At 47.5% G+C, this 71,754-nt stretch overlaps 1 protein-coding gene across 1 annotated transcript; it reads left to right on the forward strand.

Moving 5' to 3' along the window:
• The first annotated feature begins 27,163 nt into the window (after positions 1 to 27,163).
• Positions 27,164 to 38,888, forward strand: LOC147087810 (putative G protein-coupled receptor 139). The gene is made up of 2 exons (XM_085977838.1): positions 27,164 to 27,269; positions 37,012 to 38,888. Exons 1-2 carry the CDS (start codon positions 27,203 to 27,205, stop codon positions 37,920 to 37,922), a joined length of 978 nt encoding a protein of 325 aa, XP_085833964.1. The 5' UTR covers positions 27,164 to 27,202; the 3' UTR covers positions 37,923 to 38,888.
• Positions 38,889 to 71,754: the final 32,866 nt, after the last annotated feature.

Genomic DNA, 71,754 nt, shown 5'->3' on the forward strand with positions numbered 1-71,754 from the left:
AGTTAGTGCGAGAAGGTGGATTTGGCGTTTGTGCTGGAAGGTGGATTTGGCGTTAGTGTGGGCATGCGGATTTGGGGATAGTGCGTGAAGGTGGATTTGTGGATAGTGCGTGAAGGTGGATTTGGGGATAGTGCGTGAAGGTTGATTTGTGGATAGTGCGTGAAGGTGGATTTGTGGATAGTGCGTGAAGGTGGATTTGTGGATAGTGCGTGAAGGTTGATTTGTGGATAGTGCGTGATGGTGGATTTGTGGATAGTGCGTGAAGGTGGATTTGTGGATAGTGCGTGAAGGTGGATTTGTGGATAGTGCGTGAAGGTGGATTTGTGGATAGTGCGTGAAGGTGGATTTGTGGATAGTGCGTGAAGGTGGATTTGGGGATAGTGCGTGAAGGTTGATTTGTGGATAGTGCGTGATGGTGGATTTGTGGATAGTGCGTGAAGGTGGATTTGGGGATAGTGCGTGAAGGTGGATTTGTGGATAGTGCGTGAAGGTGGATTTGGGGATTGTGCATGAAGGTTGATTTGTGGATAGTGCGGTATGGTGGATTATGGGATAGTGCGAGAAGATGGATTTGGGGTTAGTGCAGGAATGTGGATTTTTGTTTAGTGTGGGAAAGTGGATTTGATTTAGTTCAGGAAGATGGATTTGGGGTTATGGCAGGATGGTGGATTTGGGGTTAGTTTGTGATAGTGGATTTGGGGATAGTGCAGGAAGGTGGATTTGGGGAGACTGCAGGAAGATGGATTTGGGGATAGTGCAGATGTTGGATTGGCGTTAGTGCATGAAGGTGGATTTGGGGTTATTGCGGGAAGGTGGATTTGGGGTTAGTGCGGGAAGGTGGATTTGGGGTTAGTGCGAGAAGTTTGATTTGGGTTTAGTGCGGGAAGGTTGATTTGGGGTTAGTGCGGGAAGGTTGATTTGGGGTTAGTGTGGGAAGGTTGATTTGGGGTTAGTGCTGGAAGGTGGATTTGGGGTTAGTGCGGTGTTGTATCCGTGTGTTAATGGAGACACAGAATGCAGGAGTTGGTTTACAGGTGTTTATTGAACAAAGTCTGGAGGTGAACTAAAAGATACAAGACACTATACAGGCTTATATAACCCGAGTGGCCACTACCGGCATTACAGTACACAGGGGCTCTTAAAGTTACATACACCACAATTCCTCCCCTTTTAGACGACCAGTACATAACATTTTAATTCATCATTAATTAACATGTTTACAAGAACAATAATCTACACATTTGCTGCAGTTAATCAATTATAATTAAGTCTCTCTGAAGGCTTCCTGACTCGGTCTGGATAACGCCTCGGTGGTACAGTAGTTTTCGGTGGTGTAGTAGGTTCTTTTGGCAAGGTCGATTCGTCTTGAATGCCAGTGTCGGGTTCTTCTGGTTCCAGTATCACCGGATCAGATGTAGATACTATGGGTATCTCTGCTTCATCATTAGGCATATAGAGTTGTGGTGTAGGTTGTCCCTTTTCGGATGACTATGATCTGGTCAGCATGGCGCCTTATTATGCTTTCTCCAATGTCCACTGTATACATCAGCGGTCCTAGTCATGTGCAAATAGTTCCAGGCTGCCATTTCTCGGTACGGTAGTCCCGGGCCAGAACTTGTTGACCTATCTGGAAGGTTCTAGTTGGCCTTTCATTCATGCCTTGAAATTGCCGGTTCTCTATGTCCCTTCTGATGTTTGGCTTAATCAAATCCAGCCGGCATCTTAGTCTTCTATTGATAAACATTATGGCAGGAGTTTGGTTTGTAACCACATGTGTTGCATTCCTGTATACAAACAAGAAGTTATGTTCCTTATGTTGTAGATTTATGTCTTCATTACCCATGGCATTTATGGCCTTCTTGAAGGTCTGGACAAACCTTTCAGCTAATCCATTGGTGGCAGGATGGTATGGGGCGGACGTGTAGTGCTTAACCCCATTGTTTTTTAAGAACTTCCTGAATTCTTCGGACACAAATTCGGTCCATTATCAGAACAGATCTGTTCAGGCAGCCCATTCCTGGCAAATATGGTCCTTAATACTGTGATGGTTTTTTCCGTGGTGGTGGAGGACATCTTTATTACCTCTGGCCACTTGGACTGTGCATCAACCGCGAGTAAGTACAATGAGTCCATAAATGGACCAGCAAAGTCGATGTGTACCCTTTGCCATGGAGATGAGGGCCACTCCCATGGATGTAGAGGGGCTTGTGATGGGGCGTTTTTATCTTCTGGCATCCTAGACAGCTCTTGTTCATTTCTTTGATGTCTCCATTGATACCTGGCCACCACACAAACGCTCTGGCTAGGTTCTTCATTTTCACTCTGCCCAGATGCCCCTCGTGAAGCTCCTTTTGCACTTTATGCTGGAGTTTGGGTGGAATCACCACTCTGGATCCACACATCAATGTTCCTCGGCACACTGAGAGCTGTTCTCTTCTTTGCGAGAATGCTGGCAACAGTGGTTCACCATGTGCTGGCCATCCCTTCACCGTTATATCGTAGACTCGTGAGAGTGTCGGGTCATTTCTCGTTTCCTTTTCAATGGTAGAATTTGTTACTGGTAGACATTCCACTATGGTTGAGTGGAACATCTCCACTTGGTCCACTGTCAGTGCCTCTTCTACCGTTGGCAACGGTAGGCGCGATAAACCGTCAGCATTCTCAAGCTGTTTTGTTCCTTTGTATTCTATATCATATTGGTGTGCCACTTGGAAAAGGGAACGCCTCTGTAGCCTTTGCGCTGTCATAATGCGAACGCCCTTTTTAGGGTTGAAGATGGAGACGAGGGTTTGATGGTCAGTCAACAAGGTAAATTTTTGTCCGTGTAGGTAATGGTTGAATTTCTTCACTCCCCATACCAGGCTGAGTGCTTCCCTGTCGATCTGGGCATAGTTACGCTCAGCTGAGTTTAATGAGCGTGACGCAAAAGCTATCGGCCACTCCGAGCCATCAGGGAATCTATGCGATAATACCGCTCCTACGCCATAAGGGGATGCATTGCATGCCAGTCTGATTGGCAGTGATGGGTTGTAATGAGCCAACACTTCCTTGGACGTGATCAAGCCTTTGCATTTATGGAAGGCACGTTTACAGTCTTCGCTCCATTTCCAAATTACTCCCGTTTGTAGCAGTGCGTTAAGAGGGTGCAGAACAGTTGACAAGTTCGGTAAAAATTTATGATAGTAATTTAACAATCCCAGGAACGACCTTAATTGTTAGATTTTTTCAGGTGCTGGGGCTTTTATGACAATTTCAATTTTTTCAGGTGACTTATGCAACCCTTCTTCGTTAATTGTATGGCCACAATATGATATTTGTTTTTGGAAAAATTCGCACTTGGGGCGATTTGCTCGTCGGCCCCGTTCTCTCAGCCTAGTGAGCACCTGCTCCAAATTGGCAAGGTGCTCGTTGTCGTTTTCTCCTGTTACAAGTATGTCGTCTAGGTAGCATTGAGTCCCCGGAATCCCCTGCAGGACTTGCTCCATAGCTCTTTGCCAGATAGCTGGAGCTGATGCTACTCCGAAAACCAGTCGATTGTACTGGTACAGGCCTTTGTGTGTGTGTGTGACCTGTACCAAGGGGACGGTCTACACCTGAGCTGTGAGGGAGCCGATGTCCTCGGGGTAATATTTTCTAGGGCGGTTCGGGAGGATTTAAACTAATTTGGCAGGGGGATGGGAACCTAGATAGTGGAAAAGAGGGAAGTCATATGAAGTCAGAAATAGATGGTAGAAAGGTGAGAAGCAATAAGCAAAGGAGAGAAACACAAAGGGCCAAACTAATTCACAATGAGAGTGTGAAAAAAGCAAGCCTGAAGGCTTTGTATCTTAATGCTAGAAGCATTAGGAACAAGGTGGATGAATTAGTTGTGGAAATAGAGGTAAACAAGTATGATTTGATTGGGATTACAGAAACGTGGCTGCAGGGTGGGCAAGGCTGGGAACTTAACATCCAGGGATATACAATATTTAGGAAGGATCGGCAAAAAGGTAGGGGAGGTGGGGTAGCATTGCTGGTAAAGGAGGGGATTAATGCAATGGAAAGGAAGGATATTAACTCGGATGAAACGGAATCTGTATGGGTAGAAATGAGAAATAGCAAGGGGAGGAAAACGTTAGTGGGTGTGATATATAGGCCTCCAAATAGTAATATGGAGGTGAGGGAAGGCATAAAAAGGGAAATTAGAGAAGCGTGCGATAAGAGCACAGCTGTCATCATGGGTGACTTTAATTTACATATTGATTGGACTACCCAAATTAGTAAAAATTCTGAGGAGGAGGAATTCCTGGAATGTTTTCGGGACGGTTATCTGGACCAATATGTCGAGGAGCCGACTCGAGATCAGGCCATTTTAGACTGGGTATTGTGCAATGAGAAGGGACTTATCAACAATCTTCTTGTACGAGGCCCCTTGGGTCAGAGCGATCATAATATGATCGAGCTCTCAGTCGAGATGGAGAGTGAGGAAATTGAATCAGAGACTAAGGTCCAGAACTTAAATAAAGGGAATTACGAGGGTATGAGACAGGAATTGGGTAAGATTGATTGGGTGGTGTTTCTGGGGGGATTGACAGTGGATAGACAATGGCAAGCATTCAAAGATAGAATGGAAGAATTCCAGAACATGTTTATACCGGTTTGGCATAAAAATAAACCTAAAAAGGTGACTCAACCGTGGATAACGAGGGAAATTAGGGACAGCATAAAATCAAAAAAAAGGGCATATCAACTGGCAAAAAAAAGCACCAGACCGGAAGATTGGGGGCAGTACAGGATACAGCAAAAGAGGACAAAGGGATTAATCAGGAAGGGGAAAATAGAATACGAAAGTAAACTTGCAGCAAACATAAAGACAGACTGCAAAAGCTTTTATCGGTATATCAGGAGGAAAAGACTGGTAAAATCCCAAGTCGGTCCCTTGCAGTCCGATTCGGGAGAATATATAATGGAGAATAAGGAAATGGCAGACCAATTAAACTCATACTTTGGTTCTGTATTCACAAAGGAGGACACAAATAACCTCCCAGGAATATCGGCAAACATAGGGACTAATGAGAGGGAGGAGCTGACAGAAATTAGTATCTCTAGGGATATGGTGTTGGGTAAGTTGAGGGGACTGAAGGCCGACAAATCCCCGGGGCCTGATAAACTACATCCTAGGGTACTTAAGGAGGTGGCCCTGGAGATAGCAGATGCTCTAAGGATCATCTTCCGGAACTCCATTGACTCGGGAACAGTACCCGTGGATTGGAGGGTAGCTAATGTTACCCCAATATTTAAAAAGGGGGGTAGAGAGAAAGCAGGGAATTATAGACCAGTAAGCCTTACATCGGTTGTGGGCAAAATGCTAGAGTCCATTATTAAGGATAAAATAGCGGAGCACTTGACAAATGGGGAAAGGATCGGACAGAGTCAACATGGATTTACAAAGGGTAAATCGTGTTTGACTAATCTGCTGGAATTTTTTGAGGAAGTAACTGGTAAAATAGATGGGGGAGAGCCAGTGGATGTGGTGTACCTTGACTTCCAGAAAGCCTTCGATAAGGTTCCACACAAAAGATTATCATGCAAAATTAAGGCTCATGGGATTGGGGGCAAAGTATTAACGTGGATAGAGAACTGGCTGGCGGATAGAAAACAGAGAGTTGGAATAAACGGCTCGTTTTCGGAGTGACAGGCAGTGACCAGCGGGGTGCCGCAAGGATCTGTCCTGGGACCCCAGCTGTTCACAATATATATAAATGATCTGGATCAGGGAATTGGATGCAATATTTCCAAATTCGCTGACGACACTAAACTAGGAGGAGGGGTGGGCTCTGATGAGGATGTCAGGAGGCTACAGTGCGATTTGGACAGGTTGGGGGAATGGGCGGATACGTGGCAGATGCACTATAATGTGGATAAATGCGAGGTTATCCACTTTGGGGGTAAAAACAGGAGGGTAGATTATTATCTAAATGGCAATAGATTGGGAGATGGGGAAGTGCAGAGGGACCTGGGTGTTCTTGTGCACCAGTCACTGAAGGAGAGCATGCAGGTGCAACAGGCGATTAAGAAGGCAAATGGTATGTTGGCCTTCATATCAAGGGGGTTCGAGTATAGGAATAGGGATACCTTACTACAGCTGTACAAGGTGCTGGTGAGACCGCATCTGGAGTATTGTGTACAGTTTTGGTCGCCCCATCTGCGGAAGGATGTTCTTGCCATGGAAAGAGTGCAGCGGCGATTCACCAGGCTGATACCTGGAATGGCGGGAATGACCTACGAGGAGAGATTGAATAGTTTGGGCTTGTACTCACTGGAGTTTAGAAGATTGAGAGGGGATCTCATCGAAACATATAAAATTATGGCAGGCCTGGACAGGCTGAATTCAGAGAGAATGTTTCCAATGGCAGGGGAGCACAGAACCAGGGGCCACAGTCTAAAAATAGCGGGCAAATCATTTAAAACAGAGATGAGGAAGAATTTCTTCACTCAAAGAGTGGTGAGCCTGTGGAATTCCCTGCCACAGAGGGCTGTGAAGGCTAATTCAATAAATATTTTCAAGAGAGAATTGGATATATTTCTGAAGGCTAAGGGGATTCAGGGTTACGGAGAAAAGGCGGGGACGGGGTACTGAACTGGTAAGATCAGCTAAGATCTCAGATGAAGATCAGCCATGATCTCATTGAATGGCGGAGCAGGCTCGAAGGGCCGAATGGCCTACTCCTGTTCCTATCTCTATGTTTCTATGTTTCTATGTTTATCGTTAGATAATTTTTAGAGGCCTCCTCAACCTCCATCTGTAGATATGCCTGTGCCAAGTCAATGTTGGTGAAACGTTTCCCTCCGGATAGTGAGACGAAAATATCTTCTATCCTCGGAAGAGGATATAGTACCGTGTGGAGGACCGGGTTTACAGCCACCTTGAAGTCCCCACAGATGCGAATTTTTCTCTGTTCTTCAGATTTATCATTATTCAACGTTTTCTTCATGACCGGGATGATGGGTGTTGCCCATTCGCTCCAATCTATCTTGGATAACATGCCTGCTTTTTCCAAATTCTCCAGCTCTGCTTCGACTGCTGGACGAATTGCGTATGGCACCGGCCTTGCCTTAGAAAACTTGGAAATTGCCGCATCTTCCACTTTTATTGAGGCGGTGACGCCTTTTAAGGTACCTCGTTCCTGTTGAAACACTTCTTTGGCGTTGGCCAAGATGTCTTTCAATCGTTTAGGTTTGACGTCATCATCATTTTTTTTCTTACTGGTCACCGTCAGTGCCTGAACGGAGTGCCAGTCTAAACGTATCTTTCTGATCCATTCACGTCCCAACAGCGATGGACAGCCATCTTGCAGAACGTATAAATAAAACTTCTGTATTTCCTTGCCGCTGTATACAACAGGCACCCTTATTTTCCCTCTGGGGTATACTTTCTGACCCATATATTTCTTCAAGATAATGGATGTGTCTTGCAAATGTATATGTGGAAATAGCCGCTCGTAATCCCGTCGACGTATGACGGTCAGAGCTGATCCTGTATCTTGCTCCATTTTAACTGGGGACCCCGCTATCGTGAGGGTAACCCAAATGGTCTGGTAATCTTCATTGGCAGGTACATTATGTAATTTGAGACAGCTTAGTCTCTTGTTTCCAGAGTCGCTATCGCTCTTCTGGTCTTCGGAGCTACTGTCCGTCATTATTTGTACCTTTCTGTACTTTTCCTTATTGATTTTTTTTTCTGTCAGTGGATTTTTTGTTTCCACATCGGCATACACGTTCAATGTGTCCCATCTTTCCGCAATGCCTGCATTCTTTGTCCTTGAACCAGCAGTCCCTCTGGTCATGGGTGGATCTGCCGCAGTGATAACATCTCTCGAAGCACCGTGTCATTTCATGGGTGCCGAAATCTTGTGGCTTTTGCTGTATCTCTGCAGCTCCTCTCGCTGCTGCTTCGTATGATACAGCCACACTGAAAGCCTTGTCCAGTGTCAAACCTTTCTGAGAAAGTAGCCTTTTTGTGTTCCTTCACTTAGGATACAGAAGACGAATTTGTCTCGTAGAGAATCTGCCAGTCCTGCCCCGAATTGGCAGTGGTTTGACAGCTTCCTTAATTCGGTGAGGTAATCAGCGTTACTTTCATCCTTGTGCTGATTCCTCCTGAAGAATTTGAATCGTTCCGCTATCAGCAGCGGTGTTGGGTTTAAGTGCTCCTGTAGGGTATCAACAATCTCCTTAAAATTCTTGTCCATCGGTTTGGCTGGAGTGATTAAGTTTCGTAACAGCCCGTATGTCCTTGCGCCCATCTGATTTAGAAGAACCGATGCCTTTTTATCATCCTCTACTTCATTCGCTGTGCAATATACCTCCACTCTTTCCACATATGTGGTCCAATCCTATATATCACTATCGAAAGCAGTAATATTGCCAGTCTTATGCATCCTGAAAATCAAAAATGGCACCTCCCGCGCTTTCCTTTCTTCCCTGCCAAGAAAAAATGGCGCCTGCCGCGCTTTGCCGCCGCTGCCGCTGTTGAAAACGCTGTTCTCCGCGGTGTTTACTTACACAGATATTTTTAATAGTTGGAGACTCGTTCCCGCCGGACTCTCTGGGACTTTTCCCTCCCTCTGCTTGGTCCGAAAGCCGATCTGCTTTGCAGCGCCGGCCGTCTCCCGAGTGCTCCACCATCCATCTCTGTTTGCCTCCGCCTTCCAACTTAATGCTGGGCCCCGCTGCAGAGCCATCCGATCGAGCCCCAGCCTGCCGCCCAGGAAGGATTATTGCAGTACCTGCCACCATCCCAGCTAGCTGGTGAAACCAAGTTTTTTTGTTTTTTTTCTTCGACCTTCGTCTGAGGAAGCGATCTTTTTGAGGTGCTGCCGAATTGCAGGAAACTCCGTTTCCAATTCGTCAACACTGTTGTATCCATGTGTTAATGGTGACATGGAATGCAGGAGTTGGTTTACAGGTGTTTATTGAACAAAGTCTGGAGGTGAAGTAAAAGATACAAGACACTATACAGGCTTATATAGCCCAAGTGGCCACTACCGGCATTACAGTAAACAGGGGCTCTTAAAGGTACATACACCACATGCGGGAAGATTGATTTGGGGTTCGTGCTGGAAGGTGGATTTGGGGTTATTGCAGGAAGGTGGATTTGGTGTAAGTGCTGGAAGGTGGAATTGGGAATAGTGTGGAAAGTTGGATTTGGGGTTCATGCGGGAAGGTGGATTTGGAGTTAGTGCGGGAAGATGGATTTAGGGTTAGTGTGGGAACATGGATTTGGGGTTAGTGAGGGAAGGTGTATTTGTGGATAGTGCGATATGGTGGATTTTGGGAAAGTGCGAGAAGGTGGATTTGGGATTAGTGCGGGAATGTGGATTTGGGTTTAGTGCGGGAAAGTTGATTTGGGTTTTGTGCGTGTAGATGGATTTGGGGTTATGGCATGATGGTGGATTTGAGGTTAGTGTGTGATAGTGGATTTGGGGATAGTGCAGGCAGGTGTATTTGGGGAGAATGCGGGAAGATGGACCTGGAGATAGTGCAGATGGTGGATTGGCGTTAGTGCATGAAGGTGGATTTGTGGTTATTGCAGGAAGGTGGATTTGGGGTTAGTGCGGGAAGGTGGAATTGGATTTAGTGCGTGAAGGTGGATTTTGGGTTAGTGTGGGAAGGTGGATTTGGGGTTAGAGCAGGAAGGTGGATTTGGGGTTAGTGCGGGAAAGTGGATTTGGGGTTAGTGCGTGAAGGTGGATTTTGGGTTAGTGCGGGAAGGTGGATTTGGGGTTAGAGCAGGAAGGTGGATTTGGGGTTCGTGTGGGATGGTGGACTTGGAGTTAGTGCGGGAAAGTGGATTTGGTGTTACTGTGGGAAGGAGAATTTGTGGTTAACGTGGGAAGGTGGACTTGGGGTTAGTGCGGGAAAGTGGATTTGTGGATAGTGCGGGAAGCTTGATTGGTGTTAGAGCAGGGAGGTGGATTTGGGGTTAGTGCGGGAAGGTGGATTTGGTGTTAGTGCGGGAAAGTGGATTTGTGGATAGTGTGGGAAGGTTGATTTGGGGTTACTGCAGGAATGTGGATTTGGGTTTAGTGCGGGAAGGTGGATTTGGTGTTAGAGCAGGGAGGTGGATTTGGGGTTACTGCAGGAATGTGGATTTGGTGTTAGTGCGGGAAAGTGGATTTGTGGATCGTGTGGGAAGGTTGATTTGGGGTTACTGCAGGAATGTGGATTTGGGTTTAGTGCGGGAAAGTGGATTTGGATTTAGTGCGGGAAGGTGGATTTGGGGTTATGGCAGGATGGTGGATTTGGGGTTAGTGTGTGATAGTGGATTTCGGGATAGGGCAGGAAGGTGGATTTGGGGAGAATGCGGGAAGATGGATTTGAGGATAGTGCAGATGGTGGATTGGCATTAGTGCATGAAGGTGGATTTGGGGTTAGTGCAGGAAGGTGGAATTGGAGTTGGTGCGGGAAGGTGGATTTGGAGTTTGTGCGGGAAAGTGGATTTGGGGTTACTGTGGTAAGGTGGATTTGTGGTTAATGCGGGAAGGTGGATTTGGGGATAGTGTGGGAAGGTGGATTGGTGGATAGTGCGGGAAGGTTGATTTGGTGTTACTGCAGGAATGTGGATTTGGTGTTATTGCGGGAAGGTGGATTTGGGGTTAGAGCAGGAAGGTGGATTTGGAGTTATTGCTGTAAGGTGGATTTGGGTTTAGCGCAGGAAGGTGGATTTGTGTTTAGTGCTGGGATGTGGATTTGGGTTTAATGCTGGATGGTGGATTTGGGGTTAGTGCTGGAAGGTGGATTCGTGGTTACTGCTGGAAGATGGATATGGGGTTATAGCAGGAAAGTGGATATTTGGTTAGGGCGGGAAGGTTGATTTGGAGTTAGTGCGGGAAAATGGATTTTTGGTTCGTGCGGGAAGGTGAATTTTGGGTTAGTGCCAAAAGTTGGACATGGAGATTGTGCGGGAAGTTCGATTGGGGTTAGTCCATTAAGGTGGATTTGTGGTTAGTGCGTTAAGCTGAATTTGAGGTTAGCACGGGAAAGTGGATTCGGGGTTCGGGCAGGAACGTGGATTTGGGGTTATTGTGGGAAGTTGGATTTGGGGTTAATGCGGGAAGGTGGATTTGGGATTAGTGCGGGAAGGTGGATTTGCGGTTGGTGCGGGAAGGTGGATTTGGTGTTAGTGCGGGAATGTGGATTTGTGAATAGTGCGGGAAGGTGGATTTGGGGTTAATGCAGGAAGGTGGATTCGGAGTAAGTGCGGGAAGGTGGATTTGGGGGTTAGTGCGGGAAGGTGGATTTGGGGATCGTGCAGGAATGTGGATTTGGGGTTTGTTTGGGAAGGTGGTTTTGGGGTTACTGCGGGAAGGTGCATTTGGGGACACTGCGGGAAGATGCATTTTGGGTTAGTGCGGGAAGGTGGATTTGGGGTTATTGCGGGAATGTGGATGTGGGGTTAGTGCGAGAAGTTTGATTTGGGTTTAGTGCGGGAAGGTTGATTTGGGGTTAGTGCTGGAAGGTGGATTTGGGGTAAGTGCGGGAAGATTGATTTGCGGTTCGTGCTGGAAGGTGGATTTGGGGTTATTGCTGTAATGTGGATTTGGATTTAGTGCTAGAAAGTGGATTTGGTTTCAATGCAGGAAGTTGGATTTGGGTTTAATGCGGGAATGTGGATTTGGGAATAGTGTGGGAAGGTGGATTTGCGGTTAATGCGGAAAGGTGGATTTGGGGTTAGTGCGGGAAGATGGATTTAGGGTTAGTGCGCAAAGATGGATTTGGGGTTAGTGCGGGAATGTGGATTTGGGTTTAGTGCGGGAAAGTGGATTTGGATCTAGTGCGGGAAGATGGATTTGTGGTTATGGCAGGATGGTGGATTTGTGGTTAGAGTGTGAAAGTGGATTTGGGGATAGGGCGGGATGGTGGATTTGGGGAGAATACGGGATGATGGATTTGGGGATAGTGCAGATGCTGGATTGGCGTTCGTGCATGAAGGTGGATTTGGGGTTAGTGCAGGAAGGTGGATTTGGGGTTGGTGCGGGAAGGTGGATTTGGAGTTTGTGTGGGAAGGTGGATTTGGGGTTAATGCGTGATGGTGGATTTGGGTTTAGTGCGGGATGGTGGACTTGGAGTTAGTGCGGGAAAGTGGATTTGGGGTTATTGTGTGAAGGTGGATTTGTGGTTAATGCAGGAAGGTGGACCTGGGGTTAGTGCGGGAAGGTGGATTGGTGGATAGTGCGGGAAGGTTGATTGGGGTTACTGCAGGAATGTGGATTTGGCGTTAATGTGGGAAGGTGGATTTGTGCTTAGAGCAGGAACTTGGATTTGTGGTTGGTGCGGTAAGGTGGACATGGGGTTAATGCGGGAAGAAGGATCTGGGGTTAGAGCAGCATGGTGGATTTGTGGTTAATGGGGGAAGGTGGATTTGGGGATAGTGCGGGAAGTTGCATTTGGGGTTACAGCAGCAAGGTTGATCTGGTGTTAGTGTGGGAAGGTGGATTTGGGGTTACTGCGGGAAGGTGGATTTGGCGATAATGCAGGAATGTGGATTTGGAGTTAGTGCGAGAATGTGGATTTTGGGTTATTGCTGGAAGGTGGATTTGGGGTTAACGCAGGAAGGTGGATTTGGGTTTACTGCCTGGAGGTGGATTTGGGGTTAGTGCTTGAAGGTGGATTTGGTGTTAGTGCTGGAAGGGGGGTTTGGGGTCAGTGATGGGAATGTGGATTTGGGGTTATTGCAGGAAAGTGGATTTTGGGTTGGGGCAGGAAGATTGATTTGGGGTTAATGCGGGAAGGCAGATTTGCGGTTAGTGCAGGAAGGTGGATTTGGTATTAGTGCCAGGAGGTAGATTTGGGCATAGTGTGGTATGGTTGATCTTGGGATAGTGGGAGAAGGTGGATTTGGGTTTAGTACGGGAAAGTGGATTTGGGTTTCGTGCGGGAAGATGGATTTGGGGTTATGGCAGGAAGGTGGATTTGGGGTTAGTGCATGAAGGTGGATTTGGGGTTAGTGCAGGAAGGTGGATTTGGGGTTAGTGCAGAAAGGTGGATTTGGGATTAATGCGGGAATGTGGATTTGGTTTTAGTGCGGGAAAGTTGATTTGGGTTTATTGCGGGTAGATGGATTTGGATTATGGCATGATGGTGGATTTGGGGTTAGTGTGTGATAGTGGATTTGGGGATAGTGCAGGCAGGTGTATTTGGGGAGAATGCGGGAAGATGGACCTGGAGATAGTGCAGATGGTGGATTGGCGTTAGTGCATGAAGATGGATTTGTGGTTATTGCAGGAAGGTGGATTTGGGGTTAGTGCGGGAAGGTGGAATTGGATTTAGTGCGTGAAGGTGGATTTTGGGTTAGTGCGGGAAGGTGGATTTGGGGTTAGAGCAGGAAGGTGGATTTGGGGTTAGAGCTGGAAGGTGGATTTGGGGTTAGTGCGGGATGGTGGACTTGGAGTTAGTGCGGGAAAGTGGATTTGGTGTTACTGTGGGAAGGAGAATTTGTGGTTAACGTGGGAAGGTGGACTTGGGGTTAGTGCAGGAATGTGGATTTGTGGGTAGTGCGGGAAGGTTGATTTGGGGTTACTGCAGGAATGTGGATTTGGTATTAGTGCGGGAAGGTGGATTTGTGTTTAGAGCAGGAAGGTGGATTTGGGGTTAGTGCGGGAAGGTGGATTTGTGGATTGTGCGGGAAGGTGGATTTGGGGTTAGAGCAGGAAGGTGGATTTGGGGTTAGTGCGGGAAGGTGGATTTGGTGTTAGTGCGGGAAGGTGGATTTGGGGATAGCGTGGGAATGTGCATTTGGGATTATTGCTGGAAGGTGGATTTGGGGTTAATTTGGGAGGGTGGATTTGGGGTTAGTGCGAGAAGGTGGATTTGGAGTTATTGCTATAAGGTGGATTTGGTGTTAGTGCAGGAAGGGGGATTTGTGTTTAGTGCTGTGATGTGGATTTGGGTTTAGTGCTGGAAGGTGGATTTGGGGTTAGTGCTGGAAGGTGGATTCATGGTTACTGCTGGAAGATGGATATGGGGTTATTGCAGGAATGTAGATATTTGGTTAGGGCGGGAATGTTGATTTGGGGTTAGTGCGGGAAAACGGATTTTTGGTTCGTGCGGGAAGGTGAATTTGGGGTTAGTGCGAGAAGTTGGATAAAGAGATTGTGCGGGAAGTACGATTGGTGTTAGTCCATTAAGGTGGATTTGGGGTTAGTGCGTGAAGCTGGATTTGAGGTTTGCACGGGAAAGTGGATTTGGTGTTTGGGCAGGAACGTGGATTTGGAGTTATTGCGGGAAGTTGGATTTGGGGTTAATGCGGGAAGGTTGATTTGGGATAAGTGCGGGAAGGTGGATTTGGAGTTAGTGCGGGAAGGTGGATTTGGGGTTACTTTGGGAAGGTGGATTTGTGGTTAATGTGGGAAGGTTAATTTGCGGTTAGTGCGGGAAGGTGGATTTGGGGTTAGTGCGGGAATGTGGATTTGGGTTTAGTGCGGGAAAGTGGATTTGGATCTAGTGCGGGAAGATGGATTTGTGGTTATGGCAGGATAGTGGATTTGCGGTTTGAGTGTGAAAGTGGATTTGGGGATAGGGCGGGATGGTGGATTTGGGGAGAATGCGGGATGATGGATTTGGGGACAGTGCAGATGGTGGATTGGCGTTAGTGCATGAAGGTGGATTTGGGGTTGGTGCGGGAAGGTGGATTTGGAGTTTGTGTGGGAAGGTGGATTTGGGATTAATGCGGGAAGGTGGATTTGGGTTTAGTGTGGGATGGTGGACTTGGAGTTAGTGCGGGAAAGTGGATTTGGGGTTATTGTGTGAAGGTGGATTTGTGGTTAATGCGGGAAGGTGGACCTGGGGTTAGTGCGGGAAGGTGGATTGGTGGATAGTGCGGGAAGGTTGATTTGGGGTTACTGCAGGAATGCGGATTTGGTGTTAGTGTGGGAAGGTGGATTTTTGCTTAGAGCAGGAAGGTGGATTTGGGGTTGGTGCGGTAAGGTGAACTTGGGGTTAATGGGGGAAGGTGGATTTGGGGATAGTGCGGGAAGGTGCATTTGGGGTTACAGCAGCAAGGTTGATTTGGTGTTAGTGTGGGAAGGTGGATTTGGGGTTACTGCAGGAAGGTGGATTTGGCGATATGCAGGAATGTGGATTTGGAGTTAGTGCGAGAAGGTGGATTTTGGGTTATTGCTGGAAGGTGGATTTGGGGTTAGCGCAGGAAGGTGGATTTGGGTTTACTGCTGCGAGGTGGATTTGGGGTTAGTGCTGGAAGGTGGATTTGGTGTTAGTGCTGGAAGGTGGGTTTGGGGTCAGTGCGGGAATGTGGATTTGGGGTTATTGCAGGAAAGTGGATTTTGGGTTGGGGCAGGAAGATTGATTTGGGGTTAGTGCGGGAAGGCAGATTTGTGGTTAGTGCGGGAAGGTGGATTTGGTGTTCGTGCCAGGAGGTAGATTTGGGGATAGTGTTGTATGGTTGATTTTGGGATAGTGCGAGAAGGTGGACTTGGGTTTAGTACGGGAAAGTGGATTTGGGTTTATTGCGGGAAGAAGGATTTGGGGTTATGGCAGGAAGGTGGATTTGGGGTTAGTGCATTAAGGTGGATTTGGGGTTAGCGCAGGAAAGTGGATTTGGGGTTAGTGCAGGAAGGTGGATTTGGGGTTAGTGCAGGAAGCTTGATTTGGGTCAGTGTGGGAATGTGGATTTGGGGTTAGTGCGGGAAGATGGATTTGTGGTTAGTGCGGGATGGTGGATTTGGGGTTGGTGCGGGAATGTAGATTTGGGTTTAGTGCTGCAAGGTGGATTTGGGGTTAATGCGGGAAGGTGATTTGGGGTTAGTGCGGGAATGTGGATTTCAGGTTATTGTGGGAAGCTGCATTTGGGGTTAATGCGGGAAGGTGGATTTGTGCTTTGTGCGGGAAGGTGGATTTGGGGATAGTGCGGGAAGGTGGGTTTGGGTTAGTGCAGAAATGTGAATTTGGGGTTAGTACGGGAAGGTGGATTTGGGGTTAGTGCGGGAAGGTGAATTTGGGGTTAGTGCAGGAATGTGGATTGGGGTTAGTGCAGGAATGTGGATTTGGGGTTAGTGTGGTAAGCTTCATTTGGGGTTAGTGCAGGAAGGTGGATTTTGGGTTAGTGCCTGAAGGTGGATTTGGGGTTATTGTGGGAAGGTGGGTTTGGGGATTGTGTTGGAAGGTAGATTTGGGGTTTGTGTGTGAAAGTGGATTGGGGGTTAGTGGAGGAAGGTGGATTTGGGGATAGTGCGGGAAGCTGGATCTGGGGATACGGCGGGATGTTGGATTTTGGGTTAGTGTGGGAATGTGGATTTGGGGTTTGTGCAGGAAGTTGGATCTGGGGATAGTGCGGTCAGATGGATTTGTGTTTAGTGCGGGAAGGTGGATTTGGGGATAGTGCGGTAAGGTGGATTTGGTGGATTGCGCGGGAAGGTGGATTTAGTGTTATTGTGGGAATGTGAATTTGGGGATAGTGCGGGAATGTGGATTTGGTATTAATGCGAGAAGGTAGATTTGGGGATAGTGCGGGATGGTGGATTTGGGGTGTGCTCAGTAAGGTGGATTTGGGGATAGTGCGGGAAGGTGGATCAGGGGTTAATGCGGGAATTTGGATTTGGGGATAGTGCGGGAAAGTGGATTTGGGATTAGTTTGGGAAGGTGGATTTGGAGTTAGTGCGGGAAGGTGGATTTGGGTTTACTGTGCGAAGGTGGATTTGTGGTTAATGCGGGAAGGTGGATTTGTGGTTAGTGCGGGAAGGTGGATTTGGTGTTAGTGCAGGAAGGTGGATTTGGCGTTAGTGCGGGAAGGTGGACTTGGGGTTTAGTGCGGGAAAGTGCATTTGGGGATAGTGCAGGAAGGTGGATTTGGGGTTAGTGCGGGAAGGTGGTCTTGGGGTTTGTGCGGGAAGGTGGATTTGAGGTTATTGTGGGAAGGTGGATTTGGTGTTAGTGCGAGATGTTTGATTTGGGTTTAGTGTGGGAAGGTTGATTTGGGCTAGTGCTGGAAGGTGGATTTGGGGTTAATGCGGGAAGGTGGTTTGGGGTTTAGTCCTGGAAGGTAGATTCGGTGTTAGTGCGGGAAGATGGATTTGGGTTTCGTGCTGGAAGTTGGATTTGGGGTTAGTGCAGGTATGTGGATTTGGGAATAGTGCGGGAAGGTGGATTTGGGGTTAATGCGGGAAGGAAGATTTGGGGTTAGTGCGGGAAGTTTGATTTAGGGTTAGTGCGGGAAGATCGATTTGGGGTTAGTGCGGGAACATGGATTTGTGGATAGTGTGGTATGGTGGTTTATTGGGATAGTGCGAGAAGGTAGAGTTGGGGATAGTGCAGGAATGTGGATTTGCGTAAAGTGCAGGAAAGTGGATTTGGGTTTAAGATGGGAAGATGGATTTGGGGTTATGGCAGGAAGGTGGATTGGGGTTTGTGTGTGACAGTGGATTTGGGGATAGTGCGGGAAGGTGGATTTGGGGAGAATGCAGGAAGTTGAATTAGGGGATGGTGCAGATGGTGGATTGACTTTAGTGCATGAAGGTGGTTTTGGGGTTAGTGCAGGAAGTTGGATTTGGGATTACTCTGGGAAGGTGGATTTGTGGTTAATGCGGGAAGGTGGATTTGTGGTTAGTGCGGGAAGGTGGATTTTGGTTTAGTGTGGGAAGGTGGATTTGTGGATAGTGCGGTAAGGTGGATTTGGGGTTAATGCTGGAAGGTGGATTCGGAGTTAGTGCAGGAAGTTGGATTTGGGGTTTAGTGCGGGAAGTTAGATCTGGGGATAGTGCAGGAAGTTGGATTTGGGGTTAGTGCGGGATGGTGGATTTGGGGTTAGTGCAGGAAGGAGGATCTGGGGTTAGAGCAGGAAGGCGGATTTGGGGATCGTGCAGGCAGGTGGATTTGAGGTTAGAGCAGGAATGTTGATTTGGAGTTAGTGTGGGAAGGTGGATTTGGGGTTACTGTGGGGAGGTGGATTTGAGTTTGTGCGGGAATGTGGATTTGGGAATGATGCGGGAAGGTAGATTTGTGCTTAGTGTGGGAAGGTGGATTTGGAGAGAGTGCGGGAAGGTGGATTTGGGTTAGTGCGGTAATGTGGATTTGGGAATGGAGCGTGAAGATATATTTGGGGTTAATTCGGGAAGGTGCATTTGGGGTTAGTACGGGAAGATAGATTTAGGGTTTGTGCGGGAAGATGGATTTGTGGTTAGTGCGGGAAGGTGGATTTGTAGATAGTGCGGTATGGTGGATATTGGGATAATGCAAGAAGGTGGATTTGGGGTTAGTGCGGGAATGTGGATTTGGGTTTAATGTGAGAAAGTGGATTTGGGTTCAGTGCGGGAAGATCGATTTCGGGTTATGGCAGGAATGTGGATTTGGGGTTAGTGTGTGAATGTGGATTTGGGGATAGTGCGGGAAGGTGGATTTGGGGATAATGCGGGAAGATGGATTTGGGGATAGTGCAGATGGTGGATTGGCTTTAGTGCAAGAAGGTGGATTTGGGGTTAGTCCAGGAAGGTGGATTTTTGGGTAAGTGCGGGAAGGTCGATTTTTTGGAGTTAGTGCAGGAATGTGGATTTGGGGTTTATGCGGGAAGGTGGATTTGTGGTTAGGGCGTGAAGGTGGACTTGAAGTTAGTGCGGGAAGGTGGATTTGGGGTTAGAGCACAAAGGTTGATTGGGGATAGTGCGGGAAGGTGGATTTGTGGTTAGTGCGGGAAGGTGGATTTGGGGTTAGATCTGGAAGGTGGATTTGGGGTTCGTGCGGGAAGGTGGATTTGGTGTTAGTGCGAGAAGGTGGATTTAGAGTTATTGCTGGAATGTGGATTTGTTGTTAGCGCAGGAAGTTGGATTTGTCGTTAGTGCTGGAAGGTGGATTTGTGGTTAGTGCTGGAATGGATTTGGGGTTATTGCAGGAAAGTGGATTTTGGGTTCATGGGGGAAGTTTGATTTGGGATTAGTGTGGGACGGCGGATTTGTGGTTAGTGCGGGAAGGTGGATTTGTGGTTAGTGCCAGAATTTGGATTTGGGGATTTTGCGGGAAGTTCGATTGGGGTTAGTGCATTAAGGTGGATTTGGGGTTATTGCAGGAAGGTGGATTAGGGATGAATGCGTGAAGCTAAATTTTGGGTTAGCGTGGGAAGGTGGATTCGGGGTTAGGGCAGGAAGGTGGATTTGTGATTTGTGTGGGAAGCTGGATTTGGGTTTAGTGCGGGAAGGTGGATTTGAGGTTACGGCGGGAAGGTGGATTTTGGGTTACTGTGGGAAGGTGGATTTGGGATTATTGCGGCAATGTGGATTTGTGGTTGTGCGCAAAGTTTTATTTGGGGTTAGTGCGGTAAGGTTGATTTGGGGTTAGTGAGGGAAGGTGAATTTGGGATTAGTGCTGGAAGGTGGATTTGGGTTTAGTGCGGGAAGGTGGATTTGTGGTTAGTGCGGGAAGGTGGATTTGCGGTTCGTGCTGGAAGGTGGATTTGAGGTTATTGCGGGAAGGTGGATTTCGTTTTAGTGCAGGAAGTTGGATTTGGGTTTAGTGCAGGAATGTGGATTTGGGGATAGTGCGGGAAGGTGGATTTGGGGTTAGTGCCGGAAGGTGGATTTGGGGTTAGTGAGGGATAGTTAATTTGGGGATAGTGTGGGAAGGTTGATTTGGGGAGAGTGTGGGAAGGTTGATTTGGGGATAGTGCGGAAGGTTTATTGGCGTAAGCGCATAAAGGTGGATTTGGGGTTAGTGCAGGAAGGTGGATTTGGGGTTCGTGTGGGAAGGTGGATTTGGGGATAGTGCGGGAAGGTGGATTTGGGGTTTGTGTGGGAAGGTGGATTTGGAGATAATGCGGGAAGGTGGATTTGGGGTTAATGCGGGAAGGTGGATTTGGGGTTTGTGCGGGAAGGTGGATTTGGAGTTAGTGCGGGAAGGTGGATTTGTGGTTACTGTGGGTAGTTGGATTTGTGGTTAATGCGTGAAGGTGGATTTGCAGTTAGTGCGGGAAGGTGGATTTGGGGTTAGTGCGCGAAGTTTGATTTGTGGATAGTGTGGCAATGTGGATTTGGGGTTAATGCAGGAAGGTGGATTTGGGGTTTAGTGCGGGAAGGTGGATTTGGGGATAGTGCAGGTTGGTGGATTTGGGGTTAGTGCGGGAAGGTGGATTTTGGATTATAGCAGGAAGGTGGATTTGGGGTTAGTGCGGGAAGGTGGATTTGGGGTAGAGCGGGAATGTGCATTTGGGGTTAGAGCAGGAAGGTTGATTTGGAGTTAGTGCGGGAAGGTGGATTTGGGGTTGCTGCAGGAAGGTGGATTTGGGGATAATGCGGGAAGGTGGATTGGGGGTTAATGTGAGAAGTTTGATTTGGGTTTAGTGCGGGAAAGCTGATTTGGGGTTCGTGCTAGAAGGTGGATTTGGGGTTATTGCGGGAAGGTGGATTTGTTGTTCGTGCTGGAATTTGGAATTGGTTTTAGTGCAGGAAGTTGGATTTGGGGTTAGTGCGGGAATGTGGATTTTGGAATAATGCGGGAAGGTGGATTTGGGATAGTGAGGAAATGTGGATTTGGGTTTAGTGCGGGAAAATGAGTTGTGGGTTATTGCGGGAATGTGGATTTGGGGTTATTGCGGTCGGTCAGTTACTGTGTGCTCAGTAAGGATGTGTGCAGTAGGTGAGTTACTGTTTGCTCAGTCAGGATGTGTGCTGTAGGTCAGTTACTGTGTGTTCACTCAGAATGTGAGCAGTAGGTCAGATACGATGCGCCCAGTCAGGATGTGTGCAATAGGTCAGTTACTGTGTGCTTAGTCAAGACGTGTGCATTAGGTCAGTTCATGTGTGCTCAGTCAGAATGTGAGCTCTACTTCAGTTACTGTGTGCTCCTTCAAGTTTTGTTCATGTGGTCATTTCCTGGGGCTTCGGTCATGCTTTGGTAATTTGTGCAGTTTCTGGTGTTCTCATTCAGGATTTGTGCAGTATGCCAGTTTCCGTGTGCTCTGTCAGAATGTGAGCAGTAGGCCAATTACTGTGCACTCATTCAGGATGTGTGCATTAGGTCAGTTATTATGTGCTCTGTTAGAATGTGTGCAGTCGGTCAGTTAATGTGTGCTCCATCAAGATGTGAGCAGTAGGTCAGATATTGTGTGCTCAGTCAGGCTGTGAGCAGTAGGTCAGCTGCTGTGTGCTCAGTCAGGATGCATGCATTCGTTCAATTACTGTGCGCTCAGTTAGCGTGTGAACAGTTGGTCATTTACTTTGCACTCAGTTAGGATGTGCGCAGAAGGTCACTTACTGTGTGCTCAGTTAGGATGTGTGCAGTAGTTCATTTACTGTGTGCTCAGTCAGGATGTGCGCAGTAGGTCATTTGCTGTGCGCTCAGTCAGGATGTGTGCAGCAGGTCAGTTACTGTATGCTCAGTCAGGATGTGAGCAGTAGGTCATTTACTGTGCGCTGATTCAGGATGTGAGCAGTAGGTCAGTTGCTGTGTGCTCAGTAAAGATGTGTGCAGTAGGTCATTTACTGTGCGCTCAGTCAGGATGTGAGCAGTGGGTCAGTTACTGTGCGCTCAGTTAGGATGTGAGCAGTAGGTCTTTTACTGTGCGCTCAGTCAGGATGTGAGCAGTGGGTCAGTTACTGCGCACTCAGTCAGGATGTGAGCAGTAGGTCTTTTACTGTGCGCTCAGTCAGGATGTGAGCAGTAGATCATTTACTGTGCGCTCAGTCAGGATGTGAGCAGTGGGTCAGTTACTGTGCGATCAGTCATTATGTGAGCAGTAGGTCAGTTACTGTGTGCTGATCAGGATGTGAGCAGTAGGTCAGTTACTGTGTGCTCATCAGGATGTGAGCAGTAGGTCAGTTACTGTGTGCTTATCAGGATGTGAGCAGTAGGTCAGGTACTGTGCACTCAGTTAGGATGTGTGCAGTAGATCATTTACTGTGTGCTCAGTCAGGATGTATGCAATAGGTCAGTTACTGTGTGCTCAGTCAGGATGTGAGCAATAGGTCCGTTTCTGTGTGTTCAGCCAGGATGTGAGCAGTAGTTCAGGTACAGTGCGCTCAGTTAGGATGTGTGCAGTAGATCATTTACTGTGTGCTCAGTCAGGATGTATGCAATGGGTCAGTTACTGTGTGCTCAGTCAGGATGTGAGCAATAGGTCAGTTTCTGTGTGTTCAGCCAGGATGTGAGCAATAGTTCAGGTACTGTGTGCTCATCAGGATGTAAGCAGTAGGTCAGGTACTGTGCGCTCAATTAGGATGTGTGCAGTAGGTAATTTACTGTGTGCTCAGTCAGGTTGTGAGCATTAGGTCCTTTCCTGTGCGCTCAGTCAGGATGTGAGCAGTAGCTCAGTTACTGTCTGCTCAGTCAGATTGTGTGCAATAGGTCAGTTACTGTTTGGTTATCAGGATGTGAGCAGTAGGTCAGGTGCTGTGCGTTCAGTCAGGATGTGAGCAGTAGGTCAGTTACTGTGCGCTCAGTCAGGATGTGAGCAGTAGGTCAGTTACTGTTTGGCCATCAGGATGTGAGCAGTAGGTCAGGTACTGTGCGTTCAGTCAGGATGTGAGCAGTAGGTCAGTTACTGTGCGATCAGTCAGGATGTGAGCAGTACAGTTTCCACAGGGCCATGACCATTCCGAACCTAGATTCATGTCCAATTTCCTGCCCGCTCCCCGTAACCCTTAATTCCCTTTACTTCTTGGAAACTATCTATTTCTGTTGTAAATTTATTTAATGATGTAGCTTCCACAGCTTTCTGGGGCATCAAATTCCACAAATCTACCACCATCTGAGTGAAGAAGTTTCTCCTCATCTCAGTTTTGAAAGAGCAGCCTCTTACTCCAAGATTATGCCCCCGAGTTCTAGTTTCACCCATCATTGGGAACATCCTCACCGCATCCACCCGATCAAGCCCCTTCACAATCTTACATGTTTCAATAAGATCGCCTCTCATTCTTCTGAACTCCAATGAGTAGAGTCCCAATCTACTCAACCTCTCCTCATATGACCACCCCCTCATCCCCGGGATTAACCGAGTGAACCTTCTTTGTACTGACTCGAGAGGAAGTATGTCTTATCTTAAGTATGGACACCAAAACTGTATGCAGTATTCCAGGTGCGGTCTCACCAATGCCTTGTATAACTGCAGCAATACCTCCCTGTGTTTATATTCTATCCCCCTAGCAATAAAAGCCAACATTCAATTGGCCTTCTTGATCACTTGCTGCACCTGCATACTAACTTTTTGAGTTTCGTGCACCAGGACTCCCAGATCCCTTTGTACTACAGTACTTTCCAGTTTCTTGCCATTAAGATAATAACTTGCTCTATGATTTTTCCTGCCAAAGTGCATAACCTCACACTTTCCAGTATTGTATTCCATCTGCCAAATCTCTGCCCACTTACTTAGCCTGTCTATGTAACTTTGCAGGTTTTTTATGTCCTCCTCACTCAGTACTTTCCCTCCCATCTTTGTATCATCTGCAAACTTTGATACGTTAAACTCGGTCCCCTCCTCCAAATCGTTAATATAGATTGTAAAGAGTTGAGGACACAGCACTGACCCCTGCGGAACACCACTAGTTACTGATTGCCAGTCTGAGAATGAACCATTTATCCCAACTCTCTGCTTTCAGTCCTCCACCCACGCCAGAATATTACCCCCAATCCCGTGATTTTTTTATCTTGAGCAATAATCTTTTGTTTAGCACCTTGTCAAATTCCTTTTGGAAGTCTAAATAAACTACGTCCACTGGTTCTCCTTTATCCATCCTGTATGTTACTTCCTCAAAGAACTCAAGCAAATTTGTCAAACATGACTTCCCCTTCTTGAAACCATGCTGATTTTGTCCTATTAAATTATGTTTATCCAAATGTCCCGTTACTGTCTCCTTAATAATGGACTCTAACATTTTACCAACCACAGATATTAGGCTAACAGGTCTATAGTTTCCAGCTTTCTGCCTACTACCCTTTTTAAATAAGGGAGTTAGATTAGCAGTTTTCCGATCTGCCGGGACCTTTGCTGAGTCCAGGGAGTTTTGGAAAATTATTACCAATGCATCCACAATCCCTACCGCCACTTCCATCAAGACCCTAGGATGTAAGCCATCAGGTCCAGGGGATTTCTCCGGCTTGAGTCCCATTATTTTAGCAAGTACCACTTCCTTAGTGATTTTAATCGTATGTAGCTCCTCTCCCCCTCGAGCCCCCTGTTTGTCCAGTGTTGGGATATTTTTTGTATCCTCTACCGTAAAGACTGATACAAAATATTTGTACAACGTTTTTGCCATCTCCATGTTTCCCACCATTAATTTCCCGGTCTCATCCTCTAAGGGACCAACATTTACTTTAGCCACACTGTTTCTTTTAATATAACTATAGAAACTTTTGTTATCTGTTTTTATATTTTTTGCTAATTTACTTTCATAATCTATTTTCCCTTTCTTAATCAATCTTTTAGTTATTTTTACTGCCTTTTAAAGACTTCACAATCTTCTATCCTCCAACTAGATTTGGCTACCTTATATGCCCTTGTTTTTAGTTGGATACTATCCTTAATTACTTTACTTAGCCACAGATGGCGATCTTTTCTTTTACACCCTGTTTTCCTCAGTGGAATATATATTTTTTGCAAGTTGTAAAATAACTCCTTAAATGTACACCACTGATCATGTACCTTCTTACCCTCTAATCTATTTTCCCAGTCCACTCTAATCAATTCCGCTCTCATACCTTCATAGTCTCCTTTATTCAAGCTCAGCACGCTTGTTTGAGATCCAACCTTCTCACCCTCTACTTGAATATGGAATTCAACCATGTTATGGTCACTCATTCCAAGGGGTCCTTTACTAGGACATTTTTAATTAATCATGTCTCTTTACACAGGACCAAATCTTGGTCAGTTGAACAGTTTCTGGGATATCGGTCAGATTGTTTTCTTGTGGAGAGTTTCTACGATTTCAGTCAGACTGTGGTTATTTTGTTTAGTTTATTGGTGAACGATCAGGTAGTTGTCATTTGGTCAGTTACAGGGTGATTGGTTAGAATCTGCTCGTGCGGCCAGTTTCTGTTCAATTTTGTTGATGTGAAGTGGCCAGTTTTATTTAATTGATCGAGTTATTTAAGCTATACCTGAATGAGTTGTGGATGGCGCTGGGAAGACAATCCTTTATTGCCACTCCTCAATTGCCCTTGAGAAGGTGGTGGTGAGCTAACATCCTGGACTGCTGCAATCGGTGTTGTGAATGTACTCCCACACTGCCGTTAGGCAGGGAGTAGCAGGATTTTGGCACAGCGGCAATGAGTCAATGGCGATATTTCCAAGTCAGGATGGAGGTGGTTCTCCCATGCGTCTGCTGCCATTGTCTGCCAAGGTGGTAGAGGTTTTGGCTTGGGAGATGCAGTGGAAGAAGCCTTGACGAGTTGCTGCAGTGAAGCTTGTAGATAGTATGCATTTTTTATATTCATTCACTTCATTCAAATTCCCCAGCTGCCGTGGTGGAGATCTGAACTCATGTCTCCGGATCATTAGTCAGGCCTCGGGATTACCAATCCAGTATCATAACCAATAGCTACATTACCCCACAGCCAAATTGCAGCCACGTTGAATGATTAAGGTGGTGAATTGCATGCTTATCAATCAGGATCCTTTTAACTGGATGGTGTTGATCTGTATTGGTTTGAGGTGCTGTATTAATTTCATGTGCTACATTGGGTTGCGGTGCTGCATTAGTTTGAGCTTCTCCATTAGTTTGAGGTTCTCTATTAGTTTGAGGTTCTCTATTAGTTTGAGGTTCTCTATTAGTTTGAGGTTCTCTATTAGTTTGAGGTTCTCTATTAGTTTGAGGTTCTCTATTAGTTTGAGGTTCTCTATTAGTTTGAGCGGCTGTATTCGTTTGAGGGGCTGTATTCGTTTGAGGGGCTGTATTCGTTTGAGGGGCTGTATTCGTTTGAGGGGCTGTATTCGTTTGAGGGACTTTATTAGTTTGAGGGGCTGTATTAGTTTGAGGGACTTTATTAGTTTGAGGGGCTGTATTAGTTTGAGGTGCTGTATTAGTTTGAGGGGCTGTATTAGTTTGAGGGGCTGTATTAGTTTGAGGTGCTGTATTGGTTTGAGGGGCTGTATTGGTTTGAGGGGCTGTATTATTTTGAGGGGTTTTATTAGTTTGAGGGGCTGTATTAGTTTGAGGGGCTGTATTCGTTTGAGGGGCTGTATTCGTTTGAGGGGCTGTATTCGTTTGAGGGGCTGTATTAGTTTGAGGGACTTTATTAGTTTGAGGGGCTGTATTAGTTTGAGGGACTTTATTAGTTTGAGGGCCTGTATTAGTTTGAGGTGCTGTATTAGTTTGAGGGGCTGTATTAGTTTGAGGGGCTGTATTAGTTTGAGGTGCTGTATTGGTTTGAGGGGCTGTATTGGTTTGAGGGGCTGTACTATTTTGAGGGGTTTTATTAGTTTGAGGGGCTGTATTAGTTTGAGGTGCTGTATTGGTTTGAGGGGCTGTATTGGTTTGAGGGGCTGTATTATTTTGAGGGGCTTTATTAGTTTGAGGGGCTGTATTAGTTTGAGGGTCTGTATTAGTTTGAGGGTCTGTATTAGTTTGAGGGTCTATGTTAGTTTGAGATCCTGTATTAGTTTCAGAGGCTGTCTTAGTTTGTGGTGCTTTATTATATTAGCGTACTGTATTAGTTTGAGAGGCTGTAATAGCTTGAGGGGCTGTATTAGTTTGATGCGCTTTATTAGATATTTTATTTTTATTTGGTTTAATAGATTCATTAGCTTTAGCGTATATATTGGTTTGAGAGGTACTGGTCGTTTAGGACATGGGAATATTAAGAGCGCAGCCCCAGCCCAGAGTGCTGCACTGAGAGGGCACTCTAGCATTTGCAGTTTGATTACTAAATGAGCACAACAGCATGAAGGACATCACAGAAACAATATGAGATATGAGATGCACTGAAGGTGTTTGAAACAACAAACCTAGTGCTGGGAGAACACAGCTTGCAATTTCCATTGGTTAATTAATATGATCAGAATTCTCAAGTCTTTGGGGTTTTCAATTTAAAACTCAGCGCTAAATATATTCCATTATAACAGGGAATTAACTTGGCTGTCGTAACTTGTTTGTTCAATCTTTTAACAATGTTGCAACCTCAATCTCCCCGTGGGGATCGCGCAGGGTATAAATGAAAGGCTGTGGGATTCGGCTCAGAGTATAATTCAGAGAGATTGCCTGCAGCACGGACACATCGCTTCACACAGAAAATGTATCACACATTTGAGAGTGTCCAGAAAATATATTACATGATCCTTGCCGTCATTGGAGTTCCTGGTAAGTGATAATAACCATTGAAGTTGTGTAAATCTGTATGTGAGCTGTTCTCTGCTTTAGCTCTCTGGCTGATAATGTTACATGCTCGTCTAGTGGACATAGTTTTACAGACGTGCGATCAGTGTTTGGTAATTTCGTTAAGTCTAGTGTCTTGACACAACCTGTTTAATGCCATTTCCTGAACTGAAAATATACCTGTTTGTAGCTCACAGGCTCTCTGAATGATCAAGTTATTGCCGTTAGTGGAATATGATGTACAGTTAAATCAGTCCTCATTCCGGGAAATGTCTCTGAGAAAAGGTATTAGTGCAATGGTCTGTCACTGTAAAATTGTACTAAGTGTGGATCACTAACCAGAGTGGAACACCTGACCCCAGTGACTATGTATTACTTGGAGTATCTCTCACTGTAGAATTTTACTGAGTGTGGGTCACTAACCAGAGTGGAACACCTGACCCCAGTGACTATGGATTACTTGGAGTATCTCTCACTGTAGAATTTTACTGAGTGTGGGTCACTAACTGGAGTGGAACACCTGACCCCAGTGACTATGGATTACTTGGAGTATCTCTCACTGTAGAATTTTACTGAGTGTGGATCACTAACCAGAGTGGAACACCTGACCCCAGTGACTATGTATTACTTGGAGTACCTCTCACTGTAGACTTTTACTGAGTGTGGGTCACTAACCGGAGTGGAACACCTGACCCCAGTGAATATGTATTACTTGGAGTATCTCTCACTGTCGAATTTTACTGAGTGTAGATCACTAACTGGCGTGGAAGAATTTAGTTCGACTTTGTAATCACTATTTTAGGTGACTGATTTCTCCCCTCCATTTGTTTTATGAAGTGCAGCTCGGAACAGAGTGTCGAGCTGCGAGTTTGGTGAGAGAGGGAGTTCGGGGAGGGAGCTGTTACTTTCTTTTTCTATCTTTGTCAGCTTCCAGGAGAGCAGGAGTTACAAAGCTTTACAAGAGGGTACGGAGAACCAGCGGACGTTCGGCTCAGTGGCACCACCCCGCTCCCCGCATTTGGAGGAAAATAAAAGGTGACATCACAGGAAAAAGGTTAAGGGATTGGTTGGTGAGTATTTTGCTCACTGCCCTTATCATTTAAAGCCAAGAACATTTATTAGTAATTGTAAGGTTTCAATAGTACTAATTTGTATCAGTATCAGTAACAAATCTTATTAAAAGTAGTATCGTTTATTAATTAATAAAAATAAAGTAATTAACCCTCTATAATTAATGCAGGGCAGGTGATGTGTGGCGACTGCAGTACGTGGGAGCTACTGGATGCGTGATCCAGGATGAGCACATCTGCGGTAAGTGTCTGCGGCTCGAGGAGCTTCGGCTCAGAGTTGATGAGCTGGAGGCTGAGCTGCGGAAACTGCGATGCATCAGGGAGGGGGAAAGTTACCTGGCCACTTTATTCCAGGAGGCAGTCACACCCCTTAGGATAGTGTCTTCTGATTTGGTCAGTGGTCCAGGGCATGAGTATGTGACTGCGAGTGAGGCAGGTATGGGGATCCAGGACGTGGAGGAGCCTCAGCCTTTGCAATTGTCCAACAGGTTTGAGCTTCTTGTGAAAAGTATGGATGAAAGTGGTGGCTGCAGGATGGATGAGCAAACTGACCATGGCACCGAGATACAGGAAGCCGTTCAAGCGGGGGTAGTTAATAGGAATGTAGCAGTAATTTGGGACAGCATATTCAGGGAATAAAAACAGTTCGCTGCGGCCAAGAGTGAGATTACAGACAGCTGTGTTGCCTGCCCGGTGACAGGGTTCGGGACATCTGCTCTGGGCTGGACAGGAACTTGCAGGGTGAGGGGGAGGAGCCAGTGGTCGTGGTCAATGTAGGTGCCAACGATATAGGTAGTACTAGGAAAGAGGTTCTGCTGAGAGAGTATGAGCAGCTAGGGGTTAAGCTAAAAAGCAGAACATCAAGGGTAACAATATCTGCATTATTACCCGAGCCACGAGCAAATTGCCATAGCGTAAATAAAATAAGAGTGATGAATGCGTGGCTGAAAGCCTGGTGTGGGAGAAATTGGTTTCAATTCCTAGGGCACTGGCACCAGTAGTGGGGAAAGTAGGATATCTATATTTGGGTCGGTCATCACCTGCACTGTGCTTGGACCAGTGTTCTGGCGAGTCGTATAATTAGGGTAGTAGCGAGGGCTTTAAACTAAATATTGGGGGCATGGGATCAAATTAGGGAAGATGTTGTAATTTAAAGATTAGAGACAAGGCAATAGAAAAAGATATTAACGTGGAAAATGTTAAACAGACAGTGACAGAAATTATAGAGAGTACACAGCTAAGAGTAAATCAACAGATAAGGCTAGAGGTTACAAAAGTAATATAAAGACAAAACTAAGGGCACTGCATCTGAACGGAATTAGCATGCGAAACAAAGCAGATGAACTGAAAGCGCAAATAGAAATAAATAAATCTGATTTGATAGCCATTACAGAAACATGGCTGCAGGGTTATGTAGATTGGGACCTGAATATTGAAGTGTACATGATATTTAGGAAGGCCAGGAAGGTGGTAAAAGTTGGAAGGGTGGATCTGTTAATTAATGATGGTATTAGCACTATAGAGAGTGATGACTTAAGTTCAGGAAACCAGGATGTAGAAGCGGTTTGGGTAGAGATGAGAACTGATAAATGCAAGAAGTCACTTGTGGGAGTGGTGTACCGGCCAGCTAACAGTAACCACATGGTAGGATGGAGTATAAAGGAAGAAATAATGGGAGCTTCTCAGAAGGGTTCAGCAATAATCAGGGGATTTTAAACTGCATATAGACTGGAAAAATCAGATGGGCAAAGTTGGCATCGATGAAGAGTTCTTGGAATGTTTTCTGGATAGTTTCTTACAAAATCACGTTCTGGAGCCAACCAGAGAGCAGGCTAAATTAGACCTGGTGTTCTGCAAGGAGATAGTATTAATCAATGACCTCATAGCGAAGGCGCCCCTAGGTAGCAGCGATCATAATATGATTGAATTTTACAATCAGTTTGACAGAGAGAAGAGTGGGTCCAAGACTTGTAATTTAAGCTTACATAAGGACATTTAAGAGTGCATGAAAGCAGAGCTAGTTAAAGTGAACTGGCAAATTAGGTTAAGGGATAGATCAATAGAGTTGTAGTGGCAGACAATTAAGGGGATGTTTCAAAATACACACAATATATGCAATCGAACGAGAAAGGAAAATATCAAGGGGAGGAACCACCATCCGTGGTTAACTAAAAATTTTAAGACAATATTAAACTTAAAGAAAAAGCTGAAACTTGCGCAAAGATGTGTGGCAGGATTGGACAGAATGTAAAAAACTGCAAAGAATGACTAAAAGATTAATAAGGAGAGAAAAATTAGTGTACGAGTGAAAGCCAGCTAGAAATATAAAAACAGATAGTAGAAGTTTTTATAGATATTTATAAAAGAAAAGATTTAACAAAGTTAGCATTGGTCCTATAAAAAGTGAGGCTGGGGAATTAATAATGGATAATAAGGAGATGGCTGTTGAATTGAACAGGTATTTTGCATCGGTCTCCACTATAGCGGATACAACTAAAATCCCAGAAATAGCTGAAATCAGGAAATGGAAGGGAGGGAGGAAATCAAGATAATTATAATCACCAGGGAAGTGGTACTGAGCAAATTGTTGGAGATGCGGTCTATCAAGTCCGCGGGCCTGATTGACTTCATCCTAGGGACTTAAAAGAAGTGGCTAGTGAGATAGTTGATGCGTTGCGTTTAATTTTTTTAATTTCCCTAGATTCGGGGAAGGTTCCATTAGATTGGGAAATAGCGAATGTAACTTTATTCAAAATGGAAGGGAGACTGAAAGCAGGAAACTACAGGCCAGCTAGCTTACCATCTGTCATAGGAAAGATGTTAGAAACGATTATTAAAGGTGTTGCAGCAGGGCACTTCGAAAAGTTCAAAGTAATCAGGCATAGTCAACATGCTTTTGTGCAAGGGAAATCATGTTTAACAAATTTATTGGAGTTGTTTGAGGAAGTAACATGTGCTGTGGATAAAGGGGAAACTGTGGATGTACTGTCCTTAGATTTCCAGAAGGCATTTGTTAAGGTGCCACATCAAAGGTTATTGCAGAAAAGAAAAGCTCATATTGTAGGGGGTAACATATTGGCATGGATACAAGATTGGCTAGCTAACTGGAAACAGCGAGTAGGCATAAATGGGTCATTTTCTGATTGGCAAGATGTAACCAGTGGTGTGCCACAGGGATCAGTGCTGGGCTTCAACATTGTACATTTGTATAAATGACTTGGATGAAGGGACCGATCGTATTGTTGCTAAATTTGCGAATGCCACAAAGTTAGGTATGACGATACATTGTGAAGAGGACATTAGAAGGCCATAAAGGGATATAGATAGGATAAGTGAGAGGGCAAAGATCTGGCAAATGGAGCATAATGTGGGAAAATGTGAAGTTGTTCATTTTGGCAGGAAGAATAAAAAAGAAGCATAATATCTAGATGGTGAGAGATTTCAGAGCTCTGAGATGCAGAGGGATTTGGATGTCCTAGTCCATGAAGCGCAAAAGGTGCAGCAAGTAATTAGGCAAGCTAATAGAATGTTATAATTTATTGCGAGGGCAGCACGGTGGCATAGTGGTTAGCACTGTTGCCTCACAGCGCCAGAGACCCGGGTTCGACTCCGGCCTCGGGTGACTGTCTGTGTGGAGTTTGCACATTCTCCCCGTGTTTGCGTGGGTTTTCTCCGGTTGCTCCGGTTTCCTCCCACAGTCCAAAGATGTGCGGGTTAGGATGATTGGCTATGATAAAAATTGACCCTTAGTGTTAGGGGGATTAAATACGTGGGGTTATTGGGATAGGGTGGGATATGTATTGGTGCAGGGGTTACGGGGATCGGGTGGGATATGTGTCGGTGCAGGCTCGATGGGCCGAAATGGCCTCTATCTGCACTGTGAGGTTTCTGTCATTCTGTGAATTGAATACAAAAGTAGGGAGGTTAAGCTACAGTTACACAGGGCATTGGTGAGACCACACCTGGAGGACTGTGTACAGTATTGGTCTCCTTATTTAAGGAAGGATGTAAATGCGTTGGAAGCAGTTCAGAGAAGGTTTGCTAGACCAAAACCTGGAATGGGCGGGTTGTCTTATGAGAAAAGTTTGTGCAGTCTTCGCTTGTATCCGATGGAGTTCAGAAAAGTAAGAGGTGACTTGATTGAAACATATACGATCCTGAGGGGTCTGGACAGGGTGGATGTGGCGAGGGTGTTTCCTCTTCTGCGAGAATCTAGAACTAGGGGTCACTATTTAAAAATAAGGGGTCACCCATTTAAGATGGAAATGAGGAGAAATGTTTTCTCTCAACGGGCGGTGGATGCAGAGTCTTTGAATATTTTTAAGGCAGAGGTAGATAGATTCTCGGTTAGCAAGGGGGCGAAAGGTTATCGGGGGTGTGCGGGAATGTGGACTAATCGGATGAGCCATGATCTTATTTAATGGCGCAGCAGGCTCGAAGGGCCGAGTGGCAGACTCCTGCTCCTAAATCCTATGTTCGAAATTGATGGCGAAAGAGAATATTTTTGCTTTTGGGTAAAGATGTTTTAAAAACGCGTATGAAGTGAAATGCATTGATATTGAGCTGCAAGAACAGAAACAGGTTTAAATACTTTTCTTACACTAAGAGTAGTTACTGTGAGCACTTCAGTTGTTTTAGTGCTGAATATTCCCCTTCCCCCAACACGTTCCTGTAAGCCTGTGGGTCATGAGTGCTGAATTTCATTATCTGTCTACTAGTCAGGATGAATATTAGGCTGTGGTTTTTGATTATTGCACTTCGGAAACTGATTAATGTTTGACAGATCAGTTCTTATCTATGATTCAGAGGGCTAGAAATTCATCATAGCCTAGGAATGGGCTGTAGCATTAGAAAAGTTGGAGAATTAGTGTCAGGCGCTAATGCTTTAGCGAGCATGCAACATTCATGCACAATGCTCAAATAAATGATTGGAAATCTATTTCAAGTTTTTAACCACAAGCTCATTGGCGTTACACTCAAAGGGTGGACCAATATCAGTAGCACTCTAATCACAAGTCATGATTGCCGCAGGCTTTTTCTTGTTCTGGAAGGGAAGGATCATTGATGCTGCAGAACTTCATTCTCAGCATGGCTGGCTGTGCAGCTGCCACAGCAAGCTTCAGCAGGTCAAGGAAAAGGAGTTGGAGGACTAAAGCAGCTGTAGTCATTGCAGATCCATGCCCCAGGGAGAGTGCCTGCAGATTCTGCGATTAAACATTGGAGGCATTGGTGTTCGCTGTGGAGAGATGGATGGCGGTGCACTACCCAGCAAGTGGCAGAAGGCCCTCGCCAGAAGCCTTCTGCACCATGGGTAGGGAAGTAGCGCAGCACGTCTTGGGCAGAACTGTCATCCCCTGGATCCGCACAAAGTGCAGGAAGAAATTTAGCGACTTCACTTGCGTGGACAGGGTGAGTGAATGCTTCTACAAATCTATGTACCGCCATCTGAACCAATCTTCACACTCCACGAAAAGCACCACACCCGCAGCACTCAACCACCAACAAAATCTATCTACCAACGCTCACAGCCACATCTCACACCTTGCACACAAAGACACCTATACACCGATGGCAAGCACATCAGCCAATCACATTGTTCCACAATCACTCACACACTTTCCTTTCCTTTCCTTCCTTTCCAAGGTCGTTCAGAACAGGAGGGGGCAGTAGCGCGCATGCGGTGTCCAAGTCGACACCTAACCACTGTCTGCGCTGGAGAAACGAGTGCTGCAGATTATTTGGCGCCAGGTGGTGGATGCCGTGGCACCCGGCGACGTTGACCCCCTTGGGTACAACAACGGTATATTCTATCCTAATCCTTCTTCCAACATCCCTCTTCCCCCTCACGCCACAAGCCATTCACACATTCCCCCTAATCAGACTGTATGCATGCATTTCTCCCCTTCTGTCCCCTCCCCTCACCTTAGCATGACTCTTGTGCCAGTAAGATTTAAAGTAATGAGCAAGCAGCTGAGCAGCCTGTCCCTGAGGGCACTATACAGAGCGAGGTGGAAGAAGAGGAGGAGGAAGAACACACCGAGTCATTGCCTCTCTCTCCCTTAGGCACCAGCTCAGACACTGGCACTACTCCTTCTTTACAGGCTAGTATAGTCGCCGGATCTGCAGAAGGGAAGGCACCGGTGACGATTGGGCTGCAGCAAGGTAAGGGGGAAAGGGTAGCTCGGGGCCCATCTCCCAGGAGGGCGAGTTCGACTGGGAGCTCGGCTGCACAGGACTCAGATCAGGACCTCGATGGTGAGGCTGCTAGAAGAATGGTGAAGGGCATGCACAGGGAGATGATAGGTGCAATAGCAAGGTTGCCCGAAATCACATCGGCAATGATAAAGAGCATGGAGGAGTCCACCCACAAACTTGCACAATGCTTTGCACACACCTTGTATCCCATCATTTCCAGTCTGCAAGGAATGGTAGATTCCCAGAGAGACCTTGAGTCCCAGACCCGAAGACGCCTGTGAATGGCAAGCTGGCAGCTTCCATTGCAGCACAGGCAGAACTGACACAACGTTTAGTGCTGTAATGCAGTGTTTTCTTGGTGGTATCCAAACTCAGACAGGTGCCATGCAGTCTCAGCTTTGACAGCTGCCATCGTGGCTGAGTCTATCACTGTCGACCAAAGCTTTCACGATATCTCAGCAGGTCAACAATCTGTGTTCCAACAGATTTCTTGGGATGATGTGGTGCTGCCCCGGGAGAGTGTCAGTGCATCAGTGGAGCAGGAACCTGCTGTCTTCTCCAGAATCACAGCATTCCTGCTCCCACAAATGCCACTAAGCCTTTGCCTGTCATCCAGCCAGCCCAGACAACTGCCGCCCGTGCTGAGGTGGTGCAGTCTCTAGCTGGCCCTTCCAGGCCCAGAGCTGGTTGAGTCGCTCTTCAAGACCATCTTAAGTATCCCGCAGGGAAACTCAGCAGCCTTCCACCAGTCCTGCTGCAGCCACTAGGTCAAAACATCGTAGGAGCACTGGCGTGGGCAAATACACAGTAACGAGAAGCACCCAGCGACTGCACAGGCGTGAATAGTTAATTCATTTTTATTAAGTATGTGTTCACTGATTATTCATAAATGTATTCATTAACTTTTGATCCTTGAGTGGTGTCTCTCACTTCTTCTTTGCGCTGTGATATGGCCTGAAGTAAAGATGGTGATGTGGTGAGCAATGGAGATCTGTGGTATACTTCATTCGTATGTCAGTTATTTGAGTTGGTCACGGACCGCCCTTCTGGAAGGCTGATAGAGTGGATGGCTCCTCCCTCTCTCCTGTTGCTCCTCCTCCTCGTCTACCTCCTCGTGGTCCTCATCCTCCTCTTCCTCCTCGAACTCCTCCTCCACATCCTCCTCACCCTCTTCCTCCTCCTGAGGTGCTCCCGTAATCCCAGGTGGCAAGGGCTGGGCTCCCAAGTTGTGGCGCATGCAGCAAACATCAGGAAATGTGACACCCGCTCCAGCAAATACTGGAGGGCTCCTCCTGATCGGTCAAGGCAGTGGAACTGTTGCATCAGCATGCAGATGGTCTGCTCGATAATGTTCCTGGTGGCAGCATGGCGCTCATTATATGACTGCTGGGCAGGGGCGTTGGGTCTGCAGAGGGGAGTCATGAACCAGATGGAGAGCAGGTAGCCCTTGTCTCTGACCAGATAGCCGTGGGCTTGATGTGGTGGCTGGAAGAGTGCGGGCACACCAGTCTTGGGCAGGATGAAGGCTGGTGCGTATATCTGAGGTCCACCCACCATTCTCTGCCAGATTCCCTGGTCACTGGAACCTTCTCCTCTTTTACAAATTTTCCGTCCTTGCCTCCCCCTCTGTTATTCTGCTACAGCCATTTATTCCTGATCTGGTCCAATCTTTTATTTCTTTAATTGTCCTATCTCCCTTGACCAATTATCCATTTTATTCCTGGATCACTTCTGCCCTCCACCCGAGCATAGACCTCTCAATTGTTCTTTCCTCCCCTCCCCTACTTTTCTCTGGCTCTATCATTGCTTTAAAACTGTTAATATCTAATATGTTTCAGTTCTGCTGAAAGATAGTCGAACTTAAATGTTAACACTGTTTCTCTCTCCACAGATGATGCCTGACTTGATGTGTGTCCACATCATTATCTGTATTTATCAGAGTTACAGCATTCTTAATATTGTGCTTTTGATATCGACCAGGCGGGTTCGGTAGGCAGGGTATAGTTTTGTCGTTGACAGCTTCCCTGCATGAAGTCAGCAGGATTGGCCAGCTTGGGTTTCAGTCGGGGGGGGAGGAATCTGGAGAAGATCGCAGGACCAAGTCCATGGCCCTGAGATGCTGGGTGGCCGATCCTGGGTTTTTTTCCGATCCCCCGGCCCCGGGGGGTGATGGCTGTCCAATACCAGGGTGTGATCTGATCCCCGAACACGGGAAGGGTTCTGCAAATCCGGGGGCGGTCCAATCACGAGCCAGGATGGTGGTCCGATTTATCTGTTAAACTCGGAAGCAGGTGGTCTGGAGGCGGGCTGTGGTCGGATGGAGATTTAAACCTGATAATCTCTGACCCGACTAAAAAACAACCCGTTCTTGGTTATAAAATACGGCCCATATTCTCTGGGCCCAGATACGGAGAATGTTTGATCAGTAGTTTGCATTCTCTTTTCCCTGCTCTTTTTTTCAGTTAATTTAGTGGCGATTGCGATCCTGTCCCGGGGAAAGTGTGGGCTCTCCACCTGCACCACTCGCTATCTGGTGGCGATGGCAGCGGCAGATCTACTGGTCATCATCACTGAGGTCATACTGAACCAGATCAATTGGTATTATTTCCCAATGTGTTTCCTGGTCATCACTCCTGTGTGTAGTGTTCGCACTGTCCTGGTCGGTGCAGCCACAGACTGTTCTGTCTGGTTCACCGTCACTTTCACCTTCGATCGATTTGTGGCCATTTGTTGCCAGAATCTGAAAACAAAATATTGCACTGAGAAAACTGCGACTGTGGTTCTGGCAACAACCTGCATTCTGCTCTGTTTAAAAAACGTTCCCTTCTACTTTATATTTAAACCAGGAGAGATAATCGACAATGTGCCATGGTACTGTTACGTAAAACCAAGCTATTATTCTGAGCCCGGTTGGGTCGAATATGACTGGCTTGACACAATTTTAACTCCATTGCTCCCATTCGCTTTCATTTTGTTGCTCAACGCTCTGACAGTCAGACACATTTTAGTGGCCAGTCGAGTCCGTAAGGTACTGAGGGGTGAGAGCAAGGGAGAGAATCGCAGTGACCCAGAGATGGAGAGCAGAAGGAAGTCTGTGATTTTACTCTTCACCATATCTGGCAGCTTCATACTTCTGTGGTCGGTATATGTAATATATTTCATATACTATTACATTAGAGGTGTAGATTCCAATTATCACAATGATTCTATATCTATCTTTAATGAAGTCGGATATATGCTGCAGAATTTAAGTTGCTGCACAAACACATTTATTTATGGGGTGACCCAGTCCAAGTTCAGAGAGCAGTTGAAGAGTGCGGGGAAATATCCGGTTGCCTCAATTATTCAATTAATTAAGAAGCAGAACAACTGAGCGCAGCCCAGATTCGGGTCCCAGTGTTTCCAGCCCATAAATCTAATACTTACCCCAGAATGCCATCAACTGTATTACATCAGGAATCGCTGGTGATCTGAAAATAGAACCATCGGCGGGGCAAGCACTTTTTTTTAGAACGCAGCAGCATTTCTGACTGAGAGTTCTCACCTTGTCTTTCGGGACAGGACCACTAGCTTTTTGCATATATAGTGCATCATTTCACTTGCAGTTTCCAGAGTAAGAGCAACGTCAATAGGAAGGCAGGCAGAGCTGAGCGGTAGTTCTGGTGCTTATATTAAAAGATTAAGCAGCACTGAAACCGGATATTCGGCCCAACTAGTCTGTGCTGCTTATTGTGCTCCTCACGAGATTCCTTCCATTGGGTCCACCTCATCTCAGCCTCTCAGCAAAAACATCTTACATTTATACAGCGTCTTTAACGGAGTAAAAGATCCCAAGGTGCTTCACAGGAGGTTACAGAACAAAGGTGCGGTAGAGAGCCAGTAATGTATAGGGGTGGATCCCAGAGCTTAGTGCCGAAGATTGACAGCTGCAGTTTGTTGGCAGCAATAAGTGTAAGAAGTAGATTCCCGTCCCTGAACTGTCACAGAACTTCCTGATCCTACATCGATTTGCAATGTATTGACAGAAAGTTGTTTTTGTTGTATCTGTTGGGGGATCTGTAACAGCAAATTTTAGCCAACCAATGAGAACAACCTTCAATTTATTTTACATGTTGTTATTTAATGTGTACTGAATTTTTTTTTGCTGTTCATATTCCACACTTCTGGTAAGTAATTTTCAGCCTCTGATCTCACTCTGTACTCCGGGCAGTCACTGAGTGGATAACTAGTGCCTGGCCCTGCTGTATTCTAACAGTAATGTGGTATTACTTTGTTCTTTTTGTCCAAGTTACTTTGTGAGTTTTGAAGAATTAAGAATAAAGATTGAAGGGTAAATTGATTTGACATGAAATTGGTCATTTTCTTCTGAACTATTGATAGCTAGGAAAGTAAATGTTTTATTGTAAAAGAAAGTTGGAAATATCAATTTATTTACCGCCTGTCACAAACTTGGAACGTCCCAAAGTGGTTTTGCAGCCTCGGGTCAGGAGTCACACGCGGCACACATTGGGCGTGGGGCTGGAGCCGGAATCCGTGTTCAAAAAGCACCAATCACTGACATGATTGTGGCGTCATCCACCACAGGGCAAAAGGCAACAGCTGGCGGCCAAGTTTGTATCACCTATAGACGGCCAGGTTTGTGTTAACAACAGCTGGCATCTTTGTGTCACCTGCAGACGACCGTTTCTCTGTGACCTACAGGCGACCGTGTTTCTGTCACCTACAGAAGGCCAAATTTGTGTCACTTACAGATGGTTATATTTGTGTAAGCTACAAACAGCCATGTTTCTGTGACCTGCAGACCGCTATGTGTAAGACACGTGCAGAGGTCTTGGTTGTATGACCTACAGACGGCCATGTTTGTGTCATTTACAAACGGCCATGTTTGTGTTACCTACAGACGGCCTGATTTGTGCCACCTACAGACGGTCATATATTTGTGTCACATACTGATGGCCATGTTTATGTCTCCTACAGACGGCCATGTTTGTGTCACCTACAGACGGTCATATATTTGTGTCACATACTGATGGCCATGTTTATGCCTCCTACAGACGGCCAAGTTTGTGTCACCTACAGACGACCATATTTGTGTCACCTACAGACGGCCATGTTTATGTCACCTACAGACAGCCAGGTTTTTGTCAGCTACAGATTGACATCTTTGCGTCACATACAAACTGTTTCCCTCACCTACTGACAACAATGCCTGTGTCACCAGCAGCTGGCCATGATTTTATCAGCTACAGACAGCCATGATTGTTTCATCAATTTCCAGCCATGTTTGTTTCTCCTACAGACGGCCATATTTGAATCACCTAGAGACGGCCATATTTGAATCACCAAGTGACGGCCATGTTTGTGTCACCTACAGACGGCCATGGTTGTGTCATCTATAGACTGCCATGTTTATGTCACCTACAGATGGCCATATTTGAATCTCCTACAGGCGGCCATGTTTGTGGCATCTACATACGGGCTTGTTTGTATCACCTACAGACTGCCATGTTTGTGTCACCTACGGCCAGCCTTGTTTCTATCGCCTACTAACAACCATGTTAATGTCACCTACAGAATGGCATGTTTGTATCACCTACAGACGGCCATGTTTGTGTCACCTACTGACGGCCATGTTTGTGTCACCTACAGACGGCCTTGCTTGTGTCACTTACGAATGGCCATGTTTGCATCACCTACAGATGGCCATGTTTGTGTCATCTACAGACTGCATTTTTGAATCACCTACGAAAACAATGTTAGTGCCACCTACAGAAGGCCATGTTTGTGTCACCTACAGACGGCCATGTTTGATTCGCCTACTAAAACAATGCTTGTGTCACCTACAGATGGCCATGTTTGTGTCATCTACAGACGGACATGTTTGTGTCATCGACAGACGGACATGTTTGTGCCATCTACAGACTGCCATGTTTGTGTCACCTATAAACGGCCATGTTTGTGACATTTACAGACAGCCATGTTTGTATCACGTACAGCCGGCCATGTTTTTGTCACCTACAGACGGCCATGTTTGAATCACCTACAGACAGCCATGTTGGTATCACCTACCGACGGCTGTGTTTGCATCACCTACAGACGGCCATGTTTGTATCACCTACAGATGGCCCTTTTTGAATCACCTACAAACGGACATTAATGTCTCACATACTGCCAGCCCAATTTGTCTCACCTACTGACAACCACGATTGTGTCATCTACAGACGGTCATATTTGTGTCACCTACAGACGGCCATGTTTGTGTCACCTACAGACGGCCCTGATTGTGTCACCTACAGATGGCCGTTGTGTATCACCTACTAAAACAATGTTTGTGTCACCTACAGAAGCCCATGTTTGTGTCACCTACTGACAGCCATGTTTTTATCAATTACAGATAGCTGTGTTTGTGTCAGCAACAGACTGCCATGTTTGTGTCACCTACAGATGGCCATGTTTGTGTCACCTACAGACGGCCATGTTTGTGTCACCTGCTGACGGCCATGTTTGTGTCACCTACAGATGGCCTTGTTTGTGTCACTTACGAATGGCCATGTTTGTATCACCTACAGACTGCTATGTTTGTGTGACATACAGACTGCCATGCTTGCGTCACCTACATAAGGCCATGTTAATATCACCGAAGCCCGCCATGTTGATGTCACCTAGAAACAGCCATATTTGTGTCACCTCAAGGCGGCCTTGATAGTGCCACCTACAGATGGCCAATTTTGCATCACATACAGTCTGTCATTTTGTGTCATCTTCAGACGGCCATGCTGGTGTCACCTAGGGATGGCCATGTTTGTGTAAGCTACAGACGGCCATGTATGTTTCACCTGGAGCCGACCATGATTGTGACAGCTACAGACGGCCATATTTTAGTCACCTACGGACAGCCCTGTTTGCGTCAGCTACAGACTGTCAAGTTTGTGTCACTTACAGACAGCTTGGTTTGTGTCAGCTACAAATGGCACTGTTTGCGTCACCGACAGACGGCCATCACAGTGTCACCTACAGCCGGCGAATTTTGTGTCAGCGACAGAGGGCTGTGTTTGCATCACCTACAGATGGCCGCATTTGTTTCACCTAATGACAGCCATGTTTGTGTCACCTACAGGCGGCCAGGATTGTGTCACCTACAGACGGCCATGTTTGTATCAGCAACAGACGGCCGTGTTTGTGTCACCTACAGATGACTGTGCTTTTATCACCTACTGACAACCATGTTTGTGACACACTCAGGCAGCTGTGTTTGTGTATCCTACAGATGGCGATGTTTGTGTCATCTACAGACGGCCATGTTTGTGTCACCTGCAGACGGCCATGTTTGTGTCATCTACAGATGCCCATGTTTGTGTCACCTACAGACGGCAATGTTTGCCTCACCTAATGACAACCATATTTGTGTCACCAACAGACGGCTGTGTTTGTTTCACCTACAGACGGCGAAGTTTGTGTCACCAACAGGTGGCCATGTTTGTGTTACATACAGACGGCCATGATTGTGTCGCCTACATACGGCCATGTTGGTGTCACTTACATACGGCCATGTTTGAAACACCTACAGACGGCCATGATTGTGTCACCTACAGACGGCCATGTTTGTATCACCTACAGACGGCCATGATTGTGTCACCTACAGGCGGCCATGTTTGAATCACCTGCAGACTGCCATGATTGTGTCACCTACAGACGGCCATGTTTGAATCAACTACAGACAGCCATGTGTGTGTCACCTACATACGGCCATGTTTGTATCACCTACAGACGGCCATGATTGTGTCATCTACAGATGGCCATGTTTGTATCACCTACAGACGGCCATGTTTGTGTCACCTTCATACGGCCATGTTTGAATCACCTACAGACGGCCATGATTGTGTCACCTACAGACGGCCATGTTTGTATCACCTACTAAAACAATGTTTGTGTCACCTACAGAAGGCCAGGTTTGTGTCACCTACTGACAGCCATGTTTGTATCAATTACAGATAGCTGTGCTTGTGTCAGCAACAGACTGCCATGTTTGTGTCACCTACTGATGGCCATGTTTGTGTCACCAACAGATGGCCTTGTTTGTGTCACTTACGAATGGCCATTTGTGTATCACCTACAGACTGCTATGTTTGTGTCACATACAGACTGCCATGTTTTCGTCACCTACATATGGCCATGTTTTTATCACCGAAGCCCGCCATGTTGATGTCACCTAGAGACGGCCATGTTTGTGTCACCTCAAGGCGGCCTTGATAGTGCCACCTACAGATGGCCAATTTTGCATCACATACAGACTGTCATTTTGTGTCATTTCAGACGGCTATGCTGGTGTCACCTAAAGATGGCCATATTTGTGTGAGCTACAGACGGCCATGTTTGTTTCACCTGGAGACGCCCATGATTGCGACAGCTACAGACAGCCATGTTTTTGTCACCTACAGATGGCCGTGTTTGCGTCACCTACATCCTGTCATGTTTGTGTCATTTACAGACAGCTTGGTTTGTGTCACCTATAAATGGCCCTGTTTGCATCACCGACAGATGGCCATCACAGTGTCAGCTACAGCCGGTGAAGTTTGTGTCAGCGACAGAGGGCTGTGTTTGCATCACCTGCAGTTGGCCGCATTTGTTTCACCTACTGACAACCATGTTAGTGACACATTCAGGCAGCTGTGTTTGTGTCTCCTAGAGATGGCCATGTTTGTGTCACCTATAGAAGCCCATGTTTGCGTCATCTGCAGACGCCCATGTTTGTGTCACCTACAGACGGCAAATTTAGTCTCACCTAATGACAACCATATTTGTGTCAGCAACAGATGGCTGTGTTTGTTTAACCTGCAGACGGCGATGTTTGTGTCACCAACAGACGGCCATGGTTGTGTCACCTACAGACGGCTGTGTTTGTGTCACCTAGAGACGACTGTGTTTGTGTCACCAAAAGCCGGCCATGGTTGTGTCACCTACAGACTGCCATGTTTGTGTCACCTACAGACGGCTGTGTTTGTGTCGCCTACAGATGGCCATGTTTGGGTCAGCAACAGCCGGCCATGCTTGTGTAACCTACATACGGGCATGTTTGTGTCACCTGCAGACTGCCATGATTGTATCAGCTACTGACAACCATGTTTGTGTCACCTACAGACCGCCATTTTTGTATCACCTACAGACGGCCATGTTTGTGTCACCTACATATGTTCAAGTTGTATCACGTACTGACTGCCATGTTTGTGTCACCTACAGACGGCCATGATTTTGTGAACTACAGATGGCTTTGTTGTGTCAGCAACAGATGGCCATGTCTGCGTCACTTACATATGGCCATGTTTGTATCACCTAGAGATGGCCATATTTGTGTCACCTCAAGACGGCCATGTTTGTGTTACCGACAGGTGGACATGTGTGCAGAACGTACGGATGGCCATGTCTGTGTGACCTAAAGATGGCCATGTGTGGGTTACCTACAGATGGCCATACCTGTGTGATGTACAGACTGCCATGTGGGTGTCACCTACAGAGGGCCATGTCTGTGTGACCTACAGTCGGCCATGTTTGTTTCACTTACAGACGGTCATGTTTGTGTCACCTACAGACAGCCATGTTGCGTCACCTACAGACTGTCATGTTTCTGTCATCTTCAGACGACCAAGCTTGTGTCACCTACAGACGGCTACATTTGCGTCACCTACAGATGTCCATGTCTGTGTGACCTACAGATGGGCATGTTTGTTTCACCTACAGACGACCATGTTTGTGTCAGCTACAGACGGCCAAACGTTTGTCACCAACAGACTGTCATGTTTGTGTCACTTTCATACGGCAGTGTTTGTATCGCCTACAGACAGCCAAGCTTGTGTCACCTACAGATGGCCATGTTTGTGTCAATTACAGACGGCCATGTTTGTGTGAACGACAAATGGCCATGTTAGTGTCTCCGACTGACGGCCGTATTTGTGTCCCCTACAAGATGCCTTAATTGTATCAGCTAGTAAAAATGGCCATCTTTGTGCCAGATACAGAGGGCCTTGCTTGTTTCAGCTGCAAACCGCCATGTTTGTGTCACCTACAATATAATAACAAAAACAACATGAGCAGGAGTAGGCCATTCGGCCCTTCGAGCCTGCTCCACCATTGAATGAGATCATGGCTGATCTTCTGCTTTAACTCCATTAACCGGCCCTACAACCATATCCCTTTTTGCCTTTTCTATTCAGAAATCTATCGACATCTGTTTTGATAATATCCAATGACTGAGCCACCATAGCCCTCTGGGGTAAAGCATTCCAAATATTCAACATACTCTGCATGAAAAAATTCTTCTCATCCCAGTCCTTAACGGCCTTCTCTTTATCCTGAGGCTCTGGCCATTGGCACTAGAATCCCCAGCCAAGGGAAACATTCTCCATGAATCCATCCTTTCAAGCCCTGTAATAATTTTGAATGCTTCAATGAGACCCCCTCTCATTCTTCTGAATTCAAGAGAATACAGTCTGTCAGGGCAAGGCTGGTTCTGGACCCAAGTGCAGACAGACGAGGTGAGAAGCAGGTATGCAGTCTTAAATAAAAGTACTTTACAGAATACCACAGGTAAACAGTTACAAACATAGCAGCTCAAGACAAGCTACCACTAGGCAAACGGCTTGTCAAGACTGAGCACAGAGGGATGAAACCACAGAACTTAAATACAAGCAAAAACATGTGAAACCAATAAACCTGATAAAGGCAGTTAATTAAACTAGTAACAATTTAGCAAAAGGAAACAAACAAGTGAAAGTGCCATCTAGGCATTACCAAGGGAACTAACCACCACCCTCACAGGAACCCCTCCCCTAGGAACGGCTGCTGACGTTCCTCCTGGACGATCAGGGTAGCGATTGCGAAAATCCCTGATGTGTTCAGGATCCAAAATGTCCCGGGCCGGAACACAGGAACGCTCTGCAGGACCATAACCCTCCCAGTCGACCAGGTATTGAATGATCCTCCTAACCCGGCGACTATCAAGGAGGCGACGGTCAGTGTAGACTTGCTGACCGTCAATCATGCGGGGTGGGGGGGAGGTCTGGAAGCAGGAACCAAGGGACTGTTAAGTACCGGCCTGAGGTGAGAGACATGGAACATGGGATGTATCTTCATGAACCAAGGAATGAGGAGCCGGTAGGCCACACGGCTTACTTTTTCCAAAATCCTAAAAGGTCCGATGAACCAGGAAGCCAACTTGCGGAACTCCACATGGAGCGGAAGATTCCGGGTAGACAGCCAGACTTCCTGTCCAGTCCGGAACCGAGGAGCTGGGCGGCGGTGTTGGTCAGCCTGCACTTTCTGCCGAGAAGAAGCGAGCTGCAAGGCGGGTCGGACCCTCCTCCAGGTGCAGCGAAAGCGTTGGAAGAACTGCTGGGCAGCCGGGACTCCTATCTCCCTCTTCTGTTCAGGGAAGAGTGGCGGTTCGAAGCCATATTGACATTCGAAAAGTGAGAGGCCAGTGGAGGAACTCTGAAGGGTATTGTGCGCGTACTCTGACCAGACCAGATACTTGCTCCATGTGGAAGGATTGGAAACATAAAGCTTCTTAGCACACTCTCCAGATCTTGGTTGCTTCTCTCAGTCTGGCCGTTAGATTGTGGGTGGAACCCAGAGGAGAGACTGACGGAAGCGCCCAGGAGGTAAAAAAAGCCTTCCAGAACCTGGATGAGATCTGGGGACCACGGTCAGAGATGACATCCAGGGACAAGCCATGGAGGCAGAAGACATGCTAGACAACCAGCTGGGCAGTCTCTCTGGCAGAGGGAAAATTGACAAGAGGGACGAAGTGAGCAGCCTTGGAAATGCGATCGACCACAACTAGGATGGCAGTGATTCCCTCAGATGGAGTTAGCACGGTGATGAAATCCAGGGCGATATGAGACCAGGGATGGCTGGGGATGGGGAAGGGATGCAGTAGACCAAGTGGAGGTTGTTGGGATGTCTTGTTCTAGGCACAGACGGGACAAGCGGAGACAAAGACCTGGGTGTCGGCTGCAATAGAGGGCCACCAGAACCTCCTCTTAAGGAACTCGAGAGTCCAACTGATCCCAGGATGACCAGTCAATCGAGAAGAGTGCCCACATTGAAGGACATGGGCGCGCACCTGACTGGGGACATAAAGGCTATTAGGAGGGCCTCCTCCAGGGTGGAACGCCTGACTTTGGGGCCCTTGAACCACAGTCTCAATCTCCCATGCGACGGGAGCAATGATGCAGGAACTGGGGATGATATGTTCCGGGGTCCGGTCCTCTTCCGAGGGGTCAAACTGGCGAGAAAGTGCATCAGGTTTGAGGTTCTTAGATCCTGGGTGGTAAGACAGGAGAAAGTTGAACTGGTTAAAGGAGAGAGCCCACCTGGCCTGCCGAGGGTTGAGGCGCTTGGAGTCCTGGATTTTTTTAGAATTTTATGGTCGGCCCAGATGACAAAAGGATGCTCTGCTCGCTCCAACCAATGTCTCCACTCCTCCAAGGCCAACTTAACTTCCAAGAGCTCCCTGTTGCCGACATCGTAGTTATTCCCTGCTGGCTTCAGGCGATGGGAAAAGAAGGCACAGGGATGTAGCTTTTGGTCCTTAGGGGAGCGCTGGGACAGGATAGCCCCGACTCCAATATCCGAGGCATCCACATCTATGATAAAGGGCAGAGTGGGGTCCGGGTGTACCAGAATGGAAGCCGAGGTGAAACGGTGTTTGAGCTCCTGGAAGGCCCGTTCCGCTTCAGAAGACCAACTGAACCGTAAAGACAACACCTTGGTCAATGCAGAGAGGGAGGCGGCAATGGAGCTGAAGTTGCAGCTGAAGCGTCTGTAAAAGTTGGCGAATCACAGGAACAGCTGAAACTGCTTAACCGATGTGGGACGCGGCCAGTTCAAGATGGCTTGAACCTTGCTAGGATCCATCTGGACGCTTCAACAGGAGATGACGTAGCCCAGGAAGGTGACCTTAGAGACGTGGAATTCACATTTCTCGGATCTGACAAAGAGACGGTTCTCCAAAAGCCTCTTCAGAACCTGTCTGACGTGTTGGACATGCTGCTGGGGGGACTTTGAGAAGATGAGAATGTCATCCAGATAAACAAACACGAACTGGTTCAGCAGGTCCCAGAGCACGTCATTGAACAGAGCTTGGAAGACAGCAGGAGCGTTAGTGAGGCCAAAGGGCATGACGAGGTATTCCCAGTGAGCACTAGGGATGATAAAGGCAGTCTTCCATTCATCCCTATCAGCATTCAACACTATCGCCCCAACAAGCTGTCCACCAAACTCCAACTCTTGGCCTGAACACTTCCCTTTGCAACTGGACCGTGGACTTCCTAACTAACAGACCCCAGTCTGTCAAATTAGGTAACCACACCTCCCCACCCCTGACCCTGAACGCGGGGGCCTCACAAGGTTGTGTGCTGAGCCCCCTCCTCTACTCCCTCTTCACCCACGACTGTGTGGCTGTTCATGGTTCCAACACCATCATCATGTTTGCGGATGATAACACGGTGGTAGGCCAGATCACAAACAACGATGAGTCAGCCTACAGGGAGTAGGTGCAGCATCTCGTGAAGTGATGCGCCGATAACAACCTAGCCCTTAACATCAAGAAAACCAAGGAAATCATTGTGGACTTCAGGAAGTCTAAAGGCGGAAGTCATACCCCCATCCACATCCATGGGGCTGTGGTGGAAAGGGTGGACTGCTTTCAGTTCCTCGGAGTCCACATCACAGAAGACCTCTCCTGGTCCCTCAATACCTCCTCTTTGGTGAAGAAGGCACAGCAGCGCCTATATTTCCTAAGGAGGCTGAAGGGATGTAACCTGTCACCCCTGATCCTCTCTAACTTTTACCGCTGCACAATAGAGAGCATACTGACGAACTGCATCACAGTATGGTATGGCAGCTGTAGCTCCTATGACCGGTAAGCCCTGCAGCGGGTAGTCAAAACTGCCAAACGCATTACCGGCACCCGGCTACCGACCATAGAGAACATCTACCAGCAACGCTGTCTACGGAGGTCACTGACCATCACCAAACACCCTACCCACCCCAGCCACAGTTTGTTTGCCCCCCTGCCATCTGGGAGATGCTCCAGATGCGTTCGCACCTGAACGACCAGATTTAGGAACAGCTTCTTTCCCAGGGCTGTCATCCTACTGAACTCGACAAATAAACTCTAAAGCCTGCACATCTGCCAATGCACTTTATTATGTTTATGCTTATGTATTACAAGCCAAATGAATGTTGAGTGTTAAATGTCTTAATCAAAATGTACACTCTCGGGAGCCGCAAGCATACATTTCATTGTACTGCACTTGTGCACTAACAATGACAATAATGTTGATTATTATTATGCGGACCAGGTTGTACGCATTGCGGAGGTCAAGTTTGGAGAAGATGGTTGCTCCCTGCAGCTGCTCAAACGCTGAAGACATCAAAGGGAGAGGATAGCGGTTCTTAATGGTAATTGTTTTAAGCCCCCGATAGTCTATGCAAGGCCTAAGACCACCATCCTTCTCCTTTACAAAAAAAAGCCATCAGCCGCTGGGGAGGTGGAAGCGCGAATGAAACCTGTAGCGAAGGCTTCCTTGATGTATTCTTCCATGGAAACATTCTCAGGGCCAGAGAAAGAGTAGAGCCGACGCCAAGGGGGGCTAGTGCCAGGCAGGAGATCAATGGCACTGTCTTACGACCGCTGTGGGGGGAGTGTAGTGGACCGCCGCTTACTAAACACAGCATGGAGGTCCGAATTTCGGGGGCAGATGAGCAACGCCCAGCTGATCAGCTGGCTCAGGAGAGGAAGGATGGAGCAGACTAGGGAAGACCTTAAGACAGTTGACTAGACATGCAGGACCCCACTCCAGCACAGTCTCGGTAGTCCAGTCAATGTGAGGGTTGTGAAGAGAGTGCCACAGATGTCAAAGAGGGAGCACAGGTGAATCGATAAGGTGAAACTGCATCAACTCTTGATATCTCTCCCGTACTTGTACATGTAATGCTCCGGTGATATGATGAATACGCCCAGAACCAAGGGGTCTGCTGTCGAGGGCGGGGACTTGTAAAGGCTTGTCAAGGCGTGAAAAAGGAATTTTCACGCTACGCACCAGGGCAGCATCGATAAAACATCCAGCGGCCCCGGAGTCAATAAACGCCTGGAGGTTGTACTGTTGTCCCTCCCAAAAGAGACGAGCGGGAAGCAGGGTTTGGAAGACAGAAGGGGTAGGAGAAGGGATTTGATCTGTCCATATTTTCCCAATCCTCCTGGCTTTTTTATGAAGCTCAGGGCATGTGGCTCTGAGATGGCCAGACAGGCCACAGTAAAGACAATGCCTCTCTCTCAATCACCTCTGTTTCTCAAACTGGGAGAGCCGGGTTCTGCCGAGTTGCATAGGTTCCTCTTCGGCGCTAACAGGTGGACTCGGGGGACCTTGGATACTCTTGGTCAGATTCGAAACTCCAGAAGATCTCACCTATGTGGACGTAGTGAATCTCCTCTCTCTACCATGCTCCCGGAGGCGGTTATCCACTCTGATGGTGAGGGAGATGAGCATGTCAAGGTCCTCCGGAACTTCTCTGGACGCTAGTTCATCTTTGATAGATTCGGAGAGGCCATGAAGAAACGTGGAGAGAAGGGCCTCGGTGTTCCAGTGGCTCTGCGCAGCGAGTGTGTGGAACTCAATGGCGAATTTGGCTACGCTGCAGTTGCCCTGGCGGAGATTCAAAAGTCTCTTAGCTGCCTCCCGTCCACTCACAGGATGGTCAAAGACTTTGCTCATCTCTTCGACGAAAAGGAGAATGTCCGAGCAGACGAAAGATTACTGCTCCCAGATAGCGGTAGCCCAGGCGAGAGCTTTTCCCGAGAGTAGTGATATGATGAACGCTAGCTTAGAGCGGGGTGATAGGAACATGGAGGGTTGGAGTTCAAAAACTAGGAAGCACTGAGTCAAGAAGACGCAACACTTGCCCGGATAACCGTCATAGCGCTCTGGCGCGGGTAGGCGAGGCTTTCGGTGAGTCTGGAGATCGGCGACCGGTGGTGTAGCACCTAAAGGAACTGACTGAGGTGGAACATCCTGAGCAGAAGCCACAGCGGCTGGGTGTTGAATGGTCTGAGTACACGTACCTACCTTGTCCAAAATGCTTTGGAGAAGATGCTCAAGGCGGCCGAGTAAATCACCTTGATGGGAGAGAATAGAACGAAGTTCCTCTATCACTGCTGGGTCCATACTGGCTCAGCCTTGCTGTCAGGGCGAGGCTGGTTCTGGACCCAATTGCAGACAGACGAGGCGAGAAGCAGGTATGCAGCCTTAAATAAAAGTACTTTACTAGAATAACACAGGTAAATATTTACAAACATAGGAGCCCAAGACAAGCTACCACTAGGCAAACGGCTTGTCAAGACTGAGCACAGAGGGAAGAAACCACAGTACTTAAACACAAGCAAAAACAGGTGAATCCAATAAACCTGATAAAAGGCAGTTAAGTAAACTAGTAACAATTTAGCAAAAGGAAACAAACAAGAGAATGTGCCATCTAGGGGTTACTGAGGGAACTAATCAGCACCCTCACGTTAGTCCTAGTTTACTCAATCTCTTCTCATATGACCGTCCCGCCATCCCAGGAATCACTCTCATGAACCTTCGTTTCACTCCCTCTAAGGCAAGTATAATATTCCTCAGGTAAGGAGACCAGAATTATGCACAGTACTCCATGTGTGGTCTCACCATGGCCTTATATAATTGTAGTAAGACTTCTTTATCGCTGCACTCAAATCATCTTGTAATGAAGGCCAGCCTATCATTTGCCTTCTTAATGGCTTGCTGCACCTAAAAATTCACTTTCAGTGACTCATGTACACGGACACCCAGGTCACTTTGAGCATCTGCATTGCACAATCTATCACCATTTACGAAATACTCTGCTTTCTGTATTTTTGTACCAAAGTGTATAACTTCACATTTAGCCACAATGGCCCAAAAATTCGGGTCGGGGGCTTACCTTGCGCGCCGACAGTTGAGCTGTATGGCCCTGCGGAATTTTGTTCCGGGTCCTGGCCCAGCTGCCGGCACACTGTGCTTGCGTGTCCCAGGGGCGTAGTTAGGGCAATGCGTCACCTAGGATCGTGGGCAGCCAATCGGACGAGGGAAAAACCCATTCATAAGATTGACAGGAAGACGTGTCCAAACTTATGAATACTACAGCCCGGAAATAGCAGTAATCTATCGGATAATTTTTTTTTTAAATCACATTTTAAATAAACTATTAATTAAATTAAATAACTATTTTAAACAATAATTTAAATTTTTGAAAAAGATAATTTTATATTCTAACGGGGCTAAGAATAAACTTAACTTGCTTTAAAGTATTTAAAAAATAATAAACCTGTGGAAAAATATTTGAATTTTAATTACTTGACCACTTAGCTTGTAAAAAGCAGGCCTTACGCCTGCTTTTTACTTTTCTAAATACTGCAGGCATACGATCCCGGGAAATCCTGCAAAAAAAAAACTAAGTTGAAAGCACACGCGCATCCTCTCCTGTATGCGCGTTCGACCTCTGCACCCCTTTGTTTAGAGGATCGGAAGTGCCGGTTTCCCGCGTATGAACAGTGCATGCCGATAACCGTTACTTCCATTCAGCCTACGGGTAAGTACACCGTGCATACTCACCCATGGAGACCCGAATTTCTGGGCCATTATATTCCATCAGCCAAGTTTTCGCCCGCTCACTGAACCTGGCGAGATCCCCTTGAAGCCTCCGCACCTCCTCTTCAGAACTGACACTGCCACCTAGCTTTGTACCATCAGTAAATTTGAAAATATTACATTTAGTCCCCTCATCCAAATCATTGATATAGATTGTGAATAGCTGGGGCCCGCGCAGTGATCCCTGCAGTACCCAGTAGTCACAGCCTGCCATGCTGAAAATCTCCAGTTTATCCCTACTCTTTGTTTTCTGTCTGTTAACTAATTCTCAATCCATATAGAATATTACCCCAATTCCATGTGCCCTAATTGTGTTCAGAAACCTATTGAGTGTGACCTTATCGAAGGCCTTCTGAAAAAAACAGATACTACACATCTGCCAGCTCCCCTTTATCTACTCCATTAGTTACATCCTCAAAGAACTCCATTAGGTTTGATAAACAGGCTTTCCCTTTCATAAATCCATGTTGACTCTGCCCAATCTTATTACAGTTTCTAAGTGCACAGTTATTTCATACATTTATAATAGATTGCAACTACTGATGTGAGGGTAACAGGTCTGTAGTTCCCTATTTTCTCTCTCACGCCTTTCTTAAATAGCAGACATGCGTTTGCTACCCTCCATTCTGCAGGAACCGTTACAGAATCTACAGAAACTTGGGAGATGACAACCAATGCGTCCACGATCCAAATGGCCACGTCTTTCAAAACCCTGCGATGTAGGTCATCCGGTCCTTGCGATTTATCGACTTTTAATCAGATTAATTGTGCTTATGCTGTTTGTTTATTAATAATAATTTCTTTAAGTTCCTCATTCCTGCCACACTCTTGCATTTTGCGTAATTCTTTGAGTCTTGTTGTGTCTTCCTCCGTGAAGAGAGAAACAAAGTATTAATTTAACTTCTCTGCCATGTCAACCTGCATCTGTGTCTACCTTGTGCCTCGTCCATCCTAACACGCACATCCTTCACGCTATGTCACCCACCATCGGTCACTCACTTCTGCCTCCTCCATACTATCACACACATCCTTCTCTGTATGACACCCACCATCGGGCACTCACTTCTGCCTCCACCATCCTATCACGCACATCCTTATCCCTCTGTGCCAGCCAACACCTGCATATTCCGTCTGCCTGCTCCATGCTATCATGCCTATCCTTCTCTTTCTGTCACACACCATCCTATCGAACACAGCCTTCTGTCTGTGTCACCTACCATCTGTCTCTCGCTTCTGCCTCCTCCATACTATCACAAAGATCCTTCTCTCTATGTCAACCACCATCGCTCACTCACTTCTGACTCCTCCATCGTAACAAATCATTCTTTTCGCTCTGTGTCACCCACCATCTGTCTCTCATTTTGCCTCCTCCATCCTATTACAAACAACCTTCTCTCTCTGTGTCACCTACGATCTGTCGCGCCATTCTGCCGCCTCGCTCCAATCACACCGATCCTTGTCTCTATTGCAAACATCATCTGACTCTCCCTTCTCCCTCCTCCATCTTATAACACCCATCTTTATTTTTCTGTGAGAGCCAACATCTTTCTCTCCCGTTGCCTCCTCCACCCTACACACACATTTTACTCTGGCTGGGTCACCCACCATCTCTCTCTCTCTCCCTTCTGCCCCCTCCATTCTATCACACCTATCCATCTCTCTCTGTGTCTCACACCATCTGTCTATCCCTTCAGACTCGTCCATCCTATCACACCCATCCTTCAATCTCTGGGTCACACACTATCTGTCTGTCGCTTCTGCTTGATCCATGCTACCACACCCATCCTTCTCTCTCTCTGTGTCACCCACCATCTGTCTCTGTCTTCTGCCTCATCCAGACTATCATACACGCCATTCTCTCTGTGTCACCCAAACTCTGTTTTTCACTTCTGCCTCCTGCACCCTCTCACACGCATGCTTCTATCTCTCCATTACCCAGCATCTGTCTCTCCCTCCTGCCCCCTCGATCCTAGCACACCCATCTTCTCTCTCTGTGTAAACCACCATCTGTCTCTCTCTTCTGCCACCTCCATACTATCACAACCATCCTTCCTTGTCTTTGTCCCCTGCCATCTTCCTCTGGCTTCTGCCTCCCGAATCCTGTCACACGCATCCTTCTATTTCTGTGTCACCCAACAGCTGCCTCTCCCTTCTGCGTTCCCTATCCGATCACACCCGTTCTAATCTCTCTCTCTCTCTCTGTCACTCACTATCCATCTTTCATTTCCTCTTCCTCCTGCTATCACACATGTCCTTCTCTCTCTGGATCACCCACCATCTGTCTCACCTTCTGGTTCCTCCATCGTCTCACGCCCAACCTTTCTCTCGAATTCACCGACCATCTGCCTCTCACTCCCGCCTCCTCCATCATATCCATTCGTCCTTCTTTCTCTTGATCACCCACCGTCTGTCTCGCCGTTCTGCATTCTCCATCATATCCACCCATCTTTCTCTCTCTGTGTCACCCACCACCTGTCTCTCCCTTCTGTCTCCTCCATCCTATGCACCCATCAATTGCTGTCTGGGTCACTCACTCTATGCCTGTCCCTACTGCCAGCTCCATCATATCAGACACTGAAATCACTCTCTGTTAACTACCACCTTCCTCCTCTATCCTATCCCACCCATCCATCTCTCTCTCTGTCACCCACCATCTGACTCTCCCTTCCGCCTCCTCTATCCTATCATGCATAACCCCCTCTTTCTGTGTCTCCAACCTCCTGCTTCTTTCTTCTGCCTCCTCATTCCTGTCATTCCCATTCATATCTCATCGGATCACCCACCATCTATCTCTCACTTCTGCCTCCTCCATCCGATCACAACAATCCTTCTCTCTCTGTGTAAGCCAACACCTGTCTCTCCCTTCTGGCGCCTCCATCCATTCACATGCATCCTTCTCTCTCTGGGTCACCCAGCATAAGTCTCTCCTTATACCTCATGCAGCCTATCACACCCATCTTCTCTCTCTGTGTAAACCAACTTCTGTCTCTCTCTCTTCTGCCACCTCCACGCTATCACACCCATTCTTCTTTTTCTGTGTCGCCCGCCATCTGTCTCTCGCTTCTGCATCCTCCATCCTTAAGCAGACATCCTTCTCTCTCTGTCACCCACCACCTGTCTATCGCTTCTGCCTCCTCCATCCTTAACACCCATTCTTCTCTCTCTGTCTCATCAACCATTTGCCGCTCCCATCTCCCTCCTCCATTCTATCACAGCCATCATTCCCTCTCTCTGTCACCAACTAACTCTCTCTCCCATCTGCCTCATCTATCCTATTACACCCATCATTATCTCTCTGTGTCACCAGCCATCTGTCTCTCCCTTCTGCCTCGGCCGTCTAATCACACCCAACCTTTCCTCACTGTGCCACCCACATTCTGTCTCTGCATTCTGCCTCCTGCAACCTATTCCAACCATCCCTCACTCTCTGTGTAACCCAACATCTGTCTCTCCCTTCAACCTGCTCCATCCTGTCACACCCTTCCTTATCTCTCTAAGTCACCCACCATCACTATCTCCCTTCTGCTTCCAAGATCTTATCAACCCATACTTCTCTCTCTCTGTGTTACACAACATCTGTATCCCCCTTCGGCCTCCTCCATCATATCACACACATCCTTCCCCCTCTGTGTTACCCACCATCTGTCTCTCCCTTCTGTCTCCTCCATCCTATCCATCAATGCTTCTCTCTCTGTGTTACCCACCATCTGTCTCACCCTTCTCCCTCCTCCATCCTATTACATCCACCCTTCTATCTCTGTCACTCAACCATCTGTCGCTCCATTCTGCCTCCTCCATCCTATTACACACGACTGTCTCCCTCTTTGTTACCCACCACCTGCCTCTCTCATCTGCCTCCTCCATCAAATCACACGCATCCTTCTCTCTCTGTGTCACCAACCATCTGCCTCTCCCTTCTGCCTCTTCCATTCTATCACACCCGTTATTCCATCCCTGTGTCACCCACCATCTGTCTCTACCTTCTGCCTCATCCATCCTATTACATCCATCCGTCTCTCTCTGTGTCACCCACCATCTGTCTCTCCCTTCTGCGTCATCCATCCTATTACATCCATCCGTCTGTCTCTGTGTCACCTACCATCAGACTCTCCCTTCTGCCTCCTCCATACTGCTCATCGATCCTTCTCTCTCTGTGTTGCCCACCATCTTTCTCTCCCTTCTGCACCCTTCATCCTATTCCAACCATCTTTCTGTCTTTGTCACCCAGGATTTGTCTCCCCTTCTTCCTCCACCATTCCATCAAACCATTCCTTCTCTCTTCGTGTCACCCACCATCTGTCTCTCCCTGCTGCCTAATCCACCCTGTCAAACTCATCATTCGCTCTCTCTGTGTCACCCACCACCTGTCTCTCCTTTCTGCCTCCTCCATCCTATGCACCCATCAATTGCTGTCTGGGTCACTCACTCTCTGCCTGTCCCTACTGCCAGCTCCATCATATCAGACACTGATATCACTCTCTGTTAACTACCACCTTCCTCCTCTATCCTATCACACCCATCTTTCTCTCTCTCTGTCACCCACCATCTGACTCGCCCTTCTGCCTCCTCTATCCTATCATGCATAACCCCCTCTTTCTGTGTCTCCAACCTCCTGCCTCTCCCTTCTGCCTCCTCAGTCCTGTCATTCCCATCCATATCTCATCGGATCACACACCATCTATCTCTTACTTCTGCCTCCTCCATCCTATCACAACAATCCTTCTCTCTCTGTGTAAGCCAACACCTGTCTCTCCCTTCTGGCGCCTCCATCCTTTCACATGCATCCTTCTCTCTCTGGGTCACCCAGCATAAGTCTCTCCCTTATACCTCATGCAGCCTATCACACCCGTCTTCTCTCTCTGTGTAAACCAACTTCTGTCTCTCTCTCTTCTGCCACCTCCACGCTATCACACCCATTCTTCTTTTTCTGTGTCACCTACCATCAGACTCTCCCTCCTGCCTCCTCAATACTGCTCAGCGATCCTTCTCTCTCTGTGTTGCCCACCATCTTTCTCACCCTTCTGCATCCTTCATCCTATTCCACCCATCTTTCTGTCTTTGTCACCCAAGATTTGTCTCCCCTTCTTCCTCCACCATTCCATCAAACCATTCCTTGTCTCTTTGTGTCACCCACCATCTGTCTCTCCCTGCTGCCTAATCCACCCTGTCAGACCCATCATTCGCTCTCTCTGTCAGCCACCATCTGTCTCTCCCTACTGCCTCCTTCATCCTATTACATCCATCTTTCTCTCTGTCACTCACCATCAGTCTCTCACTTCCTCCGCCTTGCTGCTATCACATCCAATCTTCTCTCGCTGGGCCACCGACCATTTGTCCCTCCCCTCTGCCTCCTCCATCCTATCACTTCCATTCATCTCTCTCTGTCACCCACCATCTGACTCTCCCTTATGCCTCCTTCATCCTATTACACCAATCGTTCTCTCTCTGTTTCACTTGCCATTTTTCTCTGCGTTATGCATTCTCAATTCTCTCACACTGATCCTTATCTCATTGGGTCACCCACCATCAGTCATTCCATTCTGCCCCCTCCATACAATCCATGCATCCTTCTCGCTCTGTGTCACACACCATCTGTCTATCACTTCTGCCTTCTTCATCCTATTACACCCATCTTTCTCCCTCTGGCACTCACCATCTGTATCTCGCTTCCTCCTCCTCGCTGCTATCACATCCATTCTTCTGTCTTTGGGTCAGCGACCATCTGTCCATCCCTTCTGCCTCCTCCATCCTATCACTTCCATTCATCTCTGTGTGTGTCACCCACCGTCTGCCTCTCACTTCTGCCTCCACCATACTATCACAACCACCCTTCTCTCTCTTTTCTTCCACCATTCTGGTTCCTCCATCCTTTCACAAACATATTTCTTCCTCTGTCACCCACCATCTGTCTGTCTCTTCTGCCTCCTCAATCCTATCACACCCATACTTATCTCATTGGATCAAGCACCATCTATTACTTTATTTCTGCCTCCGACATTCTACCGCAGACGTCCTTCTCTCTGTGTTTAACTCTCATCTGCCTCCTCCGTATTCTCGCACCCATCTTTCTATCTCACTTCGACCCACCTTCTGTCTCACCGTTCTGCCTCCTCCATCCTATCCACCCATTCTTCTCTCTCTGGGTCACTCACCATCTGTCTCACCTTTCTGACTGCGCCATCATATCTGCTGTTCCTTCTCTCTCTTGGTCACAAACCATCAGTCTCTCGCTTCTGCATCCTTCATTCTATCACACCCAGCCTTCTCTCTCTGGATAACCCAGCATCTTTCTCCCCGTTCTGCCTCCTCCTTCCTAACACACCCATTCTTCTCCCTCTGGGTAACCAACATATATCTCTCGCTTCTGCCTCCTCCATCCTATCACAGACATCCTCCTTTCTCTGTGTCACTTACCATCTATCTCTCCCATCTCCCGCCGCCATTCTATCACACCCTTTTTTCTCTCACTGTCTCACCAACCATCTGTCTCCATCTTCTGCCTCCTCAATCCTATCAAACCCATACCTATCTCATTCAGTCACCCGCCATCTATCCCTTTATTTCTGCTTCCTCCATTCTATCACACCCATTCTTCGCTCTGTGTGTCACTCACCTTCTGCCTCTCTATTCTGCCTCCTCAAACCTAACACACCCACCCTTCTCTCTCTGTGTCACCCACCATCTGTCTCTCCCTACTGCCTCCTCCATTCTATTACACCCATCCATCTCTCTCTGTCACCCACCAACTGTCAATCTCTTCTAGCTCCAACATCTTATCACACCCTTCCTTTTCTCTCTGGGTCATCCACCATCTGTCTCTCCCCTCTGGCTCCTCCATACTATCACACCCATTCTTCTCTCTTTGTCACCCACCCTCTGACTCTACCTTCTACTTCCTCTACCCTTTCACACACATCTTTCTCTCTCTGTCAATCACCATCTCTCTCCCTTCTGCCTCGTCCATCCTATCACACCCATTCTTCTGTCCCTCTGTCATCCACCATCTGTATCTCCCTTCTGAATCCTAACTCACCCTTTCTTCGCTCTGTGTCAACCACCAACTTTCAACCACTTCTACCTCCACCCTCCTATCACACCCATCCTTCACTCCCTGGGTCATCTACCATCTGTCTCTCTCTTCTGCCTCCTCCATACTATCGCACCCATCCTTCTATCTTTGTGACTGCAACTATCTTTCTCTCCCTTTTGCCACTTCCATCCTATACACACATTCTTCTCTCTCTGGACCACCCGCCAACTGTCTCACCCTTTGAACTTCTCCATCCTATCACAGCCATCTACTCTCCCTATTTCCCCCACCATCTGTTTCTCCCTTTTGCACCCTCCATCCCATACACCAACTTTTCTCTCTCAGTGTAACCCAGAATCTCTCTCTCCATTCGGCCTCTATATCCTGTCACACCCACCCTTCTCCCCGTGTGTCACCCAACATCTGTCTCTCCCTTGTGCCTCCTCTATCCTATCACACCCATCCGTCTCACACTGTGTCACCCACCATCTGTCCCTCGCTTCTGCCTCCTCCATCCTATCACATCCATCATTCTCTCTCTGTGTCACCGACCATCTGTCCCTCTCTTCTGCCGCCTCAATCCTATCACGCGCATTCTTCACTCACAGTGTCACCCGCAATCTGTCTCTCCCCTATGCCTCCTCAATCCAATCACATCCATCCTTATCTCATTGGGTCGCCCTCCACCTATCTCTCCCTTCTGCCTCATCCATCCTATCACACGCATCATTCTATCGCTGTGTCACACACAAAAATGTGTCTCTCTTCTGGCTCCTCCACCCTATGACGCCCATCGTCTCTCTCTGTGTAACACACCATCTGTCTCTCTTCTGCCACCTCCATACAATCACACCCATGCTTCTTTCTCTGTGTCAACTGCCATCTTTCTCTTACTTCTGTATCCTCCATCTTATTACACATATCGTTCACTTTCTATTTCACTCACCATCTGCCTCTCCCTTCTGAGTTCTCCATCCTATCACACCCATCCTTCTCTCTCTCAGTTACTCACCATTTGTCTCTCACTTCCTCTTTATCCCTGCTATCACATGCATCCATCTCTATTTCGGTCACCCAGCATCTATCCCTCCCTTATGCCTCCTCCATCCTATCAAACAATCCTTTTCTCTATGGGTCACCAACAATCTGAATCCACTGCTGCCTCCTCCATCCTAACACATCCATTCTTCGCTCTCTGATTCACCGACCTTCTGTCTCTCCCCTCTGCCTCCTCCATCCTATTATGGATGTCCTTCTCTCTCTTTCTCTCCCACCATCTGACTTTCCCTTCTGCCTTCTCCATCCGATCACACCCATCGTCTCTCTCTGTTAACCCACCAACTGTCTCTCTCTTCTGCCACGTCCAAACTATCACACCCATCCTTCTCTCTCTGGGTCACCTATCAACAGCCTTTCCCTTCTACCTTCTCCATCTCGGTCACACACCATTTATCTCTCACTTCCTCTTCCTCCCTGCTATCGCATCCAACCTGCTCTCTCTGATTCACCCACCATCTGTTCCTCCTTCGGCCTGCTCCATCTTCTCAAGCCCATCCTTTTCCCTGTGGGTCACCGACCATCTTATTCTCACATCTGCCTCCTCCATCCTCTCACATCCATCCTTCATTTGCTCAGCTATACGCAATCTGTCTCCCCTACTGCCTCGTCCAACCTATCACAGCAGTACTTCTCTCTCTGTGTCACCCACCATCTTTCTCTACCTTCTGTAAGCTCCATCATATCACATCCACCATTCTCTCTCTCTGTCACGCACAATATTTTTCACCCTTATGCTGTCTCCAACCTATCATACCCACGTTTTTCTGTGTCAACATCCACCTGTCGCTCCCATCTGCCTCTCCATCCTAACACACCCATCATCCTCTCTCTGCGTCATCCACCTTATGTCTCTCGCTTCTGCCTCCTCCATCCTCTCACATCCATCCTTCTGTCACTGTGTCACCCAGCGTATGTTTCTTCATTCTGCTTGCTCTCTCCAATCACACCCATCGTTCTCTGTCCTTTACACCAACCATCTGACTCTCCCATCTGCCCATCTGTCCCTCTGTTCTGCCTCCTCAGTGCTATCACATCAATCTTTATCTCATTGGACCAACCAATATTGATCTATCCCTTCTGCCTTCCCCGTCATTTCGCAGCCATCCTTCTCTCTCTCTGTCACCCACCATCTGTGTCTCCCTTCTGCCTCGTCCATCCTATCACACCCGTCCTTCTCTCTGTCTGGCACCGACCCCCTGTCTCTCCCTTTTGCCTCATCCATCCTATCACGCCCGTCCTTCTCTCACTCTGTCACCCACCATCTGTCACTCCATTATGCCGTCTCCATCCTATCAAACCCATGTTTTTCTCTGGGTCAACAGCCATCTGTCTCCACATTCTGCCTCCTCCATACTAACGCACCCATTCTTCTCTTTATGGTTCACCCACCATATGGATCTCGCCTATGCCTCCTCCATCATATCACATCCATCCTTCTGTCACTTTGTCACGCATCGTATGATTCTTCATTCTGCCTCCTCCATCCTATCATACCCATTCTTCTCTCTCTCTGAAATACACCATCGGTCTCCATCTTGCTCTTCCTCCGTGCTATCACATGCATCCTTTTCTCTATTGGGCAACGTCCATCTAACTCATTCTCCTGTCTCCTCCATCCTATAGTGCGGGAAGGTGGATTTGCGGTTAATGCGGAAAGGTGGATTTGGGGTTAGTGCGGGAAAATGGATTTAGGGTTAGTGCGCAAAGATGGATTTGGGGTTAGTGCGGGAATGTGGATTTGGGTTTAGTGCGGGAAAGTGGATTTGGATCTAATGCGGGAAGATGGATTTGTGTTTATGGCAGGATGGTGGATTTGCGGTTAGAGTGTGAAAGTGGACTTGGGGATAGGGCGGGATGGTGGATTTGGGGAGAATGCGGGATGATGGATTTGGGGATAGTGCAGATGCTGGATTGGCGTTAGTGCATGAAGGTGGATTTGGGGTTAGTGCAGGAAGGTGGATTTGGGGTTGGTGCGGGAAGGTGGATTTGGAGTTTGTGTGGGAAGGTGGATTTGGGGTTAATGCGTGATGGTGGATTTGGGTTTAGTGCGGGATGGTGGACTTGGAGTTAGTGCGGGAAAGTGGATTTGGTGTTATTGTGTGAAGGTGGATTTGTGGTTAATGCAGGAAGGTGGACGTGGGGTTAGTGCGGGAAGGTGGATTGGTGGATAGTGCGGGAAGGTTGATTTGGGGTTACTGCAGGAATGTGGATTTGGTGTTAATGTGGGAAGGTGGATTTGTGCTTAGAGCAGGAACTTGGATTTGTGGTTGGTGCGGTAAGGTGGACATGGGGTTAATGCGGGAAGGAGGATCTGGGGTTAGAGCAGCATGGTGGATTTGTGGTTAATGGGGGAAGGTGGATTTGGGGATAGTGCGGGAAGTTGCATTTGGGGTTACAGCAGCAAGGTTGATCTGGTGTTAGTGTGGGAAGGTGGATTTGGGGTTACTGCGGGAAGGTGGATTTCGCGATAATGCAGGAATGTGGATTTGGAGTTAGTGCGAGAATGTGGATTTTGGGTGATTGCTGGAAGGTGGATTTGGGGTTAGCGCAGGAAGGTGGATTTGGGTTTACTGCCTGGAGGTGGATTTGGGGTTAGTGCTGGAAGGTGGATTTGGTGTTAGTGCTGGAAGGGGGGTTTGGGGTCAGTGTGGGAATGTGGATTTGGGGTTATTGCAGGAAAGTGGATTTTGGGTTGGGGCAGGAAGATTGATTTGGGGTTAATGCGGGAAGGCAGATTTGCGGTTAGTGCAGGAAGGTGGATTTGGTATTAGTGCCAGGAGGTAGATTTGGGGATAGTGTGGTATGGTTGATTTTGGGATAGTGGGAGAAGGTGGATTTGGGTTTAGTACGGGAAAGTGGATTTGGGTTTCGTGCGGGAAGATGGATTTGGGGTTATGGCAGGAAGGTGGATTTGGGGTTAGTGCATGAAGGTGGATTTGGGGTTAGTGCAGGAAGGTGGATTTGGGGTTAGTGCATGAAGGTGGATTTGGGGTTAGTGCGGGAATGTGGATTTGGCTTTAGTGCGGGAAAGTTGATTTGGATTTTGTGCGGGTAGATGGATTTGGGTTATGGCATGATGGTGGATTTGGGGTTAGTGTGTGATAGTGGATTTGGGGATAGTGCAGGCAGGTGGATTTGGGGAGAATGCGGGAAGATGGAACTGGAGATAGTGCAGATGGTGGATTGGCGTTAGTGCATGAAGATGGATTTGTGGTTAGTGCAGGAAGGTGGATTTGGGGTTAGTGCAGGAAGGTGGATTTGGGGTTAGAGCAGGAAGGTGGATTTGGGGTTAGTGCGGGAAGGTGGATTTGGGGTTAGTGCAGGAAGGTGGATTTGGGGTTAGAGCAGGAAGGTGGATTTGGGGTTAGTGCGGGATGGTGGACTTGGAGTTAGTGCGGGAAAGTGGATTTGGTGTTACTGTGGGAAGGAGAATTTGTGGTTAACGTGGGAAGGTGGACTTGGGGTTAGTGCAGGAATGTGGATTTGTGGGTAGTGCGGGAAGGTTGATTTGGGGTTACTGCAGGAATGTGGATTTGGTATTAGTGCGGGAAGGTGGATTTGTGTTCAGAGAAGAAAGGTGGATTTGGGGTTCGTGCGGGAAGGTGGATTTGTGGATTGTGCGGGAAGGTGGATTTGGGGTTAGAGCAGGAAGGTGGATTTGGGGATAGCGTGGGAATGTGCATTTGGGATTATTGCTGGAAGGTGGATTTGGGGTTAATTTGGGAGGGTGGATTTGGGGTTAGTGCGAGAAGGTGGATTTGGAGTTATTGCTATAAGGTGGATTTGGTGTTAGTGCAGGAAGGTGGATTTGTGTTTAGTGCTGTGATGTGGATTTGGGTTTAGTGCTGGAAGGTGGATTTGGGGTTAGTGCTGGAAGGTGGATTCATGGTTACTGCTGGAAGATGGATATGGGGTTATTGCAGAAATGTAGATATTTGGTTAGGGCGGGAATGTTGATTTGGGGTTAGTGCGGGAAAACGGATTTTTGGTTCATGCGGGAAGGTGAATTTGGGGTTAGTGCGAGAAGTTGGATACGGAGATTGTGCGGGAAGTACGATTGGTGTTAGTCCATTAAGGTGGATTTGGGGTTAGTGCGTGAAGCTGGATTTGAGGTTCGCACGGGAAAGTGGATTCGGTGTTAGGGCAGGAACATGGATTTGGGGTTATTGCGGGAAGTTGGATTTGGTGTTAATGCGGGAAGGTTGATTTGGGATAAGTGCGGGAAGGTGGATTTGGAGTTAGTGCGGGAAGGTGGATTTGGGGTTACTTTGGGAAGGTGGATTTGTGGTTAATGCGGGAAGGTTAATTTGCGGTTAGTGCGGGAAGGTGGATTTGGGGTTAGTGCGGGAATGTGGATTTGGGTTTAGTGCGGGAAAGTGGATTTGGATCTACTGCGGGAAGATGGATTTGTGGTTATGGCAGGATGGTGGATTTGCGGTTTGAGTGTGAAAGTGGATTTGGGGATAGGGCGGGATGGTGGATTTGGGGAGAATGCGGGATGATGGATTTGGGGATAGTGCAGATGGTGGATTGGCGTTAGTGCATGAAGGTGGATTTGGGGTTAGTGCAGGAAGGTGGATTTGGGGTTGGTGTGGGAAGGTGGATTTGGAGTTTGTGTGGGAAGGTGGATTTGGGGTTAATGCGGGAAGGTGGATTTGGGTTTAGTATGGGATGGTGGACTTGGAGTTAGTGCAGGAAAGTGGATTTGGGGTTATTGTGTGAAGGTGGATTTGTGGTTAATGCGGGAAGGTGGACCTGGGGTTAGTGCGGGAAGGTGGATTGGTGGATAGTGCGGGAAGGTTGATTTGGGGTTACTGCAGGAATGCGGATTTGGTGTTAGTGTGGGAAGGTGGATTTTTGCTTAGAGCAGGAAGGTGGATTTGGGGTTGGTGCGGTAAGGTGAACTTGGGGTAAATGGGGGAAGGTGGATTTGGGGATAGTGCGGGAAGGTGCATTTGGGGTTACAGCAGCAAAGTTGATTTGGTGTTCGTGTGGGAAGGTGGATTTGGGGTTACTGCGGGAAGGTGGATTTGGCGATAATGCAGGAATGTGGATTTGGAGTTAGTGCGAGAAGGTGGATTTTGGGTTATTGCTGGAAGGTGGATTTGGGGTTAGCGCAGGAAGGTGGATTTGGGTTTACTGCTGGGAGGTGGATTTGGGGTTAGTGCTGGAAGGTGGATTTGGTGTTAGTGCTGGAAGGTGGGTTTGGGGTCAGTGCGGGAATGTGGATTTGGGGTTATTGCAGGAAAGTGGATTTTGGGTTGGGGCAGGAAGATTGATTTGTGGTTAGTGCGGGAAGGCAGATTTGCGGTTAGTGCGGGAAGGTGGATTTGGTGTTCGTGCCAGGAGGTAGATTTGGGGATAGTGTGGTATGGTTGATTTTGGGATAGTGCGAGAAGGTGGATTTGGGTTTAGTACGGGAAAGTGGATTTGGGTTTATTGCGGGAAGATGGATTTGGGGTTATGGCAGGAAGGTGGATTTGGGGTTAGTGCATTAAGGTGGATTTGGGGTTAGTGCAGGAAGGTGGATTTGGGGTTAGTGCAGGAAGGTGGATTTGGGGTTAGTGCAGGAAGCTTGATTTGGGGTTAGTGCAGGAAGGAGGATTTGGGGTTAGTGTGGAAAGGTGGATTTGGGTCAGTGTGGGAATGTGGATTTGGGGTTAGTGCAGGAAGATGGATTTGTGGTTAGTGCGGGATGGTGGATTTGGGGTTGGTGCGGGAATGTAGATTTGGGTTTAGTGCGGCAAGGTGGATTTGGGGTTAATGCGGGAAGGTGATTTGGGGTTAGTGCGGGAATGTGGATTTCAGGTTATTGTGGGAAGCTGCATTTGGGGTTAATGCGGGAATGTGGATTTGTGCTTTGTGCGGGAAGGTGGATTTGGGGATAGTGCGGGAAGGTGGGTTTGGGTTAGTGCAGAAATGTGAATTTGGGGTTAGTGCGGGAAGGTGGATTTGGGGTTAGTGCGGGAAGGTGGATTTGGTGTTAGTGCAGGAATGTGGATTGGGGTTAGTGCGGGAATGTGGATTTGGGGTTAGTGTGGTAAGCTTCATTTGGGGTTAGTGCAGGAAGGTGGATTTTGGGTTAGTGCCTGAAGGTGGATTTGGGGTTATTGTGGGAAGGTGGGTTTGGGGATTGTGTTGGAAGGTAGATTTGGGGTTTGTGTGTGAAAGTGGATTGGGGGTTAGTGGAGGAAGGTGGATTTGGGGATAGTGCGGGAAGCTGGATCTGGGAATACGGCGGGATGTTGGATTTTGGGTTAGTGTGGGAATGTGGATTTGGGGTTTGTGCAGGAAGTTGGATCTGGGGATAGTGCGTTAAGATGGATTTGTGTTTAGTGCGGGAAGGTGGATTTGGGGATAGTGCGGTAAGGTGGATTTGGTGGATTGCGCGGGAAGGTGGATTTAGTGTTATTGTGGGAATGTGAATTTGGGGATAGTGCGGGAATGTGGATTTGGTATTAATGCGAGAAGGTAGATTTGGGGATAGTGCGGGGTGGTGGATTTGGGGTGTGCTCAGTAAGGTGGATTTGGGGATAGTGCGGGAAGGTGTATCAGGGGTTAATGCGGGAATTTGGATTTGGGGATAGTGCGGGAAAGTGGATTTGGGGTTAGTGCGGGAAGGTGGATTTGGAGTTAGTTCGGGAAGGTGGATTTGGGATTAGTTTGGGAAGGTGGATTTGGAGTTAGCGCGGGAAGGTGGATTTGGGTTTACTGTGGGAAGGTGGATTTGTGGTTAATGCGGGAAGGTGGATTTGTGGTTAGTGCGGGAAGGTGGATTTGGTGTTAGTGCAGGAAGGTGGATTTGGCGTTAGTGCGGGAAGGTGGACTTGGGGTTTAGTGCGGGAAAGTGCATTTGGGGATAGTGCAGGAAGGTGGATTTGGGGTTAGTGCGGGAAGGTGGTCTTGGGGTTAGTGCGGGAAGGTGGATTTGAGGTTATTGCGGGAAGGTGGATTTGGGGTTAGTGCGAGATGTTTGATTTGGGTTTAGTGTGGGAAGGTTGATTTGGGCTAGTGCTGGAAGGTGGATTTGGGGTTAATGCGGGAAGGTGGTTTGGGGTTTAGTCCTGGAAGGTAGATTCGGTGTTAGTGCGGGAAGATGGATTTGGGTTCCGTGCTGGAAGTTGGATTTGGGGTTACTGCAGGTATGTGGATTTGGGAATAGTGCGGGAAGGTGGATTTGGGGTTAATGAGGGAAGGAAGATTTGGGGTTAGTGCGGGAAGTTTGATTTAGGGTTAGTGCGGGAAGATCGATTTGGGGTTAGTGCGGGAACATGGATTTGTGGATAGTGTGGTATGGTGGTTTATTGGGATAGTGCGAGAAGGTAGAGTTGGGGATAGTGCAGGAATGTGGATTTGCGTAAAGTGCAGGAAAGTGGATTTGGGTTTAAGATTGGAAGATGGATTTGGGGTTATGGCAGGAAGGTGGATTGGGGTTTGTGTGTGACAGTGGATTTGGGGATAGTGCGGGAAGGTGGATTTGGGGAGAATGCAGGAAGTTGAATTAGGGGATGGTGCAGATGGTGGATTGACTTTAGTGCATGAAGGTGGTTTTGGGGTTAGTGCAGGAAGTTGGATTTGGGATTACTCTGGGAAGGTGGATTTGTGGTTAATGCGGGAAGGTGGATTTGTGGTTAGTGCGGGAAGGTGGATTTGGGTTTAGTGTGGGAAGGTGGATTTGTGGATAGTGCGGTAAGGTGGATTTGGGGTTAATGCTGGAAGGTGGATTCGGAGTTAGTGCAGGAAGTTGGATTTGGGGTTTAGTGCGGGAAGTTGGATTTGGGGATAGTGCAGGAAGTTGGATTTGGGGTTAGTGCGGGATGGTGGATTTGGGGTTAGTGCAGGAAGGAGGATCTGGGGTTAGAGCAGGAAGGCGGATTTGGGGATCGTGCAGGCAGGTGGATTTGAGGTTAGAGCAGGAATGTTGATTTGGAGTTAGTGTGGGAAGGTGGATTTGGGGTTACTGTGGGGAGGTGGATTTGAGTTTGTGCGGGAATGTGGATTTGGGAATGATGCGGGAAGGTAGATTTGTGCTTAGTGTGGGAAGGTGGATTTGGAGAGAGTGCGGGAAGGTGGATTTGGGTTAGTGCGGTAATGTGGATTTGGGAATGGTGCGTGAAGATATATTTGGGGTTAATGCGGGAAGGTGCATTTGGGGTTAGCACAGGAAGATAGATTTAGGGTTAGTGCGGGAAGATGGATTTGTGGTTAGTGCGGGAAGGTGGATTTGTGGATAGTGCGGTATGGTGGATATTGGGATAATGCGAGAAGGTGGATTTGGGGTTAGTGCGGGAATGTGGATTTGGGTTTAATGTGAGAAAGTGGATTGGGCTTCAGTGCGGGAAGATCGATTTCGGGTTATGGCAGGAATGTGGATTTGGGGTTAGTGTGTGAATGTGGATTTGGGGATAGTGCGGGAAGGTGGATTTGGGGAGAATGCGGGAAGATGGATTTGGGGATAGTGCAGATGGTGGATTGGCTTTAGTGCAAGAAGGTGGATTTGGGGTTAGTCCAGGAAGGTGGATTTTTGGGTAAGTGCGGGAAGGTCGATTTTTTGGAGTTAGTGCAGGAACGTGGATTTGGGGTTTATGCGGGAAGGTGGATTTGTGGTTAGGGCATGAAGGTGGACTTGAAGTTAGTGCGGGACGGTGGATTTGGGGTTAGAGCACAAAGGTTGATTGGGGATAGTGCGGGAAGGTGGATTTGTGGTTAGTGCGGGAAGGTGGATTTGGGGTTAGATCTGGAAGGTGGATTTGGGGTTCGTGCGGGAAGGTGGATTTGTTGTTAGTGCGAGAAGGTGGATTTAGAGTTATTGCTGGAATGTGGATTTGTTGTTAGCGCAGGAAGTTGGATTTGTCGTTAGTGCTGGAAGGTGGATTTGTGGTTAGTGCTGGAATGGATTTGGGGTTATTGCAGGAAAGTGGATTTTGGGTTCATGGGGGAAGTTTGATTTGGGATTAGTGTGGGACGGCGGATTTGTGGTTAGTGCGGGAAGGTGGATTTGTGGTTAGTGCCAGAAGTTGGATTTGGGGATTTTGCGGGAAGTTCGATTGGGGTTAGTGCATTAAGGTGGATTTGGGGTTATTGCAGGAAGGTGGATTAGGGATGAATGCGTGAAGCTAAATTTTGGGTTAGCGTGGGAAGGTGGATTCGGGGTTAGGGCAGGAAGGTGGATTTGTGATTTGTGTGGGAAGCTGGATTTGGGTTTAGTGCGGGAAGGTGGATTTGGGGTTACGGCGGGAAGGTGGATTTTGGGTTACTGTGGGAAGGTGGATTTGGGATTATTGCGGCAATGTGGATTTGTGGTTGTGCGCAAAGTTTTATTTGGGGTTAGTGCGGTAAGGTTGATTTGGGGTTAGTGAGGGAAGGTGAATTTGGGATTAGTGCTGGAAGGTGGATTTGGGTTTAGTGCGGGAAGGTGGATTTGTGGTTAGTGCGGGAAGGTGGATTTGCGGTTCGTGCTGGAAGGTGGATTTGCGGTTATTGCGGGAAGGTGGATTTCGTTTTAGTGCAGGAAGTTGGATTTGGGTTTAGTGCAGGAATGTGGATTTGGGGATAGTGCGGGAAGGTGGATTTGGGGTTAGTGCCGGAAGGTGGATTTGGGGTTAGTGAGGGATAGTTAATTTGGGGATAGTGTGGGAAGGTTGATTTGGGGAGAGTGTGGGAAGGTTGATTTGGGGATAGTGCGGAAGGTTTATTGGCGTAAGCGCATGAAGGTGGATTTGGGGTTAGTGCAGGAAGGTGGATTTGGGGTTAGTGCGGGAAGGTGGATTTGGGGATAGTGCGGGAAGGTGGATTTGGGGTTTGTGTGGGAAGGTGGATTTGGAGATAATGCGGGAAGGTGGATTTGGGGTTAATGCGGGAAGGTGGAGTTGGGGTTAGTGCGGGAAGGTGGATTTGGAGTTAGTGCAGGAAGGTGGATTTGTGGTTACTGTGGGTAGTTGGATTTGTGGTTAATGCGTGAAGGTGGATTTGCAGTTCGTGCGGGAAGGTGGATTTGGGGTTAGTGCGGGAAGGTTGATTTGTGGATAGTGTGGCAATGTGGATTTGGGGTTAATGCAGGAATGTGCATTCGGTGTTCGTGTGGGAAGGTGGATTTGGGGTTTAGTGCGGGAAGGTGGATTTGGGGATAGTGCAGGTTGGTGGATTTGGGGTTAGTGCGGGAAGGTGGATTTTGGGTTATAGCAGGAAGGTGGATTTGGGGTTAGTGCGGGAAGGTGAATTTGGGGTAGAGCGGGAATGTGCATTTGGGGTTAGAGCAGGAAGGTTGATTTGGAGTTAGTGCGGGAAGGTGGATTTGGGGTTGCTGCAGGAAGGTGGATTTGGGTATAATGCGGGAAGGTGGATTTGGGGTTAATGTGAGAAGTTTGATTTGGGTTTAGTGCGGGAAAGCTGATTTGGGGTTCGTGCTAGAAGGTGGATTTGGGGTTATTGCGGGAAGGTGGATTTGTTGTTAGTGCTGGAATTTGGAATTGGTTTTAGTGCAGGAAGTTGGATTTGGGGTTAGTGCGGGAATGTGGATTTTGGAATAATGCGGGAAGGTGGATTTGGGATAGTGAGGAAATGTGGATTTGGGTTTAGTGCGGGAAAATGGGTTGTGGGTTATTGCGGGAATGTGGATTTGGGGTTATTGCGGTCGGTCAGTTACTGTGTGCTCAGTAAGGATGTGTGCAGTAGGTGAGTTACTGTTTGCTCAGTCAGGATGTGTGCTGTAGGTCAGTTACTGTGTGTTCACTCAGAATGTGAGCAGTAGGTCAGATACGATGCGCCCAGTCAGGATGTGTGCAATAGGTCAGTTACTGTGTGCTTAGTCAAGACGTGTGCATTAGGTCAGTTCATGTGTGCTCAGTCAGAATGTGAGCTCTACTTCAGTTACTGTGTGCTCCGTCAGGTTTTGTTCATGTGGTCATTTCCTGGGGCTTCGGTCATGCTTTGGTAATTTGTGCAGTTTCTGGTGTTCTCATTCAGGATTTGTGCCGTATGCCAGTTTCCGTGTGCTCTGTCAGAATGTGAGCAGTAGGCCAATTACTGTGCACTCATTCAGGATGTGTGCATTAGGTCAGTTATTATGTGCTCTGTTAGAATGTGTGCAGTCGGTCAGTTAATGTGTGCTCCATCAAGATGTGAGCAGTAGGTCAGATATTGTGTGCTCAGTCAGGCTGTGAGCAGTAGGTCAGCTGCTGTGTGCTCAGTCAGGATGCATGCATTCGTTCAATTACTGTGCGCTCAGTTAGCGTGTGAACAGTTGGTCATTTACTTTGCACTCAGTTAGGATGTGCGCAGAAGGTCACTTACTGTGTGCTCAGTTAGGATGTGTGCAGTAGTTCATTTACTGTGTGCTCAGTCAGGATGTGCGCAGTAGGTCATTTGCTGTGCGCTCAGTCAGGATGTGTGCAGCAGGTCAGTTACTGTATGCT

The sequence above is a fragment of the Somniosus microcephalus genome, unplaced genomic scaffold, assembly GCF_052327205.1.
Source record: "Somniosus microcephalus isolate GS21.2 unplaced genomic scaffold, FLI_Smic_1.0 unresolved_chr5, whole genome shotgun sequence".
Taxonomy (NCBI): domain Eukaryota; kingdom Metazoa; phylum Chordata; class Chondrichthyes; order Squaliformes; family Somniosidae; genus Somniosus; species Somniosus microcephalus.

Bases quoted from the DNA above. Each gene is read 5' to 3' on its own strand.
- LOC147087810 (XM_085977838.1), top strand. From the start codon at position 27,203: ATGTATCACACATTTGAGAGTGTCCAGAAAATATATTACATGATCCTT. The intron at 27,270-37,011 runs GTAAGTGATAAT...TCTTTTTTTCAG, and splicing joins TGCCGTCATTGGAGTTCCTG to TTAATTTAGTGGCGATTGCG.